The 72089-nt window shown below is 45.8% G+C and overlaps 3 protein-coding genes and 1 pseudogene across 18 annotated transcripts; 2 read left to right on the top strand and 2 right to left on the bottom strand.

Annotated features, from left to right (window-relative positions):
- Positions 1-2663: 2663 nt before the first annotated feature.
- LOC141020947 (serine/threonine-protein phosphatase 7 long form homolog) lies at positions 2664-4466 on the bottom strand. Of its 2 annotated transcripts, none has more exons than XM_073495912.1 (4): positions 4019-4465; positions 3510-3923; positions 3128-3423; positions 2664-2688 (listed from the first exon to the last, which is right to left on the bottom strand). In XM_073495912.1, exons 1-4 carry the CDS (start codon positions 4208-4210, stop codon positions 2679-2681), a joined length of 912 nt encoding a protein of 303 aa, XP_073352013.1. In that variant the 5' UTR covers positions 4211-4465; the 3' UTR covers positions 2664-2678. The 2 variants fall into 2 exon arrangements, with proteins under 2 accessions (XP_073352013.1, XP_073352012.1); XM_073495911.1 differs by lacking the exon at positions 2664-2688 and adding an exon at positions 2701-3038 and having other exon boundaries at positions 4019-4466.
- A 37453-nt stretch (positions 4467-41919) lies between these two features.
- On the bottom strand, positions 41920-46478 carry LOC109783425 (protein FAR1-RELATED SEQUENCE 5). 14 transcript variants are annotated; one of them, XM_045234711.2, is made up of 8 exons: positions 46369-46446; positions 46141-46244; positions 45987-46051; positions 44365-45702; positions 44163-44291; positions 43285-43546; positions 42498-43193; positions 41920-42392 (listed from the first exon to the last, which is right to left on the bottom strand). In XM_045234711.2, the coding sequence occupies exons 7-8, from the start codon at positions 43132-43134 to the stop codon at positions 42094-42096; spliced, it is 936 nt and encodes a 311-aa protein (XP_045090646.1). In that variant the 5' UTR covers positions 43135-43193; positions 43285-43546; positions 44163-44291; positions 44365-45702; positions 45987-46051; positions 46141-46244; positions 46369-46446; the 3' UTR covers positions 41920-42093. The 14 variants fall into 14 exon arrangements, with proteins under 14 accessions (XP_045090646.1, XP_045090644.1, XP_073366225.1 ...); XM_045234709.2 differs by having other exon boundaries at positions 44365-46051; positions 46369-46466; XM_073510124.1 differs by having other exon boundaries at positions 42498-43188; positions 44365-46051; positions 46369-46466.
- An 82-nt stretch (positions 46479-46560) lies between these two features.
- LOC109783429 (cell division cycle protein 48 homolog pseudogene) lies at positions 46561-49028 on the top strand (annotated as a pseudogene).
- A 1686-nt stretch (positions 49029-50714) lies between these two features.
- Positions 50715-52048, top strand: LOC109783427 (uncharacterized). 2 transcript variants are annotated; one of them, XM_073510117.1, is made up of 3 exons: positions 50715-51170; positions 51283-51484; positions 51572-52048. In XM_073510117.1, exons 1-3 carry the CDS (start codon positions 50782-50784, stop codon positions 51923-51925), a joined length of 945 nt encoding a protein of 314 aa, XP_073366218.1. In that variant the 5' UTR covers positions 50715-50781; the 3' UTR covers positions 51926-52048. The 2 variants fall into 2 exon arrangements, with proteins under 2 accessions (XP_073366218.1, XP_073366217.1); XM_073510116.1 differs by having other exon boundaries at positions 50715-51197.
- Positions 52049-72089: the final 20041 nt, after the last annotated feature.

Below are 72089 nucleotides of genomic sequence, written 5' to 3'. Positions count from 1 at the left end.
TTTCAGGATGGATAATAGGATAGTTCCATGGGACGAACTCACCGGTAGTGACACCATAATGAATGAGTTGGCTCACCAATTACGTAGTTCTGGGTGGCCTGAAAGGACCTATGAGGAGGTACGTAAAGAACTTCTTAGGTTGCATGACAGGTGGAAGAAGGTAGTGGTGCCGAAGAGTGAAACTTTCAGAAGGATTGCAGCAAATAATCCATGTTTATGGACTGAGGAGAGCGAGGACGAAGATGATATCTTCATGCCGCCGCTTTCGGGTTCTGCATCGTCGAAGGGCAAGAGTTCTTCATCATCGAAGGGCAAGGTTTCTGCATCGTCGAAGGGCAAGAGTTCTTCATCATCGAAGGGCAAGGTTTCTGCATCGTCGAAGGGCAAGCGTTCTTCATCGTCGAAGGGCAAGAGTTCTGCATCGATCGAGGATGACGATGATGACTTCATGTAGTTTTTATGCTGTATGTTGTGAGTTCAGTTACGTGCCATTTAATTTGGATGTAGTTCTATCTAGTTGTTTGTAATGTCTCGTTGTATGAATAGTATGTTCTATCTAAATATGATCTTGTAGAGTAGGCATATGTCTCGTACATAAGTACATAGTCATTTGTCTCATACATAGAATAGACATAAGTTCTCACACAGAAATAGATGGTAATGTCTCTACTGATACATAGGAGCGGCAATGACGACGTCTGGCCTGCCGGGGAGGCGGATCTCGAATGACAAATGCATCACATATAACTCGGTTTCCTGTAGCAATGCAACTGAACAACCCTTTTCCATTCCCATTCGCTCGGCATTTCTTGAATCTTGCCATCATCAGTTATGTCAATCAATTTTCTTTCCCCAGGGCCATCTGAATGCTTCCTGCTGACGTAGTACACAAAATCGTCTTCCTTCAACCCTTGCTTCAACATGAATTTAGTCTTCAACCAATCAAAAGTGAGGTCCACTTCACTAACTTGCACAACACTTGGAGACAAGCCTTGGACATGAACAATAGGGCTAAGCACCCACTGAGTACTCTCAGCCATCTGCAACACACAAATCGCATTGAGTACGTACCCTACCCCTTAATATCCCCACTAACAAATATTAGACATGTCTATATATTACGAAGCTATATATTACAGAATATTAACGGAGCAACTAATACAATTCACCCTCCTACAATTATATTACGAATATTTGCCGTAGCAACTACAAATATTGACAGATTAATTAGTTGACATCTAAATATATTAACAAAAACTACCGGAGCACGTACGAAAAATAAAATGTGGGCTTAAATATACCCTTGAAGCGTGCGTGCGAAGGATGAAGGATGAACGGCGGCCACCAAACTGCCGGTGCTCCGGCTCGAACGAAGAACGACGAACAACAGCTTCACCTCCACCACAGTGCTCCAATTTACCACCAGCACACTGCAATGCTTATGCAGCTCCGTCTGAAGGGGGTTTTATAGGTAGAGAGGAGAAAATGGCGGGAAAGAACGGCTGCGATATGGCGGGAAAGGGTTGGCGGGAAACGGGTGGCGGGAAACGGGTGACGGGAAACGGGTGGCGGAAAAAAGTTGGCGCGAACATATGGCGGGAAAAAGTTGGCGCGAACATATGACGATGATGACTTCATGTAGTTTTTATGCTGTATGTTATGAGTTCAGTTACGTACCATTTAATTTAGATGTAGTTCTATCTATTTGCTTGCAATGTCTCGTTGTATGAATATTATGTTCTATCTACATATGATCTTGTAGTTCCGATAACAGAGTACTAAAATAGAGTAGGCATATGTCTCGTACATAAGTACATAGTCATTTGTCTCATACATAGAATAGACATAAGTCTTACACAGAAATAGATGGTAATGTCTCTACTGATACAGATACATAGAAGCGTCAGTGACGACGTCTGGCCTGGCGGGGAGGCGGATCTGGAATCGGGGACCCTCCCAACCTGTCGGGTGCCCTAACATGACGAGGAGGAATCTCAGACTCTCCCTGGTCATGCTGTGTATCCTGTGTGGGGCCTGGTGGAGGAGTCGAAAACATGTTCATCCACTGGGTGTGCTGCGACATCTGAGCCTGTATGTTGTCCTCGGGATGTTGATCACTCCCCCACGTATCATGTGATGCCGACATAGACGCCTGATATCCATAGGCCCCTACGCGATGGAACGGTTCATCATGAAGAATGAGGTCGCGTCAATTAATATTGAAAACAATAAATATGAAGACACATACCTGCTGGGTGTGACGTCTGCTCTGGCTGAAACACGAAAGTGGACGAGGGACCGTGCTGCTTTGGCTGTGGAGAAAACACGAAGCTCGACGAGGGACCGTGTTGGCTATGGAGAAAACACGAAGCTCGACGTGGGACCATAGTGCTGCGGGTGCCACGTAGAACTACCAGGTTGGTCAGGACGGGGTGGCCTGGTTGTCGGCTGCTGTGCTAGGCGTGGACGTGGTTGATGTCGTTGCATGGAGTGACGCGGCTGCTCATGCTCGTGCTGAACAACATCGGTTCTCCGGGTGCACGTGATAGCCTCGTACACAGTCCGTATCTTATTCTGAATTCTTTCCAAGAAGGGCTGTACCACTGGACGATGTTGAAGAAGAGGTCCAGACGATAGTGATCGTCCAAAGGTGGTCACGTCATCGTACAGTTCGCGTGTCAAGGTAGCCTGCAAATTTCCATGACGATTAATAATGTCTGTCTCTTGCACGTCAAAGTATGTGACAACATTACGTAAAGAAAAAATATCTTACCGCGTACTGCCTAGAGCCCGAAGTATCATAGCTCGGGTACATATCCGACGGAGTAGGATCCGGTAACTCCTCTGGGTGGGAGTACTCAACAATGCGTAACCGTGTTCCGGTCATGTAGCACCGCAAATAGAGATTGAATTCATCGAGATCGAAATTGTGATTCTCGTGCCATAGATTTGTGTTTGTTGTCTCCCATTCTATAACATACGGCTCTAGTCTAACTAGCCAGTCAGCAGTTGTCCTGTTCATGCCCTTCCTTGTCGTCCTAAAATTGTGGTGTGTGTTCAACAATTACCTAAAGCTTCGAATGGAGTACTATGAAAGAAAATGCAACATTGAAAAACTGGTTAATACCTGTGGATGTGTGCTGGCACCGGGTTCTCTATAGGGGGAGGTAGCTCCAACTGCAGAAGACCAAATTGCCTCATAACCCTCTGTTGTGCCATCTCCTCGACGAAGACATCGAAGATGATCTTCGATTTTGTCATCCAGTAATCTCGGTCCCTTGTGCATAGCACAGACATACCAGCAGGGTATCTCGCTTGTATGGCTGCTTCCGTGTAGGGCTGCCAGATGACCCCGGTGTACGCATCGAACTGCTCGTTCAATGCTGTGTACGCCTTCCTGGTCTGATCACTAGCAAAGCGTCTCTGCAGAGAATAAAAGTTAGTAGCCGCTCGCATCGATCGATCTCTTGTGCAGAAAAAGTTGCATTAAACTACAACACGGTGCATACCTTGCGACGAGTCCAACACAGACCGAAAGTAGGCATGTCGATGCCCTCAACATCAAACATGGCGTCTATAGGCTCATGAACCCGTACATCTGGTCGCCCTATAGAGAACCTCTCCCACGACCACAGCTGTAGGAATAGAGGGCATCCAAGAAGGGCTGGCTTTCTCGATGTAAGCTGGCAACCGTTGCACATACCTCGGTATGTAGCCGCTAACACCGCCGAACCCCAACTCCTCTGTCTGATCTGATCCGCCGTCTGAGCGCTCGCTATCTCGAGTGCCATAGGGATGTAGAGGGCGCTAATAGTGGTGACATGGTTCTCCGTGAACATCACCTTACCGAAAAGCCACAGTAAGTAGGCCTCGAGGCTCCGAGTGATCTGTTCCGCAGTCAAGGGCGCCCGGAAGTTCTGGATCTGCATTAAGCGAAGAGAAAGTTTTAGTAAGCCGCAATTATTTTCTGTACAACTTTATGCGCGATAACTTGAAGAGAATAGGTAGGGGAAATTACCCGGAAATTTAGCAACCACTCATACTTAGGTCCGTGATGCTCCCATACCGGATCGGGAGCATCCGGAAAAACACCGTGAAAACGTTCTGTAAGAGCTCGCTCCCAACCAGCCGGTGCGTCCAACGGTCCTACGGCATGACCTGCCAATGGTAGTCCGAGCAAAAGTGACACATCCTCCAGAGTAGGAGCCATCTCTCCCCATCTGAAGTGAAACGTGTGGGTCTCTGGCCTCCAACGGTCCACTAAGCAGCTCAGCAAAGACCCATCGATGGCGACGCGTTTCTCACCCGGGATAGACTCAACCAGACGCGCGAAAGGTAAAAGGCCGGCCCATTTCAACCTTCATCAGAGAACTTTTCAGTTACTGTCTCCCATTTCAACCATTAATATGCATGGCAGTGTGCAAATTAATAAAGCACGTACCGCTGAAGCCATCCTGAGTGTATCTTCCAGTTTTCCTTAGGAGGGCGAGTGACGAGAGGCTCAAGCTTGCGCTCATACCATATCGCACCACGATGACCCTTATCAATGTCCCCATTCAGCAACCACAATCCCGACATTCCTGCACTTACAAAATTCAGAACAAAGTGCCACACTTAATAAAAATTCATAACATAGTGCCAGACTTAATAAAAATTCATAACATAGTGGCACACTTAATAAAAATTCATAACATAGTGCCAGACTTAATAAAAATTCAGAACATAGTGCCAGACTTAATAAAAATTCAGAACATAGTGCCACACTTAATAAAAATTCATAACATAGTGCCAGACTTAATAAAAATTCATAACATAGTGGCACACTTAATAAAAATTCATAACATAGTGCCACACTTAATAAAAATTCATAACATAGTGCCAGACTTAATAAAAATTCAGAACATAGTGCCACACTTAATAAAAATTCAGAACATAGTGGCACACTTAATAAAAATTCATAACATAGTGGCACACTTAATAAAAATTCATAACATAGTGGCACTCTTAATAAAAATTCAGAACATAGTGTCACACTTAATAAAAATTCAGAACATAGTGCCACACTTAATACAAATTTCAGAACATAGTGCCACAGCACACTTAATATAAATTCAGAACAAACTAGTGCTAGCTTAGCTTCTTCCTCTCGCCCTTACTCCTCTACTACCTCTACCTCCTCTTCTTCCCCGGTTGCCTCGTCCACGCCCAGTGACGAAAGTGGGACAATTAGTGTCCCTATGGCCAAATTCATTGCATAGAATGCATTGCCTAGTCGGACCTCCTGCTTCAGATTCATCCATATCATTTCGGATGCGCTGACACTGCCGTCTGCCTCTACTTGTACGCATATGCTCTGGGTTTGGAATGTAACGCCTATCGGCGGGGTTGACGCTGTTGAAATTACCCATTGATCGAAAACCCATCAGCTCACCTGTCCAGGTATTGAGGACAGCCTCTTTCAGAAAATATGGAGACACAAACGATATTGCGTCCATTCCAAGCTGCCCGCAAGCAGCAAGTACATGTGAGCAAGGTAGGTGAAGCAATTTCGGTTTATTGCATGTGCACTCACACGTTGGCCAGGCTTCATTGCCAATTTTCACCTCATTCGTCCTCAACTCATTTGCACATCCGAATTTGTTGTTGGCTAAGCGGACCTCAAACCTTCTTTCTTGATTACCGATGGCGACTACAGTGTGTGACCTAGCTTTTTGCATCTTGTTGTCCATGTACTTCGTGACTCTTTCACAGTACCGTGTATTTGGGTTGTTCAAGATATGCTGCTCTGCTATTTGACGTCTGTCTCTGAAATACTTGACGGTGCCATAGAAAATACCCTCAACGATGGCTGTAAGTGGCAATGCCCGGTTTCCTCTGAGGACAAAGTTGTATGTTTCCGCGAGGTTCGTTGTCATGACACCGTACCTTGCTCTATGTGTGTCATGTAGCAAAGACCACCTCTCCAGAGGCTCATGCTCTATCCACCGCTCGAAGGTTTTAATCGACCTCCCGAGCCTTCTCCTAGTACCAGGTGGGTCAAAGCCTGGCAGGTCACATAGCCCAGCAGCCTCCTCCTCCACGGCCGCTGTTCCTGTTGCCAACTGTGCAGCTACTGCTTCAACATGTGCCCTCACCGCTGCATCTCTTGCAGCTTTCCTGTCCCTCACGTGTCTCTGCGTGCACACATTAAGTCTGTCGCGTATCAAATTGTACTTCCATAACTGGTTCTGCTTGCAGAGTTTTTTGAACAGATTCATCAGGTTCTTATTTCTAAACTGCGAGAAGAAATTAGCCCCGAGATGGCGCATGCACCAACGGCTCTGCAAGTCCTGCCATGGAACTTGTTCCTCAGGGCCTGGGTTTGTCAGTGTCCTTATCGCACTGAGTATACCTGCATGCCTGTCATGAAGGATGCACACATTCGGCTTCTCCTTGACAACTGATATTTTCAACTGCCTGAAGAACCATGTCCAACTTTCAATGTTCTCACTCTCCACAAAAGCAAATGCCAGTGGGACGACTTGATTTTGGCCGTCTTGACCTATGGCTGTCAGTATCTGACCCTTGTACTTGCCTGTGAGAAAAGTACCGTCAACACATATCACCGTTCGGCAATGCCTGAAAGCTTCGATGCATACACCGAAAGAGAAGAAGAGACGATGCAAAACCCTCACAGTTGGGAACTCTGGCATGAACATGTCTTGGATATCGATATAGGTGCCTGGATTCCGCTGCTGCAGGGTGTGGAGGAGGTGGACAACAGAGTCATATGCATCAAAATAAGAACCAAATCTCCTCTCAAGCGCTGCATGCTTAGCCCTCCAAGCCTTGCCATAAGAAATTCTGTACTTCAACCTGGCGAACACTTTTGTCTGCACTGCCTTCACTTCCATAGCTTTGCCTTGCACTATCTCATCGTAAAACTGTCGAGCAATAAGCGTGGATGAAAGGTTGGCATGATCTTGAGGGATGCAGGGAATAAGACAAGTGTGATTAACTAAGTCACTTATCACCCAACTTGTGCCATACTTAGGGAGAAAGCCGTGCACCCTTGCGGGACAATCTGCATTCTTGCATACCATTGTGAGGAATTTCTGACTGGACACCTCAGCTTTGAAAACCCTTTGCGTGGACATTGCCCAATTAATTATTGCATCCTTTAGGGCTTGCTTGTTCGGATACATAGCACCCGTCGCAATATTGTTCTGGTGATATTGCCAGGCTGAATCATGTCCATCATTCACGGTCATTGCAGATGATAAGTCATGATTCCACCCTGCAGGATTTGGGACCTCCTCTGCATTTTCTTCTTCATCTGACTCGTCAGAATCATCGGCATGACCCCTTTCAACATCGGTGTCTTCTTCTTCCATCTGGTTCTGCATGTGCCCATCTACCTCGTCAGCGTCCACCTCGCCATTGTAATCACCATCGGCATTTGCTCCTTCTACCTGACTACTCTGCCCTGGTTCATAACCATAAGCATTTCCTCCTTCTACCTGACTGCTCTGTCCTTGGTCGTAACCATAAGCATTTCCTCCTTCTACATGACTGCTCTGTCCTTCGTAGCCACCCTCCCCTTCATGTGCAGTGACCTCCTTCACGACGGGAAGCACTAAAGCAACAGGATTGCATCCCCTTCGTTCACAACCTTGTAACCACCACACCCAATCGGAGTCTCCCTCTATTGGCCTCAAATAAAAGTAAATTTTTGAACTTGACCGTGTCCACAATGCATGAACACCGACGGTGTGTGTTTCAGTATCAAGACCTAAACTTGCCGCAATCCATTCTTTCAACTGACTAACAGACCATGTTTGTGGTGTGCTGATTGCAACCTCTATGTGAGTAAATTCACTCAGATCTGCTCCCAACTCATTTGTTTGGACAGTACCAGGACCATAGTAAAATCTCAACTTCACTACATCGGACATCTCGACTCACCTATTTTTTTCAACATATAAATACAAGTATTAGACATGTCTATATATATATATTACCAGGACCATAGTAAATAATATAATAAATAGGCCCATGTTTACTAATAATAAATAGGCCTCAAATAAAAATAATAATATAACCGACAAATATGATAATTCAGTTTATTTGAATTATATGGCCATGTTGATGTATTTTTTATTTTAATCTATGTTAAAATAATTTAGAAAAAGGCATGCGTCTTATTTCTACGATCATGTAAAATTCTTCCTTGCTAAGAAGTTTTTTTGTTAAACTACAGCGTGGGCGTTTAAAAAAAAGTGTGGCATTGCTTGTTATGGGTTAAACTTTAGAAAATACACATAATAAAGGTTAGCGGGTAATCCGCTTCATATTCGCATCGGGTACGGACTGAAACGTTTTTTAACATGTAGTTCTACTTTTCCTATTTTTTGCTTGCTTATTAAATTTTTATTATGTTTCCAACTCTTCAAAAAAAAACTTCTTATTCGTTTTTTAACATCGTTTTTTAACATCATTTTTTAACATGTAATATTATTCGTTTTGCTATGCACATGCCGACCCCAACTCTTCAAACTCTATTTTTTAACATCGTTTTTTAAATTTTTATTATGTTTTCAACTCTATTTTTTAACATCGTTTTTAACATGTAATATTATTCGTTTTGCTATGCACATGCCGACCCCAACTCTTCAAAAAAACACTTGTCTCTTCTTTCCAACTTCTTATCCTGCACCTGTGTACGTGTCAAGTATTAAGCAATAACTTATTATCCCACTAACAACTAATACAATTCACACACCTACAACTATATTACGAATAATCGCACACAAATTTATTTTCACATCGAACGAAGCGTGCGTGCGAACGAATAATATTTACGTATACTACCGGGGCAAATAACAATATTTCCGTATACTACAGGGCCAAAAAACAATAATCGCACACAAATATTTACGTATACCACCGCGGCAAATAACAATATTTACGTATAATCCCGGAGCACATACGAAAAATAAAATGAGGGCTGAAATATACCCGTGAAGCGTGCGTGCGAACGAAGAACGAAGAACGAAGAACCACGAACGAAGAACAACGAACGACGAACGACCTCCACCACCACCACCTCCAGCACCTCCACCACCACCACCACCTCACCACCCCAACTGCCCCAACGACGAACACTGCCCCAACTTCACCACCACCACCTCCACCAAAATGCTCACCACGACCACCACGAGCTACCCCGTCAGTAGATCGACACCTCTTTTCGCTGCCCTAAATGAGTTGAACCCATTCACGGTGCCAAAATCGCGAAAATGTAGCTCATTTAGGTGTACAAATGTGTGCCATTTTTCTGTAGAGAAAGGAGGAGGAAGAACACAGCAGAATGAGCCACGGGAGAAGAATAATGGAGGAAGGAGAGGATATGGGCGGGCAGGGAGAAGAAATAATGGAGGAAAGAGAGAAGGAGAGGATAAGGGCGGGCTGGCCAGCGCGCGTCAGGTCGGCCGCACCCTGTCGGCCACCAGGTGGCCGATCCGCGGGCGGGACGCCGACAGGGGCGCACCACGCCGACAGGCCGCTGCCTCCCCCCTCGCGACGTGGCACGACCAACCAACGGCCGCCGCGTGGCTGCCCGGCCTGCAGTCGGCCTCCTGATAGCCGATCGGCCTGCTGTGGGCCGACTGGGCTCAGTCGGCCTGCAGTGGGCCGACGGTGTATTATTCTTGCAAATTATTTTTTCTGCGTATTATTTCTGTAATTAAAAAAAATTGTATTATTTAATTTTTTTTTAGCTCTAACGCATGGACCCATTTTCATTTTTTTTCCGCTTAAACCCATTTTCTTCTTAAATTTAGGACACATTTGAATCCGATGTGGATATAAAGCTGACGCTTTTTGTGTCCCCTCGTGCGTGTGTGTCCGGGCCTGGCCCGCCTGTCACCTGCCGATCTATGTTGTGTATTTTATTCGTTCGTCGCTGCCTCCGCACTGCCGAACCTCGCCGCCGCCGCAGGTCGCTGTCGCTGCACCGTCGAACCTCGTGCACCGCCGTAGCTCTCCGGTGCCTGGCCACCTCGCCGCTCGCGGCGCTCGCACGCCCGGTCATGCCCGTCCTCTACCAGCGCGAGCGGGCTTGCGGCGCTCTTGCGCGCATCGTCGTAGCTCTCACGCGCTCCTGGCCTCGCCCTCGCCTCACAGCGCATGACATGGTCTCGCGTCGCCCCGCTCCGCGCCATGCCGCGTCCCGCCCCTGCTGAGCTGCGCTCTGCTACACCGCCGCACCCGCGCCGCCCAGCTCTTCCTGTCATCTGCCAAGCCGCACTCGTGCTACCGCACCGCGTGCGCCCATTGGAGTTGCGCGCCTGGCCGCTCGCCGCTCGTGCTATGCTAGCCAGCTTCGTGCTAGCTAGCTGCTAGCCGCATGCTTGCCGGCCGGCGCCCACGCAGGGGAGGGTGGGAGGGGGTGGGGTGGGGGCGACGTGTGGAGCATGGGACAGTTCATGGAAGGACTCCCACCAGTTGTTTGATGGAACGCTGGGGCGGATATGTCAAAAAATGCGTCCGGTCGCCCAATTAAAAAAGTGAACACGGACGGGTGATCCAAACGGACAAAAAACAAATAAAATCCACGTCCGTTTGGATCGGTCGGTTGGAGTTGCTCTAAGGGTAGATAAGTCATGGTTTCCTCACCTTCGTTCCGATTCAGCAGTACTATAACTACTGTCCAATCACCCAAGGACACTTGAAACTTCCAATGTCCATGATAATCTTATTACAGATACATTTTTGGATTTTTTTTGTAATCTTACAAATAGCAACGTAAAGCACCAAGAACATCCTTTTCAATACTGTACCAAGAACAGCATCACCATCATCACGACCCAATATGATCTTGTACCAAGAGCAACTTCCTTTTTAGTACAATATCAAGAACAACTTCTCTTTTTATATTGTACCAAGAACAACTCCTTTCCTAAATTTCTAGTATTGTACAAAGAACAGTTTTGGACGTGGAATTGGTTGCAGGATCACTGCAAGATTAAAAAAAAGAAGCACAATAAAAACAAACGATGAAGGGCAACAATGTTTGATTGCGGCTGGGGCGATTTTGCATCTTGTCATGTTTTCAAGGAAGCAAACAAGCTTGTGTTATTCATCTATGGGACAACACAATGAGAGTTGTCTGTGACACATATAAGAAACTCCTGCATTAAGTCGTGCAATGCCCACATGAAGAAACCATTTTCATTTTGCTTGATTCTGTTAGGTGCGGGAAATTATCTATTTTGCTTTGTAGGAATCTTTTTTGGGTGTTGTACGATTATGTCGGCTGAATGTATCAAGCCCAAGTATGTTGCGTCCGCTTAATGTATCAGGTATAAGTATGATTGTGTCCGCTTAATGTACCAGGTCCAAGTTTGTTGTGTCCGCTTAATGTACCGGATACAAGTATAGTTGTGTCCGCTAAATGTACCAAGTCCAAGTATGGTTGTGTTGGGTGAATGTACCAGGTCCAAATATCTTTGTGTTGGATGAATGGACTAGGTCCAGGTAAGGTAGCCTTATCTGAATATATCAGGTCGAAGTATGGTTATGTTAGTTGAATGTAGCAGGTCCAATTATGTTTGTGTCCAGTGAATATACCAACTCCAAGTATGATTGTGACGGTTAAATGTATCAAGTCCAAATATGGTTGCGCGCTCTAATTATGTCATACCAGGAAAGCCATACCAGACATTTGTATCTGGTCCAAGTGCTAATAGCATTTATAGCCACAAACAGCAAATTCAGACCCTCAAACACCTGCGGGCGCGCCCAGGCACAGCACGGCCTCAACTCGTACGTGGAACACCTACTGGCGCATTGTAATCATGTTGTATCAGGGACACCTACCTCGGGCATATGTACCTGGTACAAGTGCTGACAGCATCTACAACCACAGACACCAAATTCGGGCCCTCAAATGCCCGTGGACGTGCGGGCACATCATGGCCGCAACTTGTACCCGGAACACCTACTGACGCGCTCTATTAGCACTTGTACTAAGAACACATGCCCGACCATATGTACCTGGTACAAATATACAAGTGCTCATAGCATCTACACCACAGATAGGAAATTATGGGGTCTCAAACACCCGCGGACGCACCCGGGGATAGCACGGCCGCAATTCGTACCAGTAACACCTACTGGCGCGTTCTAATCATTATTTACCAGAAACACCTCACCACGCATATGTACCTGGTACAAGTGCGTATAGCATCTAAGCCACGGACAACCAATTTGTGCACTCAAACGCCCGCGAACGCGCCCGGACACACCACGACCGCTACTTGTACCCGGAACACCTACTGGCGTGTTCTAATCATGTTGTATCAGGAACACATGACTGGACATATATATGTACCTGGTACAAGTGCTAATAGCATCTACCGCCACACACATCAAATTTGGACCCTCTAACGCCCACGGACGTCCCCGGGCACAGCACGGCCGCAACTTGGTCCCAGAACACCTACTTTGTGCGTTCTAATCATGTTGTACCAGGAACACCAGACCGGACATATGTACCTGATACAAGTGCTAATAGCATCAACAGCCACATACATTAATTTCGGGCCCTCTAACGCCCGCGAACGCGTCTAGGCACAACACGGCCGCAACTTGGTACCGGAACACATACTTCGCGTGCTCTAATCATGTTGTACAAGGACACCTGACCGGGCATATGTGCCCGGTACAAGTGCTAACAGCATCAACAGCCATAGACAACAAATTTGGGCCCTCAAACGCTCGCACATGCACCGCACGGCCGTAACTTGTACCCGGAACACCTGCTAGCGCGTTCTAATCATGTTGTATCAGGAACACCTGACCGCACATATGTACTTGGTACAACTGCCAATAACATCAACATCAACATCCGCATACAGCAAATTCCGGCCCTCAAACGCCCGTTGAACGCTCCCGGGCACATTACGGCCGCAACTCGTACCCGGAACAACTACTAGCATATTCTAACCGTGTTATACCAGGAAACACCCCACAAGGCATATGTACCTGATACAAGTGCTAATGGCATCTACAGCCACAGACAGGAAATTAGGACCCTCAAATGCCAGCGGACGCGTACAGGCACAGCGCGTCCGCAACTCATACCTAGAACACCTACTGCGCGCGTTCTAATCATCTTGTGCAAGGAACACCTGACCGAGCATATGTACTTGATACAAGTGTTAATAGCATCAACAACCACACACAACAAATTCGGGCCCTCAAACGCCCGTGGATGAGCCCGGGCACAGCACGACCGCAACTCGTTCCCGGAACACCTACTAGCACGTTGTAATCATGTTGTAATAGGAACATCTGGCCGTGCATATGTATCTGATACAAGTGCTAATAGCATCTACAGCCATAGAAAGCAAATTTGGGGCCCAAAACGCTCGCTGACGCACTAGGACACATCACGGCCGCAACTGGTGCCCGGGACACCTACTGTCGTGTTCTAATCATGTTGTACCAGAAACACATGACCGGGCATATGTAACCCTGGTACAAGTGAAAATAGCATCTACAACCACAAACAGAAAATTTGGGGTCTCAAACCCCCGGGAACACAATCAAGCACAACATGGCCGCAACTCGTACCCGGAACACCTACCGCGCGTTCTAATCATGTTGTAGTAGGAACACCTGACCGGACATATGTACATGTTACAAGTGTTAATGGCATCTACAACCTGTTGGAAATATGCCCTAGAGGCAATAATAAAATGGTTATTATTGTATTTCCTTGTTCATGATAATTGTCTATTGTTCATGCTATAATTGTATTAACTGGAAACCGTAATACATGTGTGAATACATAGACCACAACATGTCCCTAGTAAGCCTCTAGTTGACTAGCTCGTTGATCAATAGATGGTTATGGTTTCCTGACCATGGACATTGGATGTCATTGATAACGGGATCACATCATTAGGAGAATGATGTGATGGACAAGACCCAATCCTAAGCATAGCACAAGATCGTGTAGTTCGTTTGCTAAGAGCTTTTCTAATGTCAAGTATCATTTCCTTAGACCATGAGATTGTGCAACTCCCGGATACCGTAGGAATGCTTTGGGTGTACCAAACGTCACAACGTAACTGGGTGGCTATAAAGGTGCACTACAGGTATCTCCGAAAGTGTCTGTTGGGTTGGCACGAATCGAGACTGGGATTTGTCACTCCGTATGACGGAGAGGTATCTCTGGGCCCACTCCGTAATGCATCATCATAATGAGCTCAATGTGACTAAGTAGTTAGTCACGGGATCATGCATTACGGAACGAGTAAAGTGACTTGCCGGTAACGAGATTGAACGAGGTATTGGGATACCGACGATCGAATCTCGGGCAAGTAACGTACCGATTGATAAAGGGAATTGTATACGGGATTGATTGAATCCCCGACATCGTGGTTCATCCGATGAGATCATCGTGGAACATGTGGGAGCCAATGTGGGTATCCAGATCCCGCTGTTGGTTATTGGCTAGAGAGGTGTCTCGGTCATGTCTGCATGATTCCCGAACCCGTAGGGTCTGCACACTTAAGGTTCGATGATGGTAGGGTTATAAGGAAGGTTTGTATGTGATTACCGAATGTTGTTCGGAGTCCCGGATGAGATCCCGGACGTCACGAGGAGTTCCGGAATGGTCCGGAGGTAAAGATTTATATATGGGAAGTCACCATACGGTCACCGAAAGTGTTCGGGGGTATGCCGGTATTGTACCGGGACCACCGAATGGGTTCCGGGGGACCACCGGGAGGGTCCACCTGCCCCGGAGGGCCCTATGGGCTGTAGGTGGAAGGGAACCAGCCCCTAAGTGGGCTGGGGCGCCAAACCCCCTAAGGCCCATGCGCCTAGGATTTGGGGGAACCCTAAAGGGGGCGCCCCCCTTGCTTGGGGGGCAAGCCACCTCCCCCTTGGCCGCCGCCCCCCCTCTAGATCCCATCTAGAGGGGCCGGGCCCCTTCCTCCTTCTCCCTATAAATAGAGGGGTGAGGGGAGGGCTGCAATACAACATCCAAGGCGCAGCCCCTCCCCTCCCCAACACCTCTCCTCTTCCGCGTGAGCTTGGCGAAGCCCTGCCGGAGAACTGTCACTCCACCACGACCACGCCGTTGTGCTGCTGTTGGAGCCTTCTTCCTCAACCTCTCCCTCCTCCTTGCTGGATCAAGGCGTGGGAGACGTCACTGCTCCGTACGTGTGTTGAACGCGGCGGTGCCGTCCGTTCGGCGCTTGGATTATCGGTGATTTGGATCACGACGAGTACGACTCCATCAACCCCGTTCTCTTGAACGCTTCCGCTCGTGATCTACGAGGGTATGTAGATGCACTCCTCCCCTCTCGTTGCTAGTAAACTCCATAGATTGATCTTGGTGATGCGTAGAAAATTTTGAATTATTGCTACGTTCCCCAACAGTGGCATCATGAGCTAGGTCTATGCGTAGATTCTATGCACGAGTAGAACACAAAGTAGTTGTGGGCGATGATTTGTTCAATTTGCTTACCGTTACTAGTCTTATCTTGATTCGGCGGCATTGTGGGATGAAGCGGCCCGGACCGACCTTGCACGTACTCTTACGTGAGACAGGTTCCACCGACTGACATGCACTTGATGCATAAGGTGGCTAGCGGGTGTCTGTCTCTCCCACTTTAGTCGGATCGGATTCGATGAAGAGGGTCCTTACGAAGGGTAAATAGCAATTGGCATATCAACGTTGTGGCTTTTGCGTAGGTAAAAAACGTTCTTGCTAGAAACCCATAGCAGCCACGTAAAACATGCAACAACAATTAGAGGATGTCTAACTTGTTTTTGCAGGGTATGCTATGTGATGTGATATGGCCAAAAGGATGTGATGAATTATATATATGTGATGTATGAGATTGATCATGTTCTTGTAATAGGAATCACGACTTGCATGTCGATGAGTATGACAACCGGCATGAGCCATAGGAGTTGTCTTAATTTATTGTATGACCTGCGTGTCAATGAAAACGCCATGTAATTACTTTACTTTATTGCTAACTGTTAGCCATAGTAGTAGAAGTAATAGTTGGCGAGACAACTTCATGAAGACACGATGATGGAGATCATGGTGTCATGCCGGTGACGAAGGTGATCATGCCGTGCCTCGAAGATGGAGATCAAAAGGCGCAAGATGATATTGGCCATATCATGTCACTTTATGATTTGCATGTGATGTTTGTCATGTTTACATCTTATTTGCTTAGAACGACGGTAGCATAAATAAGATGATCCCTCACTAAAATTTCAAGAGATGTGTTCCCCCTAACTGTGCACCGTTGCGAAGGTTCGTTGTTTCGAAGCACCACGTGATGATCGGGTGTGATAGATTCTAACGTTCGCATACAAAGGGTGTAAGCCAGATTTACACATGCGAAACACTTAGGTTGACTTGACGAGCCTAGCATGCACAGACATGGCCTCGGAACACAAGAGACCGAAAGGTCAAACATGAGTCGTATAGTAGATACGATCAACATGGAGATGTTCACCGTTTATGACTAGTCCGTCTCACGTGATGATCGGACACGGCCTAGTTGACTCGGATCATGTATCACTTAGATGACTAGAGGGATGTCTATCTAAGTGGGAGTTCATTAAATAATCAGATGAACTTAATTGTCATGAACATATTCAAAAGGTCTTTGCAAATTATGTCATAGCTTACGCTTTAGTTCTACTGTTTAAGATATGTTCCTAGAGAAAATTTAGTTGAAAGTTGACAGTAGCAATTATGCGGACTGGGTCCGTATACTGAGGATTGTCCTCATTGCTGCACAGAAGGCTTATGTCCTTAATGCACCGCTCGGTGTGCTGAACCTCGAGCGTCGTCTGTAGATGTTGCGAAACATCTGACATACACGTTTTGATGACTACGTGATAGTTCAGTGCGTAATGCTAACGGTTTAGAATTGAGGTGCCAAAGACATTTTTGAAACGTCGCGGAACATATGAGATGTTCCAAGAGCTGAAATTGGGATTTTAGGCTCGTGCCGACGTCAAGAGGTATGAGACCTCTGACAAGTTTCTTAAGCCTGCAAACTAAGGGAGAAAAGCTCAACCGTTGAGCATGTGCTCAGATTGACTGAGTACTACAATCGCTTGAATCGAGTGGGAGTTAATCTTCCAGATGAGATAGTGATGGTTCTCCATAGTCACTGCCACCAAGCTACTAGAGCTTCGTGATGAACTATAACATATCAGGGACAGACATGATGATCCTTGAGCAACTCGTGATGTTTGACACCGCGAAAGTAGAAATCAAGTAGGAGCATCAATTGTTGATGGTTAGTAAAACCACTAGTTTCAAGAAGGGCAAGGGAAAGAAGGGATACTTCATGAAACGACAAATCAGTTGCTGCTCTAGTGAAGAAACCCAAGGTTGAACCCAAACTCGAGACTAAGTGCTTTTGTAATGAGGGGAACGGTCACTGAAGCAGAACTACCCTAGATACTTGGTAGATGAGAAGGCAGGCAAGGTCGACAGAAGTATATTGGATATACATTATATTAATGTGTACTTTACTAGTACTCCTAGTAGCACCAGGGTATTAAATACCGGTTCGGTTGCTAAGTGTTGGTAACTCGAAATAAAAGGCTATGGAATAAACGGAGACTAGCTAAAGGTGACATGACGATATGTATTGGAAGTGTTTCCAAGGTTGATGTGATCAAGCATCGCATGCTCCCTCTACCATCGAGATTGGTGTTAAACCTAAATAATTGTTATTTGGTGTTTGCGTTGAGCATAGACATGATTGAATTATGTTTATCGCAATACGGTTATTCATTTAAGGAGAATAATGGTTACTCTGTTTATTTGAGTAATACCTTCAATGGTCTTGCACCTAAAATGAATGGTTTATTGAATCTCGATCATAGTGATACACATGTTGATGCCAAAAGATATAAGATAGTAATGATAGTACTACATACTTGTGGCGCTGCCACTTGAGTCATAGTGGTATAAAACGCATGAAGAAGCTCCATGTTGATGGATCTTTGGACTCACTCGTTTTTGAAAAGATTGAGACATGCGAACCATGCCTATTAGTATATATGCATGAAGAAAGTCCATACAGATGGATCGTTTGGACTCACTTGATTTTGAATCACTTGAGACATGCAAATCATACCACATGGGCAAGATGACTGAAAGGCCTCGTTTTCAGTAAGATGGAACAAGTAAGCAACTTGTTGGAAGTAATACATTTTGATGTGTGCAGTCCAATGAGTGCTGAGGCATGCAGTGGATATCGTTATGTTCTTGCTTCACGGATGATTTGAGTAGATGCTGAGTATATTTACTTGATGAAACACAAGTCCGAATTATTGAAAGGTTCAAGTAATTTCAGAGTGAAGTTGAAGATCGTCGTGACAAGAGGACAAAATGTCTGTGATATGGTCATAGAGATGAATATCTGAGTTACGAGTTTGGCACACAATTAAGAAATTGTGGAAATTGTTTCACGACTAATACCGCCTGGAACACCATAGTGTGATGGTGTGTCCGAACATCATAACTGCACCCTATTGGATATGGTGCATACCATGATGTCTCTTATCGAATTACACTATCGTTTATGGGTTAGGCATTAGAGACAACCGCATTCACTTTAAATAGGGCACCATGAAATTCCGTTGAGACGACTCCGTATGAACTATGGTTTAGAGAAACCTAAGCTGTCGTTTCTTAAAAGTTTGGGGCTGCGACGCTTATGTGGAAAAGTTTCAGGCTGATAAGCTCGAACCCAAAGCGGATAAATGCATCTTCATAGAATACCCAAAACAGTTGGGTATACCTCCTATTTCAGATCCGGAAGCAAAGTGATTGTTTCTAAAAACAGGTCCTTTCTCGAGGAAAAGTTTCTCTCGAAAGAATTGAGTGGGAGGATGGTGGAGACTTGATGAGGTTATTGAACCATGACTTCAACTAGTGTGTAGGAGGGCACAGGAAGTTGTTCCTGTGGCACCTACACCAATTGAAGTGGAAGCTTATGATAGTGATCATGAAACTTCAAATCAAGTCACTACCAAACCTCGTAGGACGGCAAGGATGCGTACTACTTCAGAGTGGTACGTAATCCTGTCTTGGAAGTCATGTTGCTAGACAATAATGAACCTACGAGCTATGGAGAAGCGATGGTGGGCCCGGATTCCGACGAATGGCTCGAGGCCATAAAATCCGAGAGAGGATCCATGTATAAAAACAAAGTATAGACTTTGGAAGAACTACTTGATGGTCGTAAGGCTGTTGGGTGCAGATGGATTTTAAAAGGAAGACGAACAATGATGGTAAGTGTCACCATTAAGAAAGCTTGACTTGTCGTTAAGATGTTTTCCGACAAGTTCAAGGAGTTGACTACGATGATATTTTCTCACTCGTAGCGATGCTAAGAGTCTGTTGGAATTATATTAGCAGTTACTGCATTATTTATGAAATCTTGCAGATAGGATGTCAGAAACCATTGTTTCCTCGACGATTTTCTTGAGGAAAGGTTGTATGTGATACAACCAGAAGGTTTTGTCAATCCTGAAAGATGCTAACAAGTATGCAAAGCTCCAGCAATCCTTCTAAGGACTGGAGTAAGCATCTCGGAGTTGGAATGTACGCTTTGATGAGATGATCAAAGATTTTGGGTTTATACAAAGTTTATGAGAAACTTGTATTTCCAAAGAAGTGAGTGGGAGCACTATAGAATTTTTGATGAGTATATGTTGTTAACATATTGTTGATCAGAAAAGATGTAGAATTTCTGGAAAGCATCCAGGGTTATTTGGAAAGTGTTTTTCAATGGAAAACCTGGATTAAGCTACTTGAACATTGAGCATCAAGATCTATAAGGATAGATCAAAAACGCTTAATAGTACTTTCAAATGAATACATACCGTGACAAGATTTTGAAGGATTTTAAAATAGATCAGCAAAGAAGGAGTTCTTAGCTGTGTAACAAGGTGTGAGTATTGAGTAAGACTCAAGACCTGACCACGGCAGAAGAGAGAGAAAGGACGAAGGTCGTCCCCTATGCTTTAGACGTAGGCTCTACAGTATGCTATGCTGTGTACCGCACCTGAAGTGTGCCTTGCCATGAGTTAGTCAAGGGGTACAATAGTGATCCGGGAATGGATCACATGACAGCGGTCGAACTTATCCTTAGTATCTAGTGGACTAAGGAATTTTCTCGATTATGGAGGTGGTAAAAGAGTTCGTCGTAAAGGGTTACGTCGATGCAAACTTTGACACTAATCCGGATGACTCTGAGTAGTAAACCGGATTCGTACAATAGAGCAGTTATTTGGAATAGTTCCAAGTAGCGCATGGTAGCTGCATCTACAAGATGACATAGAGATTTGTAAAGCACACACGGATCTGAAAGGTTCAGACCCGTTGACTAGTAACCTCTCTCACAAGCGAGATATGAACAAACCCCATGGGTGTTGGATTCATTACAATCACATAGTGATGTGAACAAGATTATTGACTCTAGTGCAATTGGGAGACTGTTGGAAATATGCCATAGAGGCAAAAATAAAATGGTTATTATTGTATTTCCTGGTTCATGATAATTGTCTATTGTTCATGCTATAATTGTATTAACTGGAAACCGTAATACATGTGTGAATACATAGACCACAACATGTCCCTAGTAAGCCTCTAGTTGACTAGCTCGTTGATCAATAGATGGTTATGGTTTCCTGACCATGGACATTGGATGTCATTGATAACGGGATCACATCATTAGGACAATGATGTGATGGACAAGACCCAATCCTAAGCATAGCACAAGATCGTGTAGTTCATTTGCTAAGAGCTTTTCTAATGTCAAGTATCATTTCCTTAGACCATGAGATTGTGCAACTCCCGGATACCGTAGGAATGCTTTGGGTGTACCAAACGTCACAACGTAACTGGGTGGCTATAAAGGTGCACTACAGGTATCTTCGAAAGTGTCTGTTGGGTTGGCACAAATCGAGACTGGGATTTGTCACTCCGTATGACGGAGAGGTATCTCTGGGCCCACTCGGTAATGCATCATCATAATGAGCTCAATGTGACTAAGTAGTTAGTCACGGGATCATGCATTACAGAACGAGTAAAGTGACTTGCCGGTAACGAGATTGAACGAGGTATTGGGATACCGACGATCGAATCTCGGGCAAGTAACGTACCGATTGATAAAGGGAATTGTATACGGGATTGATTGAATCCCCGACATCGTGGTTCATCCGATGAGATCATCGTGGAACATGTGGGAGCCAACATGGGTATCCAGATCCCGCTGTTGGTTATTGGCTAGAGAGGTGTCTCGGTCATGTCTGCATGATTCCCGAACCCGTAGGGTCTACACACTTAAGGTTCGATGACGCTAGGGTTATAAGGAAGGTTTGTATGTGATTACCGAATGTTGTTCGGAGTCCCGGATGAGATCCCGGACGTCACGAGGAGTTCTGGAATGGTCCGGAGGTAAAGATTTATATATGGGAAGACACCATACGGTCACCGGAAGTGTTCGGGGGTATGCCGGTATTGTACCGGGACCACCGAAGGGGTTCCGGGGGTCCACCGGGAGGGTCCACCTGCCCCGGAGGGCCTTATGGGCTGTAGGTGGAAGGAAACCAGCCCCTAAGTGGGCTGGGGCGCCAAACCCTCTAGGGCCCATGCGCCTAGGGTTTGGGGGAACCCTAAAGGGCCCCCCCTTGCTTGGGGGGCAAGCCACCTCCCCCTTGGCCGCCGCCCCCCTCTAGATCCCATCTAGAGGGGCCGGTCCCCTTCCTCCTTCTCCCTATAAATAGAGGGGTGAGGGGAGGGCTGCAATACAACATCCAAGGCGCAGCCCCTCCCCTCCCCAACACCTCTCCTCTTCCGCGTGTGCTTGGCGAAGCCCTGCCGGAGAACTGTCACTCCACCACCACCACGCTGTTGTGTTGCTGTTGGAGCCTTCTTCCTCAACCTCTCCCTCCTCCTTGCTGGATCAAGGCGTGGGAGACGTCACTACTCCATACGTGTGTTGAACGCGGAGGTGCCGTCCGTTCGGCGCTTGGATCATCGGTGATTTGGATCACGACGAGTACGACTCCATCAGCCCCATTCTCTTGAACGCTTCCACTCGCGATCTACAAGGGTATGTAGATGCACTCCTCCCCTCTTGTTGCTAGTAAAATCCATAGATTGATCTTGGTGATGCGTAGAAAATTTTGAATTATTGCTACGTTCCCCAACACAACCATAGATAGCAAATTCGGGCCCTCAAATGTCCGCGGACGCGCCGCGGCACATCGCGGCCCCAATTCATAACCGGAAAACGTATCGGTACGTTCTAGTTATCTTGTACAAGGAACACTTGAACAGACATATGTACCTGATACAAGTACTCATAGCATCTACAGCCATAGAAAGCAAATTCGGGCCCTCAAACACTCACGGACGTGTCCGGGCACATCAAGGCCGCTACTTGTATCTGTAACACCTACTAGCGACTTCTAATTATGTCATACCAAGAAACCTTGACCAGACATTTGTATCTGGTACAAGTGCTAATAGCATCTATAGCCATAGATAGCAAATTCGGGCCCTCGAACGCCCGCGGACGCGCCCGGGCACAGCACGGCCGCAACTCGTACACGGAAGACCTATTGGCACATTCTAATCATGTTGTATCAGGGACACCTGCCTCAGGCTGTCACGCCCAATATGCGACCCTATCCGAGAGGAACTCGAAGGTCCCACCAAGGATAGACCCGCATATTGAAACGCTTTTGCAAGGTGGATATCATTACATCAACATTACATAAAATATGGGGATACATACAAAAGGCACAAACGCCCCAAGAATACACCAATACATCATACATAAGATCAACATCCGTCTACGGATGAAACACAAACAGAAACTCAAACGACATCCACCCTGCTAGCCCAGGCTGCCGACCTGGAACCTATCCCCTGATCGAAGAAGAAGCAGAAGAAGAACTCCAAAACAAGCAACATCGCTCTCGCGTCATGATCATCGCAAAACCTGTACCTGCAACTGGTGTTGTAGTAATCTGTGAGCCACGAGGACTCAGCAATCCCATTATCATGGGTATCAAGACTAACAAAGCTTAATGGGTAAGGAAGGGGTAAAGTGGTGAGGTTGCAGCAGCGACTAAGCAAGTATGGTGGCTAACATACGCGAATAAGAGCGAGAAGAGGAGCAACGGAACGGTCGTGAAGCTAGCAATGATCAAGAAGTGATCCTGAACTCCTACTTACGTCAAACATAACCCAGAAACCGTGTTCACTTCCCGGACTCCGCCAAGAAGAGACCATCACGGCTACACACGCGGTTGATGCGTTTTAAATAAGTCGTGTCAAGTTCTCTACAACTGGACATTAACAAATTCTCATCCGCCACATAACCGCGGGCACGGCTCTCAAAAGTTTATACCCTGTAGGGGTGTCCCAACTTAGCCCATTATAAGCTCTCACGGTCAACGAAGGATATTCCTTCTCCCGGGAAGATCCGATCAGTCTCGGAATCCCGGTTTACAAGACATTTCGACAATGGTAAAACAAGACCAGCAAAGCTGCCCGAATGTGCCGACAAATCCCGATAGGAGCTGCACATATCTCGTTCTCAGGGCACACCGGATGAGCAATCCGTACAACTAAAACTAGGCCTCAAGTTTCCCCGAGGTGGCACTGCAAAGGGCTCTAGTTTGGACCAACACTCAGAGGAGCACTGGCCCAGGGGGGTAAAATAAAGATGACCCTCGGGAGCGCGACTCCCAAGGGAAAAAGGCTTAGGTAGGCGAATGGTAAAACCAAGGTTGGGCCTTGCTGGAGGAGTTTTATTCAAAGCGAACTGTCAAGGGGTTCCCATAACACCCAACCGCGTAAGGAACGCAAAATCAAGGAACATAACACCGGTATGACGGAAACTAGGGCAGCAAGAGTGGAACAAAACACCAGGCACAAGGCCGAGCCTTCCACCCTTTACCAAGTATATAGATGCATTAATTAAATAAGAGATATTGTGATATCCCAACATAAACATAATCCAACATGGAGCAAACTTTATCTTCACCTGCAACTAACAACGCTATAAGAGGGGCTGAGCAAAAAGTGGTAACATAGCCAAATAATGGTTTGCTAGGAAGGGTGACAAAGGTTAGAGGTCGTTTCATGGCAATTTGGGAGGCTTGAAGAGCAAGTGATAGGTAGCGCAGCATAGCGATAGAACGAAGAAACTAGCATAGCAATGATAGTAATGAGATCGGTCATCTTGCCTGAAATCCCGCTAGGAAGAAGAACGAGTCCATGAAGAAGATGAAGCCACGAAGACGAACCAAGTGTAGTCGAACGGATCCTCACGAACGCAACAAAACGGGAACTATCGAGAAGCACACAACATGGTAAACACACCACACATGAACAAGGCATGATGCTCAATCAAGTATGATGCATGACAAGACTATATGATGCTACTCATGGCAAGAGATGATGCATACAAGAGCAACACATCAAAGCAAGTTTAAATGAGGCCGGAACTAACATATAACAAATCCGGTAAGTCCTCATATGCAAGTTCCGAAATTGGTCCAGATCTGAATAAACTTTATGTTCAAGTTATTAAACAGCAAGTTAAGATGCACCAAGATGATCTACACGAAATTCTAGTCAAGTTACATATAAAGTTCATTTAGTTCGGAGCTACGGCCTAGAAGATATGAGCAAAACAAGTTAAACATGGCATTGATGCAAAATGCATTCAAACATCAAGCAAACACCTCAAAACAAGGATGCAACAAGGTAATATGAAACTACATGCAAAACTAAGCAAGTTTCATATAGAGCATGCTCAAAACGGAGCAACGGTGCAACACATACACTCCAAACAAGACATAACAATAATCTGTCCAAAACAGCAACTAGGCATTTTGCACGCATCAAAACAATATGCTACTGCATCCTAACATGAGAGCAAAAGGCATGGACATGATTTACAGGTAAAGCATGACAAAACATGAACATTGAGCTATCTCTAGAAATCACTAGAGCATGCTCAAAAGGACATGGCAATATTGCAAATAATAACAGTTTCACAGACTTGGCAGAAATCACTGGACATGACAGAAATAACATCAGGTTGCTAAGTTTAGAGCTATCAAACAACATGCTACAGGAATATATCATAGAAAAAAAAAGGAATAGAATGAATCTACTAATTGCATAGAACAAAAGTCCCTTACTGATCACGACCAAAAAGGTACGGAAGATATGATGGCACCCATGTAAACATAGCAAGTTTCATAAACAGATTCAGACTTAGCAGAAAAACTGAGCATGACATAAACTGAATTATGAAAGCATCTTTGCGAGCTCAAAACACTCATCACAAACCATTTCATGGCATGTGAAGGCATCCAACAGTAACATGGCATAATTATGAAGCTAAGAATGGCAAGAGCAAGTTCATAGGGTGCATGGATCACTAGCAGAACACATGTCGAAACTGAACTTCATGTTAACAGGCTGACAGCAACATTATTTAGCAATTTGAGAGCAAGTTTGCAATAAGCTACAGCAGGCTATAAATGCAACCAAGGGCATGGATGGAAACATCATAACATTTATAACAAAACACCCTTAGTGAACATCTCCAGATTATGCATAGAACTCATGGTGACAGCAGGTTTACATGGCATCACAATGCTACAGCTACAGACTTGGCAGAAATGACACATAAATCAGCAACATCATGGAGGCTACTTTGCATGCTTGTGCTAGTCACCACATATATCACAAAAATACAAGGCAAGCTCCCCTCTAAATATGGCATGATTTAATTCAAAACACATGTAGAGCTCATGCTCAAAGGATGCACACACAAAATGCAATGAAAAAGACAAATCACCAAGTTATAACAGTCTCAGCAGGTTAACATCATATAGCACTCTTGCAACGATGGTTAGGCATCAAGATGGACTCAAACAAGCATGGCACAATGGAACAAAATGAAGAGCACCTCATGATGAACATTTTGACATATCATATGCACAAACAGAGTTACGAGCAGGAAGTTATGCTAGGTCAAACAAGTGCACATGAGATGAAAATACTGGGACTTGGTGGAAATTTCGAAGTCAACCTCAGCTTCAGATCAGATGTAGGGTTGGCACGGACAGCGAGGTTCGCCGGAGTTCTCGCCGGAGAAGGACGCGAGGAGGTGGCCGGAGCTGAGGAAGAGGCCGGCGAGGTCCGGGGAGCTCGCGGAGGAAGCGGATCCGGCCGGATCTCGCCAGATCCGGCGCGGCGGAGGCCGGGCGACGAGGTGGCGGCGGCGGTTGGCGACGAGGCCGGCGGTCGGTGAGGCTACGGTGGCGAGCGGCGGCGCGGGCGAAGGGCGGCGGCGCAAGGCGGGCAGAAGCGCGGCCCGGTCAGCGCGCGGGAGGGCCGACCTCGGGCCAGGCGGGCCGGCGGCGCGGGCAACGGAGGCGCGCCATGTGGCGGATGCCGATTGGTGCGGAGGCGGCGGCGCGGGCTTTGTCCGGCGCGGACGGACACGTCCGGCGTGGGGAGGGGGAATTTTTAGGGTTTGGACTGCGGGATTCCGGGGGGAGGCACCTATTTATAGGTAGAGGGAGCTAGGAGAGTGCAAATGAGGTGCGGTTTTCGCCCACACGATCGTGGTCGAACGACCGAGAGCATGGAGGGGGTTTAGATGGGCTAGTGGACTGTGGTGGAGGGGTGCTGGGCTACAAAGAGAGAGGGGTTTTCGGTTAACTCGGTTAACCGTTGGGGCATCAAACGACCTCCAAATGGAACGAAATTTGACGGGCGGTCTACCGGTGATATACCAAGGTCACTCGGCAAATCTCGGCCCATTCCGAGAACGTTTTTCTCCCGCTCATGAAACAAGGTCTGAGAGGGGCGACGGGCGCGTGTGGGAGTGTCGGATCGCGAAACGGACAACGCGGAAAAGGACCGGATGCAAGTTTTGAAAAGCATGCAGATGATGACATGGCAAAGACGGCGAAAAACTGGAAGGCACGTGGCGCATCGAATCCGGGGCGTTACACAGGCATATGTACCAGGTACCAGTGCTGGGAGCATTTATAGCCACGGACACCAAATTTGGGCCCTAAAACGCCCACGGACGTGCCCGAGCACAGCACGACCGCCACTTGTACCCGAAACACCTATTAACACTTTCTATTAGCACTTGTACTAGGAACACCTGCCTGGACATACGTAAACCTAGAACAAATGTACAAGTGCTCATAACAACTACACCATAGATAGCAAATTCGGGGCCTCAAACGCCCGCGGATGCGCCTGGGCACAACACGGCCGCAACTCGTACCAGTAACACCTACTGACGCGTTCTAATCATTATGTACCAGAAACACCTGACCACGCATATGTACCTGGTACAAATGCAAATAACATCTAACCCACGGACAAAAAATTTGAGCACTCAAACGCCCGCGGACGTGCCCGGACACACCACGGCCGCTACTTGTACCAGGAACACCTACTGGCGTGTTTTAACCATGTTGTACCAGGAACACATGGCTCGACATATATATGTACCTGGTAAAAGTGCTAATAGCATCAACAGCCACAGACAACAAATTTGGGCCCTCAAACGCACGTGGACGCACCCGGGCACAGCGCGTCTGCAACTCGTACCTAGAACACCTACTGCGCGCATTCTAATCATCTTGTGCTACGAACACCTGACCAGACATATGTACCTGGTAAGAGTGTTAATAGCATCTACCGCCACACACATCAAATTTGGGCCCTCAAACGCCCGCAGACGAGCCTAGGCACAGCACGACTGCAACTCGTACTCGGAACACCTACTGTCACGTTGTAATCATGTTGTACTAGGAACATCTGATCGTGTCGTGGAATTGTCACGGCAGATGTCCTCGTGCAAGGACTTAGTCGTGGAGCCATCGCAACTAGGAAGCTTAAAGGGGTTAAACGGGACAAAGGACACGAGGATTATACTGGTTCGGCCCCTTACGGTGAAGGTAAAAGCCTACTCCAGTTGAGGTTGGATTACTTAGGGTTTCGATGACCAGGGAGCTAAACTGCTATGCCTGGCTATCGATCTGATCTTCCTTGTCCTGAACCGCTGCTGGGTCGTCCCTTTATATAGAGAGGTTAACGCCCAGCGGCTCTCAGAGACCCGACCAGCTTATAAACAGTGTCCAGCTCGGACTCTTAACTATTCTTGCGTTACACTATAAGTCATGCCTTAACGGCGGGTTATCACTACGGGCCTTAAGCCGCCTCTAGGCCTTAGGCCCATTATTGAACCGCCGTCCTCAAGCTTGATATTGGGCTTCACGTGATGATCGTCACGACATAACCCGGCCCTTCCCGGGCGGGTGACTCCAGTAGTTATATCCCCAACATTAGGCCCCAGATTGATTTGAACCGGTTCATGTCAATCTTCAATACCTTAATAAAAAATCTTCCGGCTTCTGTCTGCGCAAAGGCTATAACCCGCCATGACGTCATCTTATGGATTCTTTGTAACCCGCCGTGACGTCATCTGCTGGATTCTTTGTAACCCGCCGTGATGTCATCCGCCATTAATGCACGTTCTGCCCAACGTATCTCAATGGATCCTTATCTTAATAATTGTTCCAAAAATCGAGGCGTCTCCGCAGCTGGATAACCATGTCTTCAGCCTCCTCGTTTCTCGCGCCCATTCATCAGCCGTCCCTTATAAGTAGGCCCGGCCCTCAGGTCTTCGTCCCTCTTCCCTTTCCATCGTCTTCCTCCTCTCGACACCTCAGAGCCCGAGCTCCGCCGCCGCCGCGCATCCCGTCTGCACCAACCAAGGCCGCTGCATCGACCTGTCTTGACCAGAGAACCGCGGCGCACCTCCACTGCTCATCAGCACCAGTAAGTCCTCGCCGTCCAGTATACTAGATCTGCATTAGGGTTCGCGAGTTCTTCTGTGTTCTTCGTGGTTCCTCGTGATTCCTTCGCAGTTCTTCCACAACGGCCCCCTTCGATCCAAGAATAGTGCATAACTTCGGCGGTAGTCGTTTCACGCCCATTTTCAATACTAGCAGATCCCTTTTGCTTGCAAAAAGACCTCATTTAGAGCTTATGAAATTCTCCGTATCAGTTTTTAGGTCTAGAAATTTTTCTTTTCTAGACGATCGTTTAATCCAAAATAATCCCTGTAATCTGTGAAACTTGTTTGTGCAACACTTAGGCAAAAACTGCATCTGTTAGCCATGGCGGGTCATATCGCCGGCTTAAAAGAGGCCATGCTTTGTGAAATTTCCGGATCATTCATAATAGAGTTAAATAACTTAATTGCTCATGATATCCATGGCGGCTTAAATAACCTAACACAATTAGCCATATATCATTAGGCCCTTTCATAAGCCACCATCTTGAATACTGAACTGAAATTTTCCTCCGGCTTAAATTTGAACCGGAAATTTTATTTTGTCATAGGCTTCCATCTTTTACAATGCCGCCTAAGGCTCCCAAAGCACCCATCACATGCAACTGGGTTAGATCCAACGTCACTGACAGCATCTTAGCTGATTTCGTGAAAACGGGTTACCTGCCAAAGAAAGAGGTCATGTCCTATGGTGCTCCTGATCCGTCAGAAGAGAGGCCTCAACCCAAGGATGGGGAAGTTGTCATATTTACTGATCACATGAACCGGGGCTTTGCTCCTCCCGGCTCAAAATTCTTCAGAGATGTTCTGCACTTCTTTGATCTGCGACCTCAAGACATCGGACCCAATTCCGTGTCAAACATCTGCAACTTCCAAGTGTTATGTGAGGTGTACCTCGGAGAAGAACCCAACTTGCTGCTCTTTAGGGAGTTATTTTACCTGAACCGCCAGAATGAATGCGCCAACGGGCCTAGCTTTGAACTCGGTGGAATTTCAATCCAATGACGGAGAGATTGTCTCTTCCCTTATGCTGAGCCGCCAAGCCACCCGAAAGATTGGAACCAGACATGGTTCTACTGCCAGGACACTTCTCCGGCTGACGAGAACCCTCTGCCCGGCTTTCGCGCCCTGCGTCTGGAGTCAAATCACCCCTTGCCAGACAAATTATCTCAAGCTAAACGTCAACCACTTACTCCCACCATCAACAAAATCAAAGCTCTTCTGGGGAACGGCTTAAATGGTATTGATCTGGTCCGGGTCTGGGTCGCCTGGTGGGTGATTCCTTTAAGCCGCCGCCCCGGCTTGATGTGTGATTACACGGGCCAGAAGGATGATCCTCTTCGACACAGTCCAGACGACTTACCTGAGGACGTCATTGATGATACAACCAAGTCGCTTCTGAACGAGAGCCTGGCAGATTGCGGGAGAGTGGGCTTAAGCCCTTTCTGCAAGACTAACCCGGCTCCAGCGGTAAACCATTGACCTGAATACTTCTCCTTCCATTTTAACGATTTTGTCTTAACTCACTAACCTTTGTTGTATTTTACAGGCTAATGATAAATTCTGGAAGGTCAAGTATGACCACGAAGCCGCCAAGAAAGCCAGAAAAGTTAAGAAAGCCGCCAGGAAAGCCGCTCCCCATAAGAAGGGGAATAAACCTAGCGCCTCAGACCTGCTCCGTCTGGAAGACACCTCCGAGTCAGAGGTAGCTCTTGACTCTTTAGGCTCCTTTTTTAACCATCTTATTGACACGGATTATCAGCAGGAGGACACCGGAACGAGTCATGAAGTGAATGAAGAGGTAACTATAATTTCCTCCGACTCCGAGCCTTTGCCGAGATGGAAAGTCCGAAGAGTAACCCGGAAAGTAAGATTTTCACATCCTTTAGCTTATCAAGATCCTCAATTTCTTTTGAAGCAACAGATTTATGAGAGCCGGAGGCAGACCCGGACCAGCAAAGATGCAGACCTCTCCTCCGGCTTACCCGAAGCATCAAGGAAGCGCCGGACTGAGGTTATCTCCGACTTATACTCTTTGTATCCTTTGGTGGGCGCCACTCGTCAACCCCTTAATTCTTCCGACTCAAACTACCAGGGAACTTCGCCTTCCTCCGGCGACTCAATGCAGTCCAGCTTGCCGGCTTTCAAAACCGCTCCCGGGTAATGATGATCAGTTGATTTTATGCTTATCTTACTCATGTGTTTGCACTAACCCTTTGACTTGCAGTGTACAAGTGAAACCCAGCAAGAGGCGAAGAAACATAAGCCGGCCGAAGAGCCGGTCCTGGCTGAGCCGGAACTCAGAACGGCTGCTCCTGATGCCTCTGCTGATGAACCGCTGGCTGTACCATCTCCTGATGCCACCACTGCTCCATCTGTTGAACAAGCTATGGAGAACCCGGAGATTCCCAGCCCGGCTCATCCAGATGATCCGGATGTTGAGATCATCCGGACTGAGTTTGTCGAACCGGGACGACCTACCGTGCTGGCCAAGTGCTCTGCCAAGGAAGAACTTCTGGAGCGCCGCCAGGCCAAGCTGGCCGTCACTGATTATGCTCATCTGAGCATTGAAGATATTGTCTCTGGCTATGTGAATCAAGTGCACAATAGCCGGGATCTGGAGATTGACATGGTGAAACAAATACAGCAAAAATCTGAGGTACAACTCTCTTTCTTACTCCATAGTTATACTTACCATGCCAGCCCCCAAGTCTATTACTTATGATAAAATATGTTATAGACTTAATACCGGCTTAATAATCACTGCAAGAAAAACGGCTTACCTGATAGCACTCAAGGTCCGGTTTAATCAGCATATCTGAACCGGTCCTTACCTTGTTTTAGTCAAGTAGTTGAACAGCAATATGCATTAGCCCCCAAGTGCCAAGTACCTTTGCTTGCAAAGTGCTTGGGACTTATTTGCATGAACCGCCACTGTAAATAGAGCTCTGCAGCATACATTAGCCCCCAAGTGCCAAGTGTCTTTGCTTGCAAAGTGCTTGGGACTTAATGTTACATTATAATCACCCTAACTGTGACCCGGAATTTATACAGGCCGTCGTCAAGGAATTTGAATCGAAGATCTCTGTGTGCATCTGTTTGTGCTCTCGAATATCGATGAGGTAGTATGACCCGTTGTGCAAGTTCTTGCTGACTACAAAGGGCCCTTCCCAAGGTGGGGATAGCTTGTGTGCATCTGTTTGATCCTGGATGAGCCGGAGCACCAAATCACCTTCCTGAAAGGTCCTGGACTTAACCCGGCGGCTGTGATAGCGGCGCAGGTCTTGTTGGTAAATCACCGAGCGAGCTGCTGCTACGTCACGTTGTTCGTTCAACAAGTCAAGAGCATCTTGACGCGCTTGCTCATTGTCCGCCTCGACATAAGCCGCCACTCGAGGCGAGTCATGACGGATGTCGCTAGGGAGAACCGCCTCAGCTCCATAGAACATGAAAAAAGGCGTGTAACCCGTAGACCTGTTAGGAGTAGTATTGATGCTCCATAACACAGAGGGTAACTCCTCCACCCAACAACCCGGCGTCCGTTGCAAAGGGACCAAAAGCCGGGGCTTGATGCCCTTCAAGATTTCCTGATTGGCTCTCTCAGCTTGACCGTTGGATTGGGGGTGAGCTACTGATGAAACATCAAGCCGAATATGCTCTCGTTGGCAAAATTCTTCCATGGCGCCTTTAGACAGATTGGTACCATTGTCAGTTATAATGCTGTGTGGAAAACCAAAGCGAAATATCACCCTTTTCATGAACTGAACCGCCATGGCTGCGTCACACTTACTAACTGGTTCTGCCTCAACCCACTTTGTGAACTTGTCCACTGCCACCAAGAGGTGGGTCTTCTTATCCTTGGACCTTTTGAAAGGCCCAACCATATCAAGCCCCCAGACTGCAAACGGCCAAGTGATTGGAATCATCCTCAACTCCTGAGCCGGCACGTGAGCACGTCTTGAGAACTTCTGACAACCGTCACATTTACTGACTAGGTCCTCTGCGTCAGCGTGAGCCGTCAGCCAATAAAAACCATGACTAAAAGCCTTCGCCACAAGGGATTTTGAGCCGGCATGATGGCCACAATCCCCCTCGTGAACTTCTCGTAAAATTTCTTGACCCTCCTCGGGGGAAACACAACGCTGAAAAGCCCCAGTAACACTGCGATGATGCAGCTCGCCATTGATAATTATCATTGACTTAGACCGCCGGGTTATCTGTCTGGCCAAAGTTTCATCCTCAGGCAAGTCTCCCCGGGTCATGTAAGCCAAGTATGGCACTGTCCAATCTGGGATAACGTGAAGAGCCGCCACCAACTGTGCTTCTGGGTCAGGAACAACCAAGTTTTCCTCTGTAGGCAACTTGACAGAAGGGTTATGCAAAATATCCAAGAAAGTATTAGGTGGCACCGGCTTACGCTGAGAGCCCAGCCGGCTTAAGGCATCAGCCGCCTCGTTCTTTCTGCGGTCAATGTGCTCCACTTGATAACCCTGAAAATGCCCGGCGATGGCATCAACTTCATGGCAATAAGCCGCCATGAGGGGGTCCTTGGAATCCCACTTGTCTGATACATGTTGAGCCACCAAATCTGAGTCGCCAAAGCATCTCACCCGGCTTAAGCTCATCTCCTTAGCCATCCGAAGACCATGGAGCAAGGCCTCATACTCATTTGCATTGTTAGTACAGGGGAACATCAACCATAGCACATAACGAAATTTGTCACCTCGAGGGGAAGCTAAAACGACTCCAGCCCCCGAGCCCTCCAATTCCCTGGAGCCGTCGAAGTGAATAGTCTAGTATGTGTTATCTGGCCTCTCCTCAGGCATCTGTAGTTCTGTCCATTCGTTGATGAAGTCTACCAATGCTTGAGATTTGATAGCAGGGCGTGGCACATACTTTAAATCATGAGGCCCAAGTTCAATGGCCCACTTAGCAACTCTTTCGGTGGCTTCTCTGTTTTGGATGATATCTCCTAAAGGAGCAGAGCTAACCACAATGATGGGGTGGCCCTGGAAATAATGCTTAAGCTTCCGGCTTGCCATGAACACCCCATAAACAAGCTTCTGCCAATGTGGATACCGTTGCTTGGACTCAATGAGTACCTCGCTGACATAGTAAACCGGCCGCTGAACCGGATGTTCCTTACCCACCTCCTTGCGCTCCACCACGACGGCCACACTGACGGCTCGTGTGTTAGCAGCTACATACAACAATCTCCTTATCGACGGGAGCAGCAAGGACTGGCGGCTCAGCTAACTGTCTTTTCAAATCCTCAAAAGCAGCATTAGCAGCATCACTCCAGACAAAGTCATCTGTTTTCTTCATCATCTGATACAGTGGTATGGCCTTTTCGCCCAACCGGCTTATAAATCGACTCAAAGCAGCGATGCGACCCGCCAGACGCTGGACGTCATTTATACACGCCGTCTTAGCCAGAGAGGTGATTGCCTTGATCTTCTCCGGGTTAGCTTCAATGCCTCTGTGAGAAACCAGAAATCCCAAGAGCTTGCCTGCAGGAACACCAAAAACACACTTGGCCGGGTTAAGCATCATCTTGTAGATCCAGAGATTATCAAAGGTCTCTCTCAGATCATCTATCAAGGTCTCCTTCTCTCTGGATTTGACCACAATATCATCCACATAGGCATGAACGTTGCGCCCAATCTGATTATGAAGACAATTCTGCACGCAACGCTGGTAAGTCGCATGTGCACTCTTAAGCCCAAAAGGCATAGACACATAACAGAAAGCTCCAAAGGGAGTAATGAACGCCGTCTTCTCTTGGTCCTTAACAGCCATTTTGATCTGATGGTAACCAGAGTACGCATCCAAAAAATCAAACGCTCACAACCCGCCGTAGCATCAATAATTTGATCAATACGAGGGAGAGCAAAAGGATCAGCCGGACAAGCCTTGTTTAAATCCGTATAATCCACACACATACGCCAGGTGCCGTTCTTTTTTAGCACGAGCACCGGGTTAGCTAACCATTCTGGATGAAGGACCTCCACAATGAACCCGGCCGCCAAGAGCCGAGCTACTTCCTCACCAATGGCCTTCCGCCTCTCCTCATTAAACCGACAGAGGAATTGCCTGGCTGGCTTAAATTTTGGATCAATATTAAGAGTGTGCTCAGCGAGCTCCCTCGGTACACCCGACATGTCAGAAGGTTTCCATGCAAAGACGTCCCGGTTCTCACGGATGAACTCGATGAGCGCGCCTTCCTATTTAGGATCCAGATTGGCGCTGATGCTGAACTGCTTAGATGAGTCACCTGGAACAAAGTCAACAAGCTTAGTATCATCGGCCGACTTAAATTTCATTACCGGCTCATGCTCCGTGGTTGGCTTTTTCAGAGACGTCATATCTGCCGGGTCAACATTATCCTTATAAAACTTCAACTCCTCTGTCGCACAAACAGATTCCGCGTAATTAGCTTCACCTTCCTCGCACTCCAAAGCTACTTTTTCGGCTGCCATGAACCGTAATGGTCCCGTTGTGACCCGGCATCTTGAGCTGCAAATATACATAACACGGCCGTGCCATGAACTTGGCGTAAGCCGCCCGCCCAAATAGAGCATGGTACGGGCTTCTGATCTTGACCACCTCAAAAGTCAGTTTTTCCGCCCCGTAGTTGTACTCATCTCCAAAGGCTACTTCCAGCTCGATCTTACCAACTGGATACGCCGACTTACCGGGCACCACACCATGGAAAACAGTGTTGGACTGGTTGAGGTTTTTATTGGTTAATCCCATACGACGGAAGGTCTCATAATAGAGGATGTTGATGCTGCTGCCCCCGTCCATGAGCACCTTAGTGAATTTATACCCACCAACCTGAGGAGCCACCACCAAAGCCAGGTGACCCGGATTATCAACCCGGGGAGGGTGATCCTCCCTACTCCATACAATAGGTTGCTCAGACCATCGCAAGTAACGTGGAACCGCCGGCTCAACAGTGTTCACAACCCTTTTATGAAGCTTCTGGTCTCGCTTGCACAAACTGGTAGTAAACACATGATACTGTCCACTGTTGAGCTGCTTTGGATTGGTCTGATATCCCCCTGCTGGTGCTGATTACCCTGGCCAGATTGCTGGTTGAACCCCCCTTGATTACTTTGAAAATTCTGAAAATTTGAATTTGAACCGCCGCCCGGGCCGTGAAAGTCGCCGCCGCCTGAGCCCCTGCCCTGCCCATTGTTGCCATTGAAAGTGTTGGAAGTTTTGAAAGCTTTCATGATTGCACAGTCTTTCCATAGATGAGTGGTTGGCTTCTCCCTAGAACCGTGCCTTGGACAGGGCTCATTCAACGATTGCTCAAGCGTCGGGCCTGATCCGGCGGATCGGGGAGGTGGTCTCCCCTTACGTCGGTGGTTGTTACCTTGCGCATTGGTGTTGGCCACAAATTCCATACTGCCATCAGCCTTACGTTTATTACTTCCCTGGTTCGCCGGGTTATGCTGAGGGCCCTTGCCGTTGCCATTCTTCTTTCCCTTCCCTGTCTTTTCCTCATCAGACGCAGGATCCTTGGTACTATCAGAGTCGGCGTACTTGACCAGAGCCGCCATCAGCGTACCCATATCGTTGCAATCGCGCTTGAGCCGCCCAAGCTTCATCTTCAGGGGTGCAAAACGACAATTTTGCTCCAACATCAAGACCGCAGAGCCGGCATCCATCTTATCAGACGAATGTATTATCTCCTTGACCCGGCGTACCCAATGGGTTGTAGACTCGCCTTCTTGCTGTTTGCAGTTAGTCAAATCCACAATTGACATTGATTGCCTACATGTATCTTTGAAGTTTTGGATGAACCGGACTTTTAGCTCTGCCCATGACCCGATGGAATTGGGCGGCAGTCCCTTCAACCAAGTGCGGGCAGTCCCATCCAACATCATGGTGAAGTATTTGGCCATTGCCGCTTCGCTGACCTCCAGCAACTCCATAGCCATCTCGTAGCTCTCAATCCATGCTCCGGGCTGTAAATCAGTTGTGTAATTAGGTACCTTCCTAGGTCCTTTGAAATCTTTGGGCAGACGTTCGTTACGGAGAGCCGGCACCAGGCAAGGGACACCTCCGGCTCTTGTAGTCATGCCTGCCTCAATAGTAGCCGTCGGGTAAACCGGAAAAGGCTGGTAAGCCGTCATCTGAGCCGCCTGCTCAGCTTCCTGACGCGCTCTATCTTGATCTACTGCATTAAGGGCTCCATTATGTGCCGGGCCATGCCCCCCAGGAAAGTCATGGCGCCGGACGTTGCTTGAGCCGGTCGTCGACGCCATGTGTCTGCTATAACTCGGACTCCGGTTTTGACGAATTGCCTGTCGAGGGGTCGAATGAATCCTGTCCCGGCTATATGAATATGCCTCCTGTTGCGCCAAAGCCGTCTGAAGAAGTTCTCTGACCCTGCGGGTTTCGACCGCCGTTGGGGAGTCACCCTCAACCGGAAGAGCCGCCAGTCGCGCTGCTGCAGCGATCATGTTTTCCAACGGGTTAAAATAATGACCCGGTGGTGTTGGCACATATGGAGGCGGTGTAGTATTCATACGGGGAGGCCCCATCACTGGTGGCTGAACCAGCGTTCCCACCCCGGGTGCCGTGATCTGATTTATCTCTGGCGGGTTGCTAGGCCCTGCACCGGGTGTGTTGAAGAGGTTGCGAGGATCATAAACCGAAGGGAGCCGAGATTGAGCCTTCTGATACCTCCTTCTCATGACCTCATTGGATGCGTTCTGATCCATCGTGAGCCAGAAAGACTGCGCCTGAATAAACTAAGACTGGGCATCCAGAGCCGCCCGCTCTGCAGCCATCCTAACTCCTTCCGCTGCCAGGTCTTCCTTGGCCTGCGCTATGTCCAATTTGAGTTGTGCCACTTCTGCACCATGTTGAGCTTGATCCGCCGGGACGACCGTGGCAGTTAACAGGGCCGTCATCTTATCTGTGAGATCCATTAGCACCTGAGCCGGCGAGTGCACAGGGCCTCCTGCCCCAGCGGCGGGGTTTTGAACAGGTTGTGTGCCGGCCATGAATATTCCAACCCGGCTTGGCGGCTCAAAGGGGTCCGGAATACTGTCGCCATCGGAACAACCCATGAGCCTGCCATCTTGAAGTTGATACAACGAGTTGGTCTCATCTGTGGACGACTCGCCGTCAGAGCGGGCGGCCGTCTCATCGCCAGATCCAGATCCTTCAGAGAGTCCTCCATGGATGCATCCCACGAAAGCACGCTTCAAGGCCGGCAGAGTCCGGGCGGGTCTCGCACGCTGAGCCGTCTCGACGAGGTCGGTGCAGAGGTCCGGCTCAGGGCCCGGCTCGCCAATCTTGCCAATGAAAACATGGACTCCGCCGAAGGGGACCCGGTACCCGTACTCGATTGAGACGGCGTCGGGGCCCCAGCCTGCGTCGTCGATGTAGAGCTTGCCGCGATGACTCTTGGTCATCCGGCCCATAGCGTATCCCTTGAGCCCTTCGAAGCTGCCCTTCAAGAACTCAAATCCATCGTGCACTGGCCCCACGGTGGGCGCCAACTGTCGTGGAATTGTCATGGCAGATGTCCTCGTGCAAGGACTTAGTCGTGAGCCATCGCAACTAGGAAGCTTAAAGGGGTTAAACGGGACAAAGGACACGAGGATTATACTGGTTCGGCCCCTTACGGTGAAGGTAAAAGCCTACTCCAGTTGAGGTTTGATTACTTAGGGTTTCGATGACCAGGGAGCTAAACCGCTATGCCTGGCTATCGATCTGATCTTCCTTGTCCTGAACCGCTGCTGGGTCGTCCCTTTATATAGAGAGGTTAACGCCCAGCGGCTCTCAGAGGCCCGGCCAGCTTATAAACAGTGTCCGGCTCGGACTCTTAACTATTCTTGCCTTACACTATAAGTCATGCCTTAACGGCGGGTTATCACTACGGGCCTTAAGCCGCCTCTAGGCCTTAGGCCCATTATTGAACCGCCATCCTCAAGCTTGATATTGGGCTTCACGTGATGATCGTCATGACATAACCCAGCCCTTCCCGGGCGGGTGACTCCAGTAGTTATATCCCCAACAGACCGTGTATATCTACCTGATACAAGTGCTAATAGCATCTACAGCCATAGAAAGCAAATTTGGTGCCCTCAAACGCCCGCTGACACGCCAGGACACAACACGGCCACAACTCGTACCCGGGACACCTATTGTCGTGTTCTAATCGTGTTGTACCAGTAACACCTGACCGCACATATGTATCTAGTACAAGTGCCAATAGCATCTATAGCCCAAGACAGCAAATTCGTGCCCTCAAACGCCCCCGGACGCTCCCATGCACATCACAACCGCAACTCGTACCCGGAACACCTACTAGCACGTTCTAATCGTGTTGTACCAGGAACACCTCACCGGGCATATGTCCCTGTACAAGTGCTAATAGCATCTACAGCCACGAACAACAATTCAGGCCCTCAAACGCACGCAGACGCGTCTGAGCACAGCACGGCCGCAACACATACCCAGAACACGTATTGCGCGCGTTCTAATCATGTTGTGCCACGAACACCTGACTGGGCATATGTACCCAGTACAAGTGCAAATAGCATCAACAGTCAGAGACAGCAAAATCGGGACCTCAAACGCCCGCAGACGAGCCCGGGAATAGCAGGAACGCAACTCGTTCCCGGAACACCTACAGGCGCGTTGTAATCATGTTGTACTAGGAACACCTAACCGGCCATATATATGTACCTGATACAAGTGCTAATAGCATCTACAACCATAGAAAGCAAAATCGGGCCCTCAAAAGCTCGCTGACGCGCCCGGGCACAACACGGCCGCAACTAGTACCCGGGACACCTACTGACTCGTTCTAATCTTGTTGTACCAAGAACACATGACCGGGCATATGTACCTGGTACAAGTGATAATAGCATCTACACCCACAAACAGAAAATTTGGGGCCTGAAACGCCCGGGGACACGCTCAGGCACAACTTGGCCGCAATTTGTACCCGGACAACTACTGCACATTCTAATCATGTTGTACTACCAACACCTAACCGGACATATATACCTGGTACAAGTGTTAATGGCATCTACAACCACAAACAGCAAATTCGAGCCTTAAACACCTGTGGACGCGCCCGGGCACAACACGGCCCCAATTCGTATTCGGAAAACATACTGGTACGTTCTAATCATCTTGTACCAGGAACACTTGAACGGGCATATGTATCAGATAGAAGTGCTTATAGCATCTACAACCATAGAAAGCAAATTCAGGCCCTCAAACGCTCGCGGACGCGCCCGGGCACATCAAAGCCGCTACTTGTACCCGGAACACCTACTAGCATGTTCTAATTATGTCATAGCAGGAAATCCTGACCAGACATTTGTATATGGTACAAGTGCTAATAGCATCTACAACATCAAACAGCAAATTCGGACCCTCAAATGCCCGTGGACGCGCCCGGGCACAGCACGGCCGCAACTCGTACACGGAAGACCTACTGACACATTCTAATCATGTTGTACTAGGGACACCTGCCTCGGGCATATGTATCGGGTACAAGTGGTGAGAGCACCTACATCCATGGACACCAAATTTGGGCCCTCAAACGCCGGTGGACATGCCCTAGCACAACACAGCCGCAACTTGTACCCGGAACACCTACTAACACGTTCTATAAGCACTTGTACTAGGAACACCTGCCCGGGCATATGTACCTGGCACAATTGTACAAGTGCTCATAGCATCTACAGCAAATAGATAGCAAATTCGGGCCCTCAAACGCCCACGGATGCGTCCGGGCAGGGCACAGCCGCAACTTGTACCAGTAACACCTACTGGCGCGTTCTAATCATTATGTAACACAAATACCTGACCACACATATGTACCTGGTACAAGTGCAAATAACATCTAAACCATAGACAATAAATTTGGGCACTCAAACGCCCGCGGACACGTCCGGACACAACACGGCCGCTACATGTACCCAGAACACCTACTGGCGTGTTTTAATCATGTTGTACCAGGAAAGGATGACCGAGCATATATATGTACCTCGTACAAGTGCTAATAGCATCAACAGCCACAGACAGCAAATTCGGGACCTCAGACCCACGTGGACACGCCAGGGCTCGGCACGTCCGCAAATCGTACCCGGAACACCTACTGGGCGTTCTAATCATGTTGTACCAGGGACACCTGACGAGCCATATATACCTGGTACAAGTGCTAATAGCATCAACTGGCACATACAACAAATTCGGGCCATCAAACGCTCGCGCTCGTGCACAGGCACAACATGGACGCAACTCGTACCCGGAACACCTACTAGAGCGTTCTAATCATGTTGTACCAGAAACACCTGACCACATATATGTACATGGTACAAGTGCCAATAGCATCTACAGCAACAGACGTCAAATTCGGGCCCTCAAACGCCCACGGACGCTCCCGGGAAAATCATGACCGCAACTCGTACTCGGAACACCTACTAGCTCGTTCTAATCGTGTTGTACCAGGAACACCTCACCGGGCATATGTACCTGATACAAGTGTTAATAGCATCTATAGTGACAGAGAGCAAATTCGGACCCTCAAACGCTCGCGGCCGCGTCCGGCCACAGCACAGCCGCAACTCGGACCCAGAACACCTACTGCACGCGTTTTAATCATGTTGTGCCAGGAACACATGACCAGGCATATGTACCTGGTACAAGTGCCAATAGCATCAACATCCATAGACAGCAATTTCAGGCCCTCAAACGCTCGCGGACGATCCCGGGCACAAGACGACCACAACTCGTACCAGGAACACCTACTGGCGTGTTGTAATCATGTTGTACCAAGAACACCTGACCGGGCATATGTACCTGATACAAGTGCTAATAGCATCTACAACCATAGAAAGCAAATTCGGGCCCTCAGACGCTCGCAGACGCGCCCGGGCACAATATGACCGCAACCCGTACCCGGGACATTTACTGGCGCGTTCTAATCATGTTGTACCAGGAGCACATGAACGATCATATGTACGTGATACAAGTGATAATAGCATCTACAACCACGAACAAAAAATTTGGGGCCTCAAACGCCTAGGACACACTCAGGCATAACATGGCCGCAACTCGTACCCGGAACACCTACTGCGCGTTCTAATCATGTTGTACTAGAAACACCTAACTGGACGTATGTACCTGGTACAAGTGTTAATGGTTGTAACAGGTCCATGTATGGTTGTGTCCGCTTATCCAGGAGTTCGGCCCATTTGTCCTCAAACTCGGAAACACAAAGGACCTCATTTATGAGTCTGTGGAATTCTTCTTTGAATAAACTCTTCTTGCTGTAGACACCTCCGAGATGTTCTTTAGCACACTTGATCACATGCCATTTACACCAACGGTGTCTTGTATTTGGAAGTACATTTCTTATTGCACCTTTCATCGCTCTACACTGATCTGCACATGCATATATAATCAGTCAACTCAATAGATCCAACGAATTTCACAGCAAACATATTAAGATGAAATACAACATTATGGTAATATCCATGCGGCATCAACCTGTTAGGATGGTGACCGGATGTTTCCGATTCATAACTTCAACAAAATTTCCGAAAGCCCACTCGAATCCAGCTACTGTTTCCTCGCGCATGAGCACACCTCCAAAAATGGTTGACTGGTAGTGATTGTTCACGCCAACAAAAATACCAGACGGCATATTATAAAGATTGGTTTTGTATGTTGTGTCGAAAGTGACCACGTCACCAAAGTACATATAATCCTGTTTATTCTTCCCAGTACACCATAAGATGAACTTAGGGGAACCCTCATGATCGATTTCTAAAAAAACTGACAGGCTTGGATCCACACGCTTCATTTCATCTAGCAATTTTACAGTTTTTTCCATGTCGTCAGATATCGCATCCTGAGCAATCCGAGAGCATAGATACCTTAAAGATTGCTTACGGAACGGTGCACCAGCCTGATCACCATGTGTTGCATTTAGTATGTTGTGCACCTTGCTGAGACTGATATTGTTCTCTCTCAAATCCTTGATGAAGTTCATAAGTACAGGGTTGATCTCACTGTGTAAATGCCATTCCCTTGTCTCCTCTCGATTTCCAGACAGATGATGGTTATGCTCATTACTGAAGATGCTAACGCACCAACCATGGTCTTCTGTACGAAGAAGCCTCATCCTTGCCTTGCATTGAGTTTTACATGATACAGAATTCTCCTTCTATGGTTTGCCCTACACTTTTGCATTTGATGGAATTATTGTGAGAGATGAAACATATATAAAAAAACGTTGACAAAAAATCAGTACAGTGACGGTGTAAATAGTAACCTGGCATTGACACACAATTTCATGCATTAGCTGGTATCGTCCATCTCCCCATCTAGACTTGCCGTGTCGAATACCAAAACCATTCTCCCAAGCAAACAAATTGTACTGCTCATACGCTTACTGACAGGAGTCGAATGATGACCCCACAATAGGGGCAAATGTATCAGGAGCATGTTTACCTTCAGAGTTTAGCAGACATCTTTCAATAGATGTGAACTTGCTTGGCATTGCCCTTGCTGTGAGCCTGTCACCCGTTTGATTCCTGTATGTATGACTACCAAACTAGTCAATACGTGTGGCATCACTTCAATTCACATTATTCATAATGCAGTCTGTATATTAGCCATGAAAAACACGATTATTAATGTTCTTGTTACTATCTATTTTAGCACATAAAACCGGTTTCTTCTTTTGAAAGCATGCACCCAAAAATGACACTAAATAACTCAAAATTACTGAGAATGTAAATAACATACTATGACTGAACCATTACATGGAAAGAAAAAGGACATTGCACTACTATAAATTGAAGTCTGAGTAAATCAAATCAGGAGCAATGGCATTGAACCAAGCAAACCTCGGGCATCGTTTTCCAAACACAAGGAATTGGTTGCAAGGATTCACTGAAATGCCTACTACAACACTATTTCTCAAGTTTAACATAGTCCTGCTTCGCTTCTGAATATTGTTTAGAAACAAGAAAATCATATGTGCTCTTGTTCATTCAGAACACATTTACTCCACCATGTGTCTGAATGCTAAATAATCCAGACACAAAACTGCAATCCAGCATTTTTATCATGAGGACTTTGTGAATGATGTTCTCATAAATCGAGAATCAACGTCTGAAATTAGATACAGCTGAACTTATGAATTACCTACGTTTCCATCCACAAGCTGGTGGGTATTGACAAGAGTTCGTCCTGTCCTGCCGGGTCGCCGCTGCATCGGATGTATGAACATCGCCCGAAATCGTAACAAAAGAACCACCATCCACCACTTTCGATCTGTATTTCATGGTCCGTTTAAGTTTTCGATGTCAGAAGACTCGATGTATCAGTACAAGGGCGACGAACTAACCTGGGTGTTGATTGCAGATCCAGGCCGGCGGCTATAGATGCGAAAAAATCAATCCCATGAGCCGCGAATTGATATCCTTCCGCTTCAATTGCAGTGCCGGGCCCGTCGCCTGCCTCGCGGACATACCGTTCCGCATCCTCGACGTGGGAGTCCATAGATTGAAATGCAATCCGCCGGGGAAGATGGAAGGTGAACCAGAAGGGCACGGGGAGTTGAGAATGGGGATCACTACTGTACGGCGCAGGATGGGGAAGACGGAGTTGAGTGGATTCAAGACGACACGTCTAGTCGCTCGTTTGAAAGAATGGCCGACACATATATCTCCCTCCGAATACTCTGCCAGGCAGACATGTCGTATCAACTGCGATTTTTCTTTACTAGTAGGTGGGTGCAGGTGTCAGGTGTGTAGCAGCACGGCTGTACTAGGCATAGTTTATTTCGGTGCTGTCGAACATCCCGCGCCTAATCAAGAAGCAGACCTGGTATTATATTGATTCGTTTCTCAGCCTGGTATTATATTGATTCGTTTCTCAGCTTGGCACACATCTCAACGCACCAGAGATGGACGAACGGTCCAGATAACCGGGTGTCTAGGCACCCGGGATCTAAAAGTCCGTTCTCATGAGAAAATGGAGGAGGACTAAACAAAGAAAGGGAGAACAGCCCCAAGACTAACGAAAGTGAATGAAATAAAAAAGAGGGAATGATTGCTCAAAAGGACTCTGATGAAACAGCGACTGGGGACTAAGAATATACTTTTCTTCGGTGACTAACATGGTAAAAAGAAACACTGAAAAAACTGAGAAGAGAGACATTGATTATTCAGAATAACACCAAAGAAGAAAGAAAGATAAATGAATACTAACAACGTAATTTTCATCAATGAATATGAAGACTGATTGAAGAATGAATTAACACACAAGCAAATGAGCAAGTGTATATAAACATGACTCAAGAGATTCTTAGTGTGAAATTGGGTAGTAGGAAGGGCAAGGAAGGTTGGCATATAATGGACAGAAAACTGAAGAAACAAATGGACATGCAGTTTCAATGCTAAGTGTGCTTCTGAATCTAAATACTAAAGGCTAGTTTCATATGTGGATAAATGATAATGAAGAACTATATGACAGGAAATAAATAAATTAAGTTGATGATAAACAAAGTTGCAGGGAAACTACATATGGTTGCGTGCTCGATTGTTGGCAGAACCCCAACATACACTACGAAACGCAATCCACCACAAATTCTTCAGAACTGAATGAGCAAATTCCCTCTAATCTCGCCTCCGATCTATGGCAGAAGTGTAGATATCCCTCATCAAATCTTCCTTCTTCCAAACTACCAAACAAATGAAGGGTAAATAGACTGAACCGCCAAATACTAAACTGCTAAGAATGGCACTCACAAATGATGATCCAGCCTGAAAAATCAGCATTGGCGAACAAACACGACATCAAAGCAACAAACTAATTTCTTCAATGTGGTTACGAAAATAATTAATTAGTCTTGGAGCATTATCCAGTATGACACACTCCTTTACAAAATAAAACCCAGTATGACAAACACAAACTGCGCAAAATGAAATTGGGGATGAGAATCAAAAGAGGGATAACGGATCTTACAGTTGGGAAACCACTTTAGCAGCATCCTTCATCTATCTCCCCCTCGGCCAGGCTCCATCTCCCCACTGCCACAACACGTAAATGTGTAGATAGCATTTAGGCAGAAAAATAAAGACAGACGGATTGGGAGAAAACATGAAGGACATGAGCACACATAATGTTGACGGAGGGAGAGGAAGAATAAGCGTCGGTCACCGCCCAGTGATGGGTGCCTGAGGTCGCTGGCGCCTCCGGCCGTACGCTGCAGTGGCCACCATCCTGGACTCAGGCGGAGATGAATTGAGGACACGAGCTCACATCAATTTGGCAGAGGGAAAAGAAAAGAAGAAGCTCAGGTCGCCGTCGGGGACGGGCCCAACGGGTGAAGGCTGATGGCGAGCACCTCCCCGTTCCCCCCTTTCTTCTATCTCCTGCCGTTCCAGCGCAGCACGCCTCCCTCCTCTCAGCGCTCACCGCTGTTCATGCATGGACTCCAGCAAGCCCCTGCCGCTCACGTGCACATCCATCTCAGCCTTAATTTGCAGCTACACGTGGACGAATATGACGTGAACGGTCTCCACTCCGAATGTTTTTTTTTTTGAGTAAATCTCGACTCGGAACGTGTGAGGTGCGCGAGCCTATGGGCCTTCCAACCGGAGTCGAATTCTTCAGGCCGGGCCTTCAAAAGGGGGGCTGACCCAGGTATCCTCTTCACCGCAACACGAACGCAAACTAGCGCTCGACATCCAATCCAACGAGAGTAGTAATCCACGAGAGACGCAGCAAGTCGAGCAAAGAGAGTTGAAGGCGATGGCGAGCGCGGCGACGTTGAAGAAGGCGGCGAACCGGCTGGTGGTGGAGGAGGCCGCCACCAACGACGATAACTCCGTGTGCACCCTCCACCCTGACACCATGGAGAAGCTCTCCATATTCAAAGGCGACATCGTGCTGCTCAAGGGCAAGCGCCGCCACAACACGGTCTGCATGGCACTGCCCGACGACACCTGCGAGGAGCACAAGCTGAGGATCAACAAGGTGGCCCGCTCCAACCTGCGCGTGCGCATCGCCGATGTCGTGTCCGTGCACCTGTGCCACGATGCCGAATTCGGCAGACGCGTGCACATCCTTCCCTTGGATGACACCGTCGAGGGCATCGCGGGGAACCTCTTCGACGTCTACCTCAAGCCCTACTTCGTGGACGCCTACCGCCCGCTCCACAAGGGCGACCTCTTCCTGGTGCGTGGCGGCATGCGGAGCGTCGAGTTCAAGGTCATGGAGATCGACCCCGCGGTGGAGTACTGCATCGTGGCGCCCGACACGGAGATCTTCTGCGAGGGCGAGCCGGTAAAGCGGGAGGACGAGGAGAGGCTTGACGACATCGGCTACGACGACGTGGGTGGCATGGGAAAACCGCTGACTCTGATGAGGGAGCTTGTCGAGCTGCCACTCAGGCATCCGCAGATCTTCAAGAGCATTGGCGTGAAGCCGCCTAAGGGCATCCTCCTGTACGGCCCTCCCGTGTCCGGCAAGACGCTGATCGCCCGCGCGGTCGCCAACAAGAACGGGGCCTTCTTCTTCCTCATCAACGGCCCAGAGATAATGTCCAAGATGGCCGGAGAGAGCGAGAGCAACCTGAGGAAGGCCTTCGAGGAGGCCGAGAAGAACACGCCCTCCATCATCTTCATTGACGAGATCGACTCCATTGCTCCGAACAGGGAGAAGACTCACGGCGAGGTCGAGAGGCGCATCGTCTCCCAGCTGCTGACTCTAATGGACGGCATGAAGGCCCGCGCGCACGTCATCGTAATGGGCGCCACGAACCATCCCAACAGCATCGACCCTGCCTTGAGGCGCTTCGGGAGGTTCGATCGCGAGATCGACATCGGCGTGCCAGACGAGGTCGGGCGTCTCGAAGTGCTCCGCATCCACACCAAAAACATGAAGCTGGACGAGGACGTCAACCTTGAGGTGGTTGCCAAGGATACGCACGGCTACGTCGGCGCCGACTTGGCCGCGCTCTGCACCGAGGCGGCGCTGCAGTGCATCAGGGAGAAGATGGACGTCATCGACTTAGAGGACGACACCATCGACGCCGAGATCTTGAACTCCATGGCCGTCACCAATGACCACCTTAAGACGGCTCTCGTCGGCACGAACCCGTCTGCGCTACGTGAGACCGTCGTGGAGGTGCCGAATGTCAGCTGGACCGATATCGACGGCCTCGACGGCGTCAAGAGGGAGCTGCAAGAAACCGTCCAGTACCCGGTCGAGCACCCGGAGAAATTCGAGAAGTTCGGCATGTCGCCGTCCAAGGGCGTCCTGTTCTACGGGCCACCAGGCTGCGACAAGACCTTGCTCGCGAAGGCTATCGCCAACGAGTGCCAGGCCAACTTCATCAGCATCAAGGGGCCAGAGCTGCTCACCATGTGGTTCGGCGAGAGCAAGGCCAACGTGCGCGAGATCTTCGACAAGGCACGTCAGTCTGCGCCGTGCGTGCTGTTTTTCGATGAGCTCGACTCCATTGCTACCCAAAGGGGTGGCAGAGTGGGCGATGCCGGCAGCGCGGCGGACAGGGTCCTGAACCAGCTCATCTACATCCCCTTGCCGGACGAGGCCTCGCGGCACCAGATCTTCAAGGCCTGCCTCAGGAAGTCTCCAGTGGCCAAGGACGTCGACCTCGGAGCGCTCGCAAGGTTCACCTCCGGCTTCAGCGGCGCCGACATCACAGAGATCTGCTAGAGGGCGTGCAAGTACGCCATCAGGGAGGACATTGAGAAGGACATGGAGAGGCAGAGGATGGGGAAAGACACCATGGAGGTGGACGGCGGGCTGGAAGACGAGGTGGCTGAGATAAAGGTGGCTCACTTCAAGGAGTCGATGAAGTACGCGAGGCGGAGTGTAAGCGACGCCGCCATCAGGAAGTAACAGGCCTTTGCGCAGACGCTGCAACAGTCTAGGGGGTTCGGCACTGAGTTTCGCTTTCCGGCGCAGCCACAGGCGGCAGAAGCTGCCGTCGACACCTCCGCAGCAGCTGATGGGGATGAAGACGATCTGTACAAGTGATCCAGTAACCATTGTTAGAACATGAAGTAGGAGTACCTGAATATTATAGACTATGTTTTTGTTCTGTTTTCTCTCGTCGATCACTTCTGTCCATGCATATAACTAGCAAACATGTCCGTGCGTTGTAACGGGAGAATAAAACACATGCTTCTAGCATAATAAACATGACTTATGTCCATGATATCTATTTTGACATACCGCCTCATTCATGTTATTGCTTATCCTCATTCCCGCCTTCATCAACTATGATTGTGGTGTCCATCTGATCACATTGCGTCCGTACGCGGCCAATCCCATGGTGACGATCTTGGCCACCGCCTAAACCCTAAACCCACTCACACTTGCCACTGAACCACACCATCACAAAGTGAATTTCTAATAGTTTTAAAACTAATCGGTGAGCTGGACGTGACGTCCGCCCTTCCCGTTGCAACCTACACCTAGTCACACACTATCCCTCCTACGCCCATGCACTTTAAAAAAGTATATTAGTTTTCAAAATGCATCGATATTCTTTAAAAAAATATAATCTTTTTAAATCACATGGACTTCTTACAAGAGAATGGATATTTTTAATTACGATTTTTTTAAATCACATGGACTTCTTAAAAGAGGATGTATATTTTTTAATTACGATTTTTTAAGCATGTGAACACTTTTTAGAATAACAGAAACGTTTTCTTGCAGAAAAGGGTGAACAATTTTAAAATTATATGAATATTAGTTTAACACGTGACAACTTTTCTTAAAACTTCGCAAAATAAATTAAAATGCACGAATGATTTCTAATAATTACACATCATTTTTCAGAAGGCAAAAACATTTTAAATATTAATTTCTGATCGTACTATTTCCTTTTTGTCCCTAGCAAGAACGGAGTTTATTCTTTCCTTCTCCGTCATGAGAGTTTTAATCTTTCTCTTAATTCCATTCCTTCCAGCCTGATACTATTCCTCCTAATTTCTTTCCTTTCTTAAGGACACACCATATTACTATTCTATTAATTGCTCCTTTCTGGTTTATTATGCACTGTATGAACCGGGATCAGTTGGAGACAATTTATTCTATATGTTACTTTACTGGATGTGCAAGCATATATGTTTTCGTCTCGTGTGCCCTAACATGTGTATAGATGTTAGTGTAACATTATCTAATTCTTCTCCATGTATGTATGGTGTTTTTTTAGTAGCCAGTCATTATGAGTTCATGAGGGACATCAACAGAGGAAAGTGAAGTGAAGTGGTTAGGGTTTCGTTCGGCGAGCGGATGGGAAGGAATATATAAAGGGTTGGGTGAGACAGCGTGGGTCAGGTCTGACGTGGAGGACGCGCCCGGGCACCCCCATATCCAGCCCATATTTAGGCTATATGAGGGTGCCGGTCGGCCCGGGCGTTTAAGACCCAGGCGCCCGTCTGAGTCGAATTTTCGTGACCCAACCGTCTTGAGACGGATTGAAGATGTTTGGCTGTAAATGCTCTAACACTTTCGCGTGATGGACTCGAAGATTTTTATCGGTGCGTGAAGGATCCAAAGTATTAATTTCGCAAAGGAAAAAGATCCAAACTACAAAAAGCAGGAATTGTTTTCTTTAAATGGCAAAAAGAAAAAAAAAAACAGAAATTGTGACATGTGTGCACGCTAGTCTAAAGATAAAGCTAGCCACACACGCGTTAGCTGGTCTAGAAGAAACTAGCAGCCGCGTCGGTAGCGCTCCTTGGACTTGTCGCTCGCAATCCTCGGTTTCTCTTCCGTGATGGCAGTTGTCCACAACCGGACCTCCCCTGGGTCACGCCGCCCCTGCCGCCTACACCCACTGCCGCGCCGCACGCCGCCGGATCTCCACCCCCACCCTCCCCACTCCACTGGATCCCCGCACGCCGCACCACCCCCGGCCATGGGCGCTGGCTACCCGCCTCCCCCTCCCCCAGCTCCCCCGGATCCCCGCACCACCCGGCCATGGCGATGGCTGCTCCCCTCGCCGGGAATCCCCGCTCCTCCGACCATGAAGGGCTCCTCTAGCTCCGGCCGTGCGCTCCAGCACCGACAGCCACGCTCGTACTCGTGTAATTCAACTGCGACCCCACCATCGGATGGGCGGCCATGGCATGCCAACATGCCGTCCCGGCGGAAGTCCTTTCCTCTGTATCTTGACCCCGGACCTTTTTTTCTGTATCTTCAAATTGGCTCTCTCCCCTCTCTTTTTTGGATTTCACGCTTCTCTTTCCTCTTCAACTGTTCGTGACCTTCCTCCCAGGTCTACTTCCGCATTTTTGGTTGGTGAAGCATGCCATCGTTCTTCGTTTCAATCCAAATCAGACATGGGTCGGTCTCGCGCGCGAGCACGGCAGCCCCTGAGCAACATTTCGATGCTCGCACTTCCTAGGAACCAGGAGCCCCACGACCGCTTCCCTTTCTTCAGCTCGCTGCCGAGCGTCTCCAGCCAAGACGTGACGTCGGTGAGCCCTCCCCTTCTTCCTCCATCTCTCTTCTCTATCCCGTTCTTTTCTCTAAGAGCTCTCTCTGTCTTCTATTTTTCTGCAAAGAGATGGCCATGGCCGCCCGATGCCGGAGCGCCGCCGGCCAAGGACCCACCGGCATCCAGACCCCCTCCACGCCATCTCCATCTCGCCGGAGACCTGCACCAAGTCCCATCCAGCGCCTTCGCCACCCTTCGCCCCCCGCCCCGTAGCTCTGCAGCCCGAGCGCTTAACCGACTTGTGCCTGAAGCAGAGGAGAGGAGCTCCCTGCCACGAGCCTCTCCGGCGCTGGCAAACCAGCAGGCTGACCCCGCCTCCTACCTTTTTTTCCGCCGCGACGCATCACCCCTTCGCTGTCTCCTACGGCGTGGACGCCGACGGCAAGCGGCGGCCGGTACCCGGCGGTGGAGAACGCGGTGAAGCAGTTTAATTAAGGATCGCGGGTAGGATTGTAACTAATGCAGGGTTGTTTTTGTAAAAACGAAGCGTTTTCTGATATCTTTACCTAATAATAAAAATAAAGCAAATTGGGTTCCTTTCGTCCGTCACGGCATTTTTCAGAAAAATGTCCCTTTGTTTCAGAAAATTCAACCCGCCGTCCGGATTTAAGTCACATCCAAACCGTTATTTTACATTTTTCGAAACCCCCCTGATGTTTTAGGTAATTCATCCGCGGATCATATTTAAGTCAAACAAATGCTTTTTAAAACCATCCATATCTTTTAAACCGTAACTTCGATTTAAACATGTTATATATGAAATTTGATTAGAAAAATATGTAGATTATGCATATGAGATTATTTTTATCTGTTAAGTATTTTTAAATATTATTTTGGAATATATTTGAGTCAAACCAAATGATTTTCTAAATTATCTGTATCTTTTAAACCGTAACTTCGATTTTAACATATTATATATGAAATTTTATTAGAAAAATGTGTGGAATCTAAATATGATGTTAATTTTACCTGTTAAATATTTTTAAAATATTGTTATGGAAGCAAACTTATAATTTATAGCGCAAGATCCTTTTTTATACCGACGGCGATCCAGATTGCAAATAAACAGCCCACTATAACCATATAGGGAAAAGAAAATATCGATAACTACACATGCATACCTCTGAAAGATGTCGCAGGGGAAAACAACAGATTTCTCATCGCGAGAGTGAGAGAAAGCGAGAGAGAGAGGGAGAGGGAGGAGAGAGGGGGAGATAGACGCCTTAGGATTAACCATATTCAACCCACGTTTTTTGTTGTTTTGTGTGAACACGGAGGCCATCGCCGGCGAGGGTGAGAAGGAGGATAAGCGGCAACACAAATATGATGCCTCGCAAAAATAAAGGAGATGAACCTATTGTGGTCTTGAGTGATGGTTGTTGAGTTAAGAGCGTGTGTTATGTTTTCTCTCCCGTTGCAACGCACGGGCTCTTTTGCTAGTACCCACTTAAAATAGGATGGCGGGTTGAATTCTAATAAACGGAGGGACTTTTCTGCAAAAAGGCCTACAACGTACGGGCAGAAACCCAAATTTTATTATTATTATTATTAGGTAAAGATTTTCGTTAGTAAAAATTTATTTACATACATTATATAAATACAGTTGATGAAACAAGAAGCTCTCTGTTGTGCTTTCCATTCATTTGTAGGCAGGAATAAGACTCTGAAAATTAGACTAAGCCGTAAACTGAACCGTTGATTGCACGCAATTAGCACGCTTCTCTCTCAACCCCCCTCTGCTCCTGCACAAGATTCAGAATGTCACTGCATATGTCGGATACGTGAACCTGTAAGAACATGAGTTTCTTATTACTGAACCTGTAAGAACTAGAGTTGAAGGCAAATATTTCCTGCCGGTGCTTAGCAACTTGTGTCTGATACGTATGGCTCCCAACAGACTTAGTTGCAGAGAGACGTTTGTTAGCCAACAATGAGTTGTTTGTACCAGCCTTTTCCTAAGGCCATTGGTTCTACCTAACTGAATGTCATGTCTGCAGAGGCCGTGGTCTGATCCTCTGTATAGGAAAAAAAAACTGAATGTCATGCAGCCCGGCCTTTCACAGTATACCCTTCGGGGCGAGGTCTTTGGACGCTGTCTCCTCGCCTGTGCGGCCCACTGCCGTGATGCTCGGTTAGCCCGGCTTGTCGTCGCAAGCCGGACAAATGGTCGTAGAGGCGAACAAATCTCTCACATGGCTTCCTGCTTTCGGGAAATTAATTTTTGAAAAGAGCATGGTGGATTGGAACTTAAGGCTTAACCTATCAGTTTCATGAAAATGGAATTGGGGGCCTGGTGCTCCTTTTCTCTAAAAAATCTTAAGGCTTAACTGCTTGTCCAAACAAAGTTTGACTTTCATGCTCTTCCTTCTGTCATTGAAATGCTTTAAAGATTCAGTCACGAGTTTCGGAAAATGTGTCATGTAATACATTAACTAGTCGTTCTGCAATGTTGATTCACTGAAAGAAAAGTAAAATAGCAAGAAGGTCAAGAAGTCGTAAATTGCAGATGAGTCTAAATTATTTTGTAATCTTTACTATGTACTACAGCAAACAGTGGCTTTTGTTGTATCATGTTACTTCAGTTCTTACTATATACTACAGCAAACGGTGGCTTTTGGTGTACACTGATATGTGGGATATAGTGTCATCCTAGTTCAGCTATGAACTGGCTGTCTGGTTGGAGTTCATAGAAGAAATTGGTCTATATGTGGCTGTCCTAGATGAAACTTACTATTTTTTCTTATGTCCTGTTAGACTTGCTTGTCTGAGATAACTTGACATTTTGTTCGAGCTCAAGTACTGAACCTAAGCTATGAGAGAGACCTAAGTTCTTCAATTATGTGCCATTTTCAGATATTTTCGTCTTTTGAATATATGAAGTGTCCATGATGGTCTAATGGTAGCTAAGTGGTATAAAAAACATTGCCCAAAAAATGAATGTGCCCAGAAGTTTTTGAAAAAATTCTCAAAAATGAAAAATACCCTTATATTCAGGGGAAGTTTCAAAAAGTTTGACAAACATAAAAAAACTAGAAGGAAAATACACATTCAGGGACATTTTGAGTCAAAATTTGGCCAAAAATTTGAAAGTTTCCAGAAAATTTTGACGCAGTTCTAAAAAATGAACACTCCCATTATGCTTAATCTAGGAGAATTTCAAAACGTTTTGCCACATAAAAAAACTAGAAGGAAAATACACATTCAGGAGCATTTCGTGTCAAAATTTGGCCAAAAAAATAAAAGTTTCCAACAAAAATTGAAACAATTCTTTAAAAATGCACAGTATCATTATATTTAATCTGGGAATTTTTCAAAATGTTTTTCCACATAGAAAACAAAATAGAAGGAAACTACACATTCAGGGTCGTTTTGCCAAACGTTTTGGCTTCTTGTTTCTACTTCTTCTTTTTGCATGGACTTCACACTTTTTGTATTTTGCTGCAAAGAAGTAAGAATGGAAAAGGAGGATATGGGATGGGAAGTCGCGGAGAAAACAAAAGCACAGCAAAATCTTCCAATTTTTTCATGATTGTTCTGACTAATGACCACATCAAACACCAATTTTGTGACCAAAATTGTACACTCTAAAAATCAACATCTCACAACAGGAACAACATTGCACTGGTACACAAAAGATGCAAATTGTATTCTGGCAATAATTTGTTCACGACATAACAACTTTCACTTCTACCGACCAACATTCAAACGAATCTACTACCGAGTAAAGCCACCACAGCATACATGACAGGAACAGCACAAACCCCAAACACACAAAATAGTTTCATTCAGTTCGTTTTCTTGTTCTGTTGCTTCTCTTCCTCTGTTCCTTCATCAAACCTATCTCCTTGTCCTTATCAATGATCATCTTCTGCAGCCTCAGGTTATCATCAACAAGCTTCTTCATCAATGTCCTTCCCTACAAAATTCAGTAAATCATGTCAGAGATTTTCAGTGTAAAGTCCTACAAAATTCAGTAAACCATGTTGCAATAACATCATGCGGCCAGCTAAAAAATCTACGGCAGTACTCAGACTTACCTATCCTTGTGCCCGCACGAATCAGACCTATCTATCCCTGTGAATTCTGAGTGAAGGGGGAAATCACTAAGGCCTTGTTTGGTCGTAGGGGAACTAATCCCCAAGTGGAACTATTCCACTAGGGGATTAGGTTGATCCCTGCTTGTCACCCAATCCCCTAGGGATGAATCCTCTCAATTCCACTTAGGCTCTAATTTCATTACCTCACAGGAAGCTGTTTGGACACATACGGTCTAGCTAAATACCAATGTTGCACAACAACAGGTGGAGCAAAAAGGCATCACAGGAGATATATTATCTTGATCAAAATTAATATTTGCCATACATAAATTTCCGAAACCTAAAATATCTATGATCAATACTCCAAAGTACTTCGACAGATATTTGCATTCTTTTTTGGAAGAACTTCAATACATTTATCCAAAACAAAAGCTTTTTTTTTGCGGGTAATAACAAAAGCTAATATGCATCATAGAACGTTATAGCCAAATACAAATTTATATGCCAAACAAAAATATCTCAAACAACAATTATTTATGTCTCCTAGAAATTAGCAGATATGTTCGATTTTCATCCGGCGTGTCACATCATCTCGTCCTAGCTCTTGCATAAAATGTGTAGCAGATCCTAAAATAGTTGAATCTTTATAATGTGCCTTCCTCCTGGGAATAGAACAAGAAAATGGAGGACGCTCAGAACAAAAATGGATCCTCAAATGGATGGTGTTATACAACAAGAAAAATGCATGATCCTAATGGATTTTCAAGAGAGAAAAAAAAATACAATATGGGTTAACTAAAAATGTTCATCGTTCTGGTTGACCATCATCAGAAATAAATACCTCCGCGGTCAGCCTCTCGCCTTCTGCCAGCGCACCCGTGGCTCCCAGTTTTGGCAGGCGGTTATCCAGCTCCTTCCTATCCTCCGGATTGGTACCTCCATCTCGGTGGGATCTGGTTCCTCGACGTTGTTCTGGTTTGACCGGTGGGTGGGGGACTCTCCCCTCGCCGACCGTTTCCCGGAATTATTCTCCATCGCGGTTGACCCTCGGGTCTCTGTCGAGGCGGCCCTTATTGACTTAGGGCGCCTCGCGTTCTGTCGCCCCTTTACCCCCCCCGGAGGTTGCCGTGTGGGATGCCCTCCTCCGGTCTATTGCTCTTCAGCCTTTGGACGTGGGCAACACGCATGACTCCGTCTCTTGGCGGTTGGAGTCCTCTGGACAATTCTCGACCAAGTCCTTATATCTGGCCATTGCACCTTCCTCTGCCCCTGAGCCGTTTAGCCTTATATAGGACATCCGCCTACCGCTGAAGATCCGGATCTTCATGTGGCAGTTTATTCGTGGTCAACTCCCCTCTTGGGGTGGAGGTTCTGAAACGCAGCGGCCCTGGGGATGGGTTGTGCCCCCTCTGTGACACGGCGGAGGACGCCAACCACATCTTCTTCTCCTGCGTTGCGGCTCAGTTCTTGTGGACCTACTTCTGGAAAGTGGTCGGTGGTCGTTGGTGTAACACCAACTTCCCGGACTTATTGGCGGAAATGCACGCCTCCGCTCCTGCCACATTAGGTGGCTATGCATTGGGGTGCTTACCTGGATGCTTTGGACCATCCACAATAAGCTTGTCATTCAATGTACCCCTCTCCGACGTGCGACTGACACGATCTTCAAAATGTGTGGTTACTTGCAGCTTTGGCGGCCGCTTAGCCGCACCAGGACTGGGACGCCATCGACATCCTCCTCGCCGACCTTCGTGCGATGGCCTTCCGAGTGGCGCCTCCTCTTCCGCCTCCACCCCCGGAGCCCGACTAGTCCCGCGGCCTGCTACCTCTTGAGCACTGCGTTGGTTTTCCCTTGAAGAGGAAAGGGTGATGCAGCAAAGTAGCGTAAGTATTTCCCTCAGTTTTTGAGAACCAAGGTATCAATCCAGTAGGAGACTACACACAAGTCGCCTCGTACCTACACAAACAAATAAGAACCTTGCAACCAACGCGATAAAGGGGTTGTCAATCCCTTCACGGCCACTTGCAAAAGTGAGATCTGATAGAGATAATAAGATAAATATTTTTGGTATTTTTTATGATATAGATTGAATGTAAAGAATGCAAATTAAAATAGATTGGAAACTTATATGATGGAAAATAGACCCCGGGGGCCATAGGTTTCACTAGTGGCTTATCTCAAGATAGCATAAGTATTACGGTGGGTGAACAAATTACTGTCGAGCAATTGATAGAAAAGTGCATAATTATGAGAATATCTAGGCATGATCATGTATATAGGCATCACGTCCGCGACAAGTAGACCGAAACGATTCTGCATCTACTACTATTACTCCACACATCGACCGCTATCCAGCATGCATCTAGAGTATTAAGTTCATAAGAACAGAGTAACGCATTAAGCAAGATGACATGATGTAGAGGGATAAACTCAAGCAATATGATATAAACCCCATCTTTTTATCCTCGATGGCAACAATACAATGCGTGCCTTGTTGCCCCTGCTGTCACTGGGAAAGGACACCGCAAAATTGAACCCAAAGCTAAGCACTTCTCCCATTGCAAGAAAGATCAATCTAGTAGGCCAAACCAAACTGATAATTTGAAGAGACTTGCAAAGATAACAAATCATACATAAAAGAATTCAGAGGAGATTCAAATATTGTTCATAGATAATCTTGATCATAAACCCACAATTCATCGGATCTCGACAAACACACTGCAAAAAGAATTACATCGAATAGATCTCCAAGAAGATCGAGGAGAACTTTGTACTGAGATCCAAAGAGAGAGAAGAAGCCATCTAGCTAATAACTATGGACCCGAAGGTCTGTGGTAAACTACTCACACATCATCGGAGAGGCTATGGTGTTGATGTAGAAGCCCTCCGTGATTGATTCCCCCTCCGGCGGAGCGCCGGAAAAGGCCCCAAGATGGGATCGCACGGGTACAGAAGGTTGCGGCAGTGGAAATAGGGTTTCGTGGTGCTCTCGGATGTTTTCGGGGTATATGAGTATATATAGGCGAAAGAAGTCGGTCAGGGGAGTCACGAGGGGCCCACGAGGGTGGGGGGCGCGCCTACCCCCTGGGCGCACCCTCCTGCCTCATGGCCTCCTCGTTTCTTTCTTGACCTCCACTCCAAGTCTCCTGGATTGCGTTTGTTCCAAAAATAACTCTCCCGAAGGTTTCATTCCGTTTGGATTCCGTTTGATATTCCTTTTCTGCGAAACACTGAAATAGGCAAAAAAACAGCAATTTGCACTGGGCCTTTGGTTAGTAGGTTAGTCACAAAAATAATATAGAAGTGTATAATAAAGCCCATTAAACATCCAAAACAGATAATATAATAGCATGGAACAATAAAAAATTATAGATACGTTGGAGACGTATCAAGCATCCCCAAGCTCAATTCCTGCTCGTCCTCGAGTAGGTAAATGATAAAAATAGAATCTTTGATGTGGAATGCTACCTAGCATAATTCTCTATATAATTTTCTTTATTGTGGCATGAATGTTCAGATCCGAAAGATTCAAGATAAAAGATTAATATTGACATAAAAATAATAATACTTCAAGCATACTAACAAAGCAAGCATGTCTTCTCAAAATAACATGGCCAAAGAAAGTTATACCTACAAAATCATATAGTCTGGCTATGCTCTATCTTCATCACACAAAGTATTTAATCATGCACAACCCCGATGACAAGCCAAGCAATTGTTTCATACTTTTGATGTTCTCAAACTTTTTCAATCTTCACGCAATACATGAGCGTGAGCCATGGACATAGCACTATATGTGGAATAGAAGGGTGGTTGTGGAGAAGACAAAAAGGAGAAGATAGTCTCACATCAACTAGGCGTATCAACGGGTTATGGAGATTCCCATCAATAGATATCAATGTGAGTGAGTAGGGATTGCCATGCAACGGATGCACTAGAGCTATAAATGTATGAAAGCTCAACAAAAGAAGACCTAGGGCATTTTGAGGAAGCCCATCATTGGAATATACAAGCCAAGTTCTATAATGAAAGATTTCCACTAGTATATGAAAGTGACAACATAGGAGACTCTCTATCATGAAGATCATGGTGCTACTTTGAAGCACAAGTGTGGTAAAAGGATAGTAACATTGTCCCTTCTCTCTTTTTCTCTGATTTTTTTATTTGGGCCTTTTTCTCTTTTTTATGACCTCTTTTTTTCTTTTCTTTTTTTCGTCCGGAGTCTCATCCCGACTTGTGGGGGAATCATAGTCTCCATCATCCTTTCCTCACTTGGGACAATGCTCTAATAATGATGATCATCACACTTTTATTTACTTACAACTCAATACTTAGAACAGAATATGACTCTACGCGAATGCCTCCGGCGGTGTACCGGGATATGCAATGAATCAAGAGTGACATGTATGAAAGAATTAATAAGCCGGCTTTGCCACAAATACGATGTCAACTACATGATCATGCAAAGCAATATGACAATGATGGAGCGTGCCATAATAAATGGAACGGTGGTAAGTTGCATGGCAATATATCTCAGAATGGCTATGGAAATGCCATAATAGGTAGGTATGGTGGCTGTTTTGAGGAAGGTATATGGTGGGTGTATGATACCGGCGAAAGGTGTGCGGTATTAGAGAGGCTAGCAATGGTGGAAGGGTGAGAGTGCGTTTAATCCATGGACTCAACATTAGTCATAAAGAACTCACGTATTTATTGCAAAAATCTATCAGTTATCAAAACGAAGTACTATGTACATGCTCCTAGGGAGATAGATTGGTAGGAAAAAAGACCGGACCGCCACTCATAAGGAAGACAATCAATAAATAAATCATGCTCCGACTTCATCACATAACGGTTCACCATACGTGCATGCTACGTGAATCACAAACTTTAGAACAAGTATTTATCAAATTCACAACTACTCAACTAGCATGACTCTAATATCACCATCTTCATATCTCAAAACAATTATCAAGTATCAAACTTCTCATAGTATTCGATGCACTTTATATGATAGTTTTTATTATACCTATCTTGGATGTTCATCATATTAGGACTAATTTTATAGCCAAAGCAAACTACCATGCTGTTCTAAAAGACTCTCAAAATAATATAAGTGAAGCATGAGAGATCAATAATTTCTATAAAATAAAACCACCACAGTGCTCTAAAAAGATATAAGTGAAGCACTAGAGCAAAATTATCTAGCTCAAAAGATTTAAGTGAAGCACATAGAGTATTCTAATAAATTCCGATTCATTTGTGTCTCTCCCAAAAGGTGTGTACATCAAGTATGATTGTGTTAAAATAAAAATCAAAGACTCAAATCATACAAGACGCTCCAACCAAAACACATATCATGTGGTGAATAAAAATATAGCATCAAGTAAAGTTACCGATGGACGAAGACGAAAGAGGGGATGCCTTCCGGGGCATCCCCAAGCTTAGGCTTTTGGTTGTCCTTGAATTTTACCTTGGGGTGCCTCTGGCATCCCCAAGCTTAGGCTCTTGCCACTCCTTATTCCATAATCCATCAAACCTTTACCCAAAACTTGAAAACTTCACAACACGAAACTCAACAGAAAATCTCATGAGCTCCGTTAGCGAAAGAAAACAAACCACCACTTCAAGGTACTGTAATGAACTCATTCTTTATTTATATTGGTGTAACCTACTTTATTCCAACTTCTCTATGGTTCATACCCCCCAATACTAGCCATAGATTCATCAAAATAAGCAAACAACACACGAAAAACAGAATCTGTCAAAAACAGAACAGTCTGTAGTATTCTGTATCAAACGTATACTTCTGGAACTCCAAAAATTCTTAAATAAATTGGTGGACGTGAGTAATTTATCTATTAATCATATGCAAAAAGAATCAACCTAAAATCACTCTCCAGTAAAAAATGGTAGCTAATCTCGTGAGCGCTAAAGTTTCTGTTTTTTTACAGCAAGATCATAAAGACTTCACCCAAGTCTTCCCAAAGGTTCTACTTGGCACAAACACTAATTAAAACATAAAACCACATCTAAACAGAAGCTGGATGAATTATTTGTTACTAAACAGAACCAAAAAGTAAGAAACAAAAATAAAATTGGATTGCCTCCCAACAAGCGCTATCGTTTAACGCCCCTAGCTAGGCATAAAGGCAAGGATAGATCTAGGTATTATCATCTTTGGTATGCAATGGCTCTCATAATAGATTCATAAGGTAATTTAATTTTCTTCCTAGGAAAGTGTTCCATACCTTTCCTTAACGGAAATTGGAATATAATATTTCCTTCTTTCATATCAATAATTGCACCAATCGTTCTAAGGAAAGATCTACCAAGAATAATAGGACATGTAGGATTGCAATCTATATCAAGAACAATTAAATCTACGGGCACATAATTCCTATTTGCAACAATAAGAACATCATTAATTCTTCCCATAGGTTTCTTAATGGTGGAATCCACAAGATGCAAATTTAAAGAACAATCATCAAATTCACGGAAACTTAACGCATCACATAAGGTTTTTGGAATCATGGAAACACTAGCACCCAAATCACATAAAGCATAGCATTCATGATCTTTAATCTTAATTTTAATAGTAGGTTCCCACTCATCATAAAGTTTTCTAGGGATAGAAACTTCTAATTCAAGCTTTTCTTCATAAGATTGCATTAAAGCATCAACGATATGTTTGGTAAAAGCTTTATTTTGACTATAAGCATGAGGAGAATTTAACACGGATTGCAACAAGGAAATACAATATATTAAAGAACAATTATCATAATTGAATTCCTTGAAATCCAAAATAGTGGGTTCATTGCTATGTAAAGTTTTGACCTCTTCAATCCCACTTTTACCAATTTTTGCATCAAAATCTAAAAACTCCGAATCATTGGGACACCTTTTAACTAAAGTTGACTCATCTCCAGTCCAATCATTATCAAGATTCATATTGCAAAACAAAGATTTAATAGGAGACACATCAATCACTTTTAGATCTTCATCCTTATTACCCTCTAGATTTTCCGGTTTGGCGGGCATCTTATTGACTAAGGTGGCCTGCTTATCTGAAATTTGGGCAATTAATTTTTCAAGATGAGCAAACTGAGATTTCAAACCATAAAATTCCTTAGACATATCATCCAGCTCTTTATTCATGTACTTCGTAAAGCCTTTTTGTTCTTTAAGCTCGTTTCTAAAGAAATTATTATGCTCAAATTGCAAAGTCATAAAGCTTCTGACGCCATTTTCAATTTCTTCCAACCTTTTAGGGTGAGGATCAACGTTTTTAGGCAGGGCCATTGGGGCAAACAGGCAACAAGAAGCAAGCGAAGAGAGGCGAACGAAAAAAGAGGGCGAATAAAACGGCAAGGGTGAAGTGGGGGAGAGGAAAACGAGAGGCAAATGACGAATAATGTAATGCGAGGGATAAGAGTTTGTGATGGGTACTTGGTATGTCTTGACTTGACTTAAACTTGGCGTAGATCCCTGATAATCCCCAAGTGCAGGGAATCATCGTAGCAATTCCCAAAGGTGGAAGTGATAAGTATGGAGTGTCGAACCCACAAGGAGCTAAAGGTAAGATCAATATTCTCTCAAGTCCTATCTGCCACTCATACGACTCTACGTACGCCGAACGTTTGCTTCCAACTAGAAACGAGAAATAAAACTACGTTGCGGGTATGAAGAGGATAACTTTGCATGGTATCGGAGAGCTAAAATATAAAAGTAGGTGTTGTTATCATAAAGTTAGAATATATTACTAAATATTATAAATAGCGAGTGTGGAATAATGATGGATCGGTGTGCGGAATTATCCTAGGCAATCGTTAACAAGACCGGTAGTCGTCATTGCAATTTCATATGAGGGAGAGACATAAGCTAACATACTTTCTCTACTTGGATCATATGCACTTACGATTGGAACTCTAGCAAGCATCCGCAACTACTAAAGATCATTAAGGTAAAACCCAACCATAGCATTAAAGCATCAAGTCCTCTTTATTCCCATACGCAACAACCCCCATACTTGGGTTTGTGTTTCAGTCACTCACCAACCCACTATAAGCGAATCATGAACGTATTGCAACACCCTACAGCGGGAATCCGTCACGCTTGCGCGACACGGAGGGCACCATAGGACAGCACCAAAATAAAACATACAACTCGTACCAATCTAGATCATCAATCAACCCAAAGACAAAGGATATCTACTCAAAACATCATAGGATGGCAACATCATTGGATCATAATATGTGGCATAAAGCACCATGTTCAAGTAGGGATTACAGCGGGGTGCGGGAGAGTGGACCTCTTAAAAGAGATGAGGATGGTGATGATGATGGTGATGTTGATGAAGACGATGACAACGGTGATGATTCCCCTCCTCCATGGCCTCCGGTGATGATGGCCCCCTCTGGCAGGGTGCCAGAGAGGGCCTAGATTGATTTCTCGTGGCTACAGAGGCTTGCGGCGGCGGAACTTCCGATCTAGGTTTCTTTCTGGAAGTTTGGGTATATATGAGAGGTGTTGGCGTCGAGAACAAGTCAGGGGGGTCTCCGGGCTGTCCACGAGGCAGGGAGGTGCACCCCCCCCCGGGGGGGGGGGGGGGTGGGTGCGCCCCCACCCTCGTGGGCAGCCCGGGACTCTTCTGGCCCAACTCTTTGACTCCGTGGCCTTCTTCTGGTCCAAAAATAAGCTCCGTCAAGTTTCAGGTCAATTGGACTCCGTTTGGTTTTCCTTTTCTGCGATACTCTAAAACAAGGAGAAAACAGAAACTGGCACTGGGCTCTAGGTTAATAGGTTAGTCCCAAAAATCATATAAAATAGCATATAAATGCATATAAAACATCTAAGATGGATAATATAATAGCATGAATACTTCATAAATTATAGATACGTTGGAGACGTATCAGCATCCCCAAGCTTAATTCCTGCTCGTCCTCGAGTAGGTAAATGATAAAAGAAATAGTTTATGAAGTGTGAATGCTAGCAAGTGCACACGTTTGATCAATGATAATTTCAATCACTTTTTCTAGCATCAATACATGTCATAACAGTAGCTCATCTCGTAAAACTTTTCATGATCAGGTAACAAGCTATTCACATGTTAAAGTATATATCATAAACTTTCTTGAAAACTAACAAACAGTGCTCTTACTCATCAAACAATTGCAATTCATCTTATTTTCAGGAAGGGTCTATGTCAGAGCTTTGATTCAGCAAACTCCACATACTCAACTATCATTTAATCTTTCACAATTGTTAACACTCATGTGATATTTATGGGTTCAAAGTTTTAATCGGACACAGAGAAAGATAGGGGCTTATAGTTTCGCCTCCCAACCTTTTACCTCAAGGGTAATGTCAACAATAATAACTCATGAAAACCTACATTCAAGTAGACATATATATCTGGATCGCTCCAACACAAAGTGCTTGCAAAGGAAAAAGTGTAAAAAGGAAAGGTGATGATCACCATGACTCTTGCATAAGGTAGAAGATAAAAGTAAAAGATAGGCCCTTCGTAGAGGGAAGCAGAGGTTGTCGTGCGCTTTTATGGTTGGATGCACAAAATCTTAATGCAAAAGAACGTCACTTTATATTTCCCCTTGTGATAAAGACCTTTATTATGTAGTCCGTCGATTTTATTACTTCCCTATCACAAGTTTGTATAAATCTTATTTTCTTCGCACTAATAGATCATACATATTTAGAGAGCAATTTTTATTGCATGCACCGATGACAACTTACTTGAAGGATCTTACTCAATCCATAGGTAGGTATGGTGGACTCTCATGGCATAACTAGTTTAAGGGATATTCGGAAGCACAAGTAGTATCTCTACTTGGTGCAAATAATTTGGCTAGCATGAGGGAGAAAGGCAAGCTCAGCATGTTGGATGATCCAAGACAATATACTTTATTTCGGATATAAGAAAACATAACCCATTACGTTGTCTTCCTTGTCCAACATCAACCTTTTAGCATGTCATATTTTAATGAGTGCTCACAATTACAAAAGATGTCCAAGATAGTATATTTATATGTGAAATCTCTCTTCCTTCAATATTCTTTCATGAATAGTTCAAGTGACCAATTCTACGTTTGCTAACTTTTAATAAGTTTACTACCTATACTTATTATGTGTGAAGTCATTACTCCCCATGTTATAAGCATATGAAACGTATATAAATTGAGATTTATGATATTCAATTCATTCAACCATTTACTCATATGATATACGTGAAGCACATGAGTAAATGACAAACTACTCCAAAAAGATATAAGTGAAGAACACTGAGTAGTCAAATAATTAACTAGCTACGGGAGGATTATTTTTCATTCAAAATTTCAGATCCAATGGTTTTATTCAAACAGCAAGTAAAATTGAAAATACGCTCCAAGCAAAACACATATCATGTGATGAATAAAAATATAGCTCCGAGTAAGGTATACCGATAGTTTCGAAGACGAAAGAGGGGATGCCTTCCGGGGCATCCCCAAGCTTAGGCGCTTGAGTCTTCCTTGAATATTACCTTGGGGTGCCTTGGGCATCCCCAATCTTAGGGTCTTTCCACTCCTTATTCTCCCCCATATCGATATCTCACCCAAAGCTTGAAAACTTCAATCACACAAAACTTAACGGAACTTCGTGAGATAGGTTAGTATGATAAAGAGTAAAGCATTCACTTTGGTACTGTCAAAGACAAGGTTCATAATTGTTCTCACACAATGCCTACTGTACCATATCATTTCTATAATTTATATTGAGAAACATAAGCCATAGAAACTAGAAAACAAGCAAACTATGTAATGAAAACAGAATCTGTCAGAAACAGAACAGTCTGTAATGATCTGAACAGCAACCATACTTCTGCTACTCCAAAAATTATGAAATAAATTGGTGGACGTGAGGAATTTGTCTATTAATATTCTTCAAAAATAATCAACTCAAAATCACTCTTATGTTAAAAATGACAGCTAATCTCGTGAGCGCAAAGTTTCTGTTTTTTACAACATTAACTTTCACCTAAGTCTTCCCAAAGGTCTTACTTGGCACTTTATTGAAACAAAAGCTATAGAACATGATTACTACAGTAGCTTAATCATTTAAACACCTAAAAACAGTAAGGGTAAATATTGGGTTGTCTCCCAACAAGCGCTTTTCTTTAGTGCCTTTTAGCTAGGCATGATGATTTCAATGATGCTCACATAAAAGAAAAGAATTGAAACATAAAGAGAGCATCATGAAGAATATGACTAGCACATTTAAATCTAACCCACTTCCTATGCCTAGGTATTTTTTGAGCACATAATTTATAGGAACAAGAATCAACTAGCATAGGAAGGCAAAACAAGCATAACTTCAAAACTTCAAGCACATAGAGAGGAAACTTGATATTATTGCAACTCCTACAAGCATGTATTCCTCCCTCATAATAACTTTCAGTAGCATCATGAATGAATTCAACAATATAACCATCACATAAAGCATTCTTTTCATGATCTACAAGCATAGTATTTTTTCTACTCTCCACATAAGCAAAATTCTTCTCATTCGGAAAAGTGGGAACACTAATTCCTAAAGTTGACACTCTTCCAAACCCACTTTAGATGATAGTATTATTCATACTCCAAAAGATATAAGTGAAGTTCATGGAGCATTCTACAATTAATATAGGCTAACCAATATCCAAGCTTAAAATGTATAAGTGAAGCACACGAAGCATTCTATAAAACCATACTCAAAAGATTTAAGTGAAGCGCAAAGAGCATTCTATAAGGTCATACTTAAAAGATATAAGTGAAGCACATGAAGTATTATATAAATTTATTAAGGTACATCTCACACTAGCATGGTTCTTGAAGAAAAATAAAAACACAAAGGACACAAATCATGTGAACAAAACAAAAACCAAGGTATACCGATATTTGTTGAAGAAGAAAGATGGGATGCCAACCGGGGCATCCCCAAGCTTAGATGCTTGAGTATCCTTTGAAATATTTACTTGGGGTGCCTTGGTCATCCCCAAGCTTGAACTCTTGCCTCTCTTTATTCTTCTCATATTGATAGCTCCTCGATCTTCGAACACTTCATCCACACAAAACTTTAACAAAAACTTTGTGAGATCCGTTAGTGTAATAAAGCAAACTACCACTTTAAGGTACTGTAATGAACTCATTCTTTATTTATATTGGTGTTAAACCTACTGTATTCCAACTTCTCTATGGTTCAAAAACTCCATTACTAGCCATAGATTCATCAAAATAAGCAAACAACACACGAAAAACAGAATCTGTCAAAAACAGGACAGTCTGTAGTAATCTGGAAGTTTAGTAAACTTATGTAACTCCAAAAATTATGAAATAAATTTGAAAATTTTAAAAATTTGTACAGAAGTAATGTGAAAAGAGTTTCAGACCCATTTGACCTTCCAGTAAAAAATGTAAAATCACACACTACAGCCAAAGTTTCTGTTTTTGTTCTGCACATAGTAAACAAGCAATCCAATCATCCTAATACCAAAGCTTGGCACATTATTTCTATAATACAATGGATATACACAAGGGGATAATTATTTACAGAGAAAATTTCATGAAAAATTCTACATTGTTTCCGTGAGCATGAACACAAGTGCTCAAGGTCGACCCTCACTTCTTCAATGCATAACTTTCCAATCACTTCTCTTTTTGAAAAACTTCTTTTTAGGCATGAGAGGCAAGTAAATTTTTTTGTATTTTCATTCTTTTAATTTTTTTGTATGTTTCACCCACAAATAAACAGAAACAAAAAGGAAAAACAAAATGTACTTAGTGGAGAAAGCAAACAAGCACACACGAGAATATCAACCCCACGCTATTGCTCCCCGGCAACGGCGCCAGGAAAGAGCTTGATAATCCCCAAGTGCAGGGAATCATCGTAGCAATTCCCAAAGGTGGAAGTGATAAGTATGGAGTGTCGAACCCACAAGGAGCTAAAGGTAATGTCAATATTCTCTCAAGTCCTATCTGCCACTGATACGACTCTACGTACACCGAACGTTTGCTTCCAACTAGAAACGAGAAATAAAACTACGTTGCGGGTATGAAGAGGATAACTTTGCATGGTATCGGAGAGCTAAAATATAAAAGTAGGTGCTGTTATCATAAAGTTAGAATATATTACTAAATATTATAAATAGCGAGTGTGGAATAATGATGGATCGGTGTGCGGGATTATCATAGGCAATTGTTAACAAGACCGGTAGTCGTCATTGCAATTTCATATGAGGGAGAGGCATAAGCTAACATACTTTCTCTACTTGGATCATATGCACTTATGATTGGAACTCTAGCAAGCATCCGCAACTACTAAAGATCATTAAGGTAAAACCCAACCATAGCATTAAAGCATCAAGTCCTCTTTATTCCCATACGCAACAACCCACTTACCTGGGTTTGTGTTTCAGTCACTCACCAACCCACTATAAGCGAATCATGAACGTATTGCAACACCCTACAGCGGGAATCCCTCATGCTTGCGCGACACGGAGGGCACCATAGGACAGCACCAAAATAAAACATACAACTCGTACCAATCTAGATCATCAATCAACCCAAAGACAAAGGATATCTACTCAAAACATCATAGGATGGCAACACATCATTGGATCATAATATGTGGCATAAAGCACCATGTTCAAGTAGGGATTACAGCGGGGTGCGGGAGAGTGGACCGCTTAAAAGAGATGAGGATGGTGATGTTGATGAAGACGATCACCGCGGTGATGATTCCCCTCCTCCATGGCCTCCGGTGATGATGGGCCCCTCCGGCAGGGTGCCGGAGAGGGCCTAGATTGATTTCTCGTGGCTACAGAGGCTTGTGGCAGCGGAACTTCTGATCTAGGTTTCTTTCTAGAAGTTTGGGTATATATGAGAGGTGTTGGCGTCGAGAACAAGTCAGGGGGGTCTCCGGGCTGTCCACGAGGCAGGGAGGCGCGCCCAGGGGGGTGGGCGCGCCCCCCACCCTTGTGGGCAGCCCGAGACTCTTCTGGCCCAACTCTTTGACTCCGTGGCCTTCTTCTGGTCCAAAAATAAGCTCCGTCAAGTTTCAGGTCAATTGGACTCCATTTGGTTTTCCTTTTCTGCAATACTCTAAAACAAGGAGAAAACACGCACTGGGCTCTAGGTTAATAGGTTAGTCCCAAAAATCATATAAAATAGCATATAAATGCATATAAAACATCTAAGATGGATAATATAATAGCATGAATACTTCATAAATTATAGATACGTTGGAGACGTATCAATCTCCCTGGCAACGGCGCCAGAAATCCTTCTTGCTACCTCTTGAGCACTGCGTTGGTTTTCCCTTCAAGAGGAAAGGATGATGCAGCAAAGTAGCGTAAGTATTTCCCTTAGTTTTTGAGAACCAAGGTATCAATCCAGTAGGAGACTACACACAAGTCGCCTCGTACCTACACAAACAAATAAGAACCTTGCAACCAACGCTATAAAGGGGTTGTCAATCCCTTCACGGCCACTTGCAAAAGTGAGATCTGATAGAGATAATAAGATAAATATTTTTGGTATTTTTTATGATATAGATTGAAAGTAAAGAATGCAAATTAAAATAGATTGGAAACTTATATGATGGAAAATAGACCCGGGGGCCATAGGTTTCACTAGTGGCTTCTCTCAAGATAGCATAAGTATTACGGTGGGTGAACAAATTACTGTCGAGCAATTGATAGAAAAGTGCATAATTATGAGAATATCTAGGCATGATCATGTATATAGGCATCACGTCCGCGACAAGTAGACCGAAACGATTCTGCATCTACTACTATTACTCCACACATCGACCGCTATCCAGCATGCATCTAGAGTATTAAGTTCATAAGAACAGAGTAACGCATTAAGCAAGATGACATGATGTAGAGGGATAAACTCAAGCAATATGATATAAACCCCATCTTTTTATCCTTGATGGCAACAATACAATGCGTGCCTTGTTGCCCCTGCTGTCAATGGGAAAGGACACCGCAAAATTGAACCCAAAGCTAAGCACTTCTCCCATTGCAAGAAAGATCAATCTAGTAGGCCAAACAAAACTGATAATTTGAAGAGACTTGCAAAGATAACAAATCATACATAAAAGAATTCATAGGAGATTCAAATATTGTTCATAGATAATCTTGATCATAAACCCACAATTCATCGGATTCGACAAACACACTGCAAAAAGAATTACATCGAATAGATCTCCAAGAAGATCAAGGAGAACTTTGTACTGAGATCCAAAGAGAGAGAAGAAGCCATCTAGCTAATAACTATGGACCCGAAGGTCTGTGGTAAACTACTCACACATCATCGGAGAGGCTATGGTGTTGATGTAGAAGCCCTCCGTGATCGATTCCCCCTCCGGTGGAGCGCCGGAAAAGGCCCCAAGATGGGATCTCACGGGTACAGAAGGTTGCGGCGGTGGAAATAGGGTTTCGTGGTCCTCTCGGATGTTTTCGGGGTATATGAGTATATATAGGCGAAAGAAGTCGGTCAGGGGAGCCACGAGGGGCCCACAAGGGTGGGGGCGCGCCCTCCTGCCTCATGGCCTCCTTGTTTCTTTCTTGACCTCCACTCCAAGTCTCCTGGATTGCATTTGTTCCAAAAATAACTCTCCCGAAGGTTTCATTCCGTTTGGATTCCGTTTGATATTCCTTTTCTACGAAACACTGAAATAGGCAAAAAAACAGCAATTTGCACTGGGCCTTTGGTTAGTAGGTTAGTCCCAAAAATAATATAAAAGTGTATAATAAAGCCCATTAAACATCCAAAACAGATAATATAATAGCATAGAACAATAAAAAATTATAGATACGTTGGAGACGTATCACGGCCTCCTCGCGGCGCAGGACCCTTGGACCGCTCCTTGGGCTCTTGCTTGTTGTGCCTTTTATTTCTGTTTTCAGGGCTTGTTGTGTTGTGCCCTCAGCATTAACTCTTTTACCTTGCTTGTGTGTGTCCTAACTTTTGGCGTGCGTGTGGTGTGAACCTTTATGTGGATGTTTGTGGCTCGGGCAGTTTGCTTTACGGTTAATTATCCTTTTTCCCTCAGTGGTGACCATGGACTCAGTTTTGCCCTCAGTTTCGAATCATGCTCAGTTTTGGCCCTAATATGTGCGCACCAACTCGTTCTGTGAGTATTGCCGTCTCCGTCTGGTCAACGTGTTTGACTCAGCCCTTACAGGTAGGACCAGGCGGCAGGCGGAGACGACCGTTGCTGGCCATTGCTCTCATGGCTTGTGGGGCCCAGCAGAGAGAGCCATTGTTGGCCGCGGGTATGCGATAAAAGCAGCGGCGCGCACCCCCAGCGCTTGCAGCGGTGAGCAACGAATCAGCCAAGTGGGGACGGGGTTGGAGGCGGACACGCGCAGAGGTGGGCGGCAACCAGTGTTGGTAGCCAGGAGCCAGGCTCGGGCGACCGAGAGGGCGGCGTCGAGATCCCCTTCATCTCCGGCCGATGGGAAGATTGCTATGGAGGGCGCGGCGACGTTGAGATCCCCTTCA

The sequence above is a fragment of the Aegilops tauschii genome, chromosome 3 (assembly GCF_002575655.3).
Source record: "Aegilops tauschii subsp. strangulata cultivar AL8/78 chromosome 3, Aet v6.0, whole genome shotgun sequence".
In the NCBI taxonomy this organism is placed as follows: Eukaryota; Viridiplantae; Streptophyta; class Magnoliopsida; order Poales; family Poaceae; genus Aegilops; species Aegilops tauschii.
Note: the sequence above shows the minus strand (reverse complement) of the source record. Positions and strands in the feature narration are given on the sequence as shown.

Excerpts from the sequence above, each read along its gene's own strand:
- LOC141020947 (XM_073495911.1), bottom strand. The coding sequence starts at position 4,210 with ATGGCTCCTACTCTGGAGGATGTGTCACTTTTGCTCGGACTACCATTG. Across the intron at positions 3,924-4,018 it reads AGTGGTTGCTAAATTTCCGG|ATCCAGAACTTCCGGGCGCC; the intron begins GTAATTTCCCCT and ends CGCTTAATGCAG. Across the intron at positions 3,424-3,509 it reads TGTGTTGGACTCGTCGCAAG|AGACGCTTTGCTAGTGATCA; the intron begins GTATGCACCGTG and ends TATTCTCTGCAG.
- LOC109783425 (XM_020342026.4), bottom strand. The coding sequence starts at position 43,134 with ATGAGGCTTCTTCGTACAGAAGACCATGGTTGGTGCGTTAGCATCTTC. Across the intron at positions 42,393-42,497 it reads TCCGGTCACCATCCTAACAG|ATCAGTGTAGAGCGATGAAA; the intron begins GTTGATGCCGCA and ends ATGCATGTGCAG.
- LOC109783427 (XM_073510116.1), top strand. The coding sequence starts at position 50,782 with ATGGCAGTTGTCCACAACCGGACCTCCCCTGGGTCACGCCGCCCCTGC. Across the intron at positions 51,198-51,282 it reads GACCCCGGACCTTTTTTTCT|GTCTACTTCCGCATTTTTGG; the intron begins GTATCTTCAAAT and ends CCTTCCTCCCAG. Across the intron at positions 51,485-51,571 it reads CCAGCCAAGACGTGACGTCG|AGATGGCCATGGCCGCCCGA; the intron begins GTGAGCCCTCCC and ends TTTTCTGCAAAG.